The 72,089-nt window shown below is 34.7% G+C and overlaps 1 long non-coding RNA gene and 1 pseudogene across 1 annotated transcript; one reads left to right on the top strand and one right to left on the bottom strand.

The window, feature by feature from the left end:
* Positions 1 to 26,926: 26,926 nt before the first annotated feature.
* Positions 26,927 to 29,032, top strand: LOC116868210. Its single transcript, XR_004382766.1, has 3 exons — positions 26,927 to 26,988; positions 28,545 to 28,608; positions 28,752 to 29,032. It is a non-coding gene; the product is annotated as an uncharacterized LOC116868210 (long non-coding RNA).
* A 16,362-nt stretch (positions 29,033 to 45,394) lies between these two features.
* LOC116868029 lies at positions 45,395 to 60,087 on the bottom strand (annotated as a pseudogene).
* Positions 60,088 to 72,089: the final 12,002 nt, after the last annotated feature.

Here is a 72,089-nt window from a genome sequence, read left to right as displayed (position 1 = left end):
AATAACTAAGATATTGTTGCGAATAACAAAGAAAAAATAGTGAATGCATTAGTGGCCACTAATTGGTGGGAGAGCCAGTTAAAAATATGCAAAAACTTACTCCCAGTGTTATCAAACAAAACTGTTTTAAGCGGAGCACAGCTAAGAGTGAGGAAACTGTCATATTTCCACATGAAGAGCCTGGCATTTTTCAAATAAGAGGCTTTAAATGAATATTTCCTGGATGATTCTTAAAGTAAGAGGTTTAAAACCTTGGAGGATTTTTTGTTGTTTTGTTTTGTTTTGTTTTTAAAAAGAAAGACTGAAGGGAATCATAAATTCTGCTCACTATGAATTCTGTTTCTTCTCCCTTGCAGGCACATGATAGGGTTACACTTCTCTCTGCTCTTGTAGTTAGTGGTTTGCTTTGGCCAGCAAAGTCTAAGTGGAAGTGACACAAGTCACTTCCACGTAACAGCTTTCACAGCCCATGTGCCATTTGCCACATTTTCCTTTTCCTATGGCTTGGTGACAAGCAAAATTTCAGATGATCCCTGCTTCCTCAGCGTGGACTTCCAAACACTTCACTGAGCAGAGAGCCCTGATGCCACATAAGGTCATGCGGGGCAAAGGAGATCCTCATTTAAGTGGATGGGATTTGGTGGTTAATTGTTACTGCACCATATCCCGGGCTAGCCTGTTTGACAACTTTTGGTTTTTCTAACATCTTTGCACGGGATCCTGAATGCAAACGTTTTCCACCATTAATATAGATTGTTAAAACAAAAACTTCTTTCCTTAAACCTTGATGATTTTACATTTTCAAAACTAGAAAGGAAAAGTTAAAATTTCTGTTATCACCCCATCTCTTCGCCAGCAGACATCACAGAGAATCTCCTTTTGGAGGAGAAAATTTTGTTTCTTCCTCTAGATTATAAAAGTTGGGGTGGGGGAACTTGTCTTTCCTTTGGAGACTCAGACATGGTTGAATAAAAACATTCAGGCAAAACTATGACAAGTATTTGTAAGGAACGATCTTAAACAAAAACATGGAAGTGGGAAAAACAAAAAGTTCTCAGTGCTTTGGAAAATTACCCCCAGAAATGCTTTATGAGGAATCTTAATATACATTAATGAAGAATCCATGTGAGAAATTTCTTAATACAATAATATTTTTTACATAAGTGGGTATTTTAGAATTTTGAAATTGAATTTTGGAAAATTATGTTGAATTTAAAATTTAGGTATTAAATTCCTTCCTATATTTAAGATATTGATATTTAAATTTAAAACTGAGAAATATCAATTTCAAAATGAAAATAAGTTTATAAGGCAAATAGTCATCAACTATTTACTTTTCATAAATTGATTTCAAATGTGGATTTCTTTTTTAAATACAACATTTAATTGTTAGTACATTTATTACAAAGGTATCGACCAACATTAGACATAAAACCCTGAGCTAAGTGTAACGATGTATATAAAAGTATGTAACATTAGTTACGACTTCAGTGTATTTTTATATAGGAAAAACATAAAATTTCAGGGAAATATAGATATTGATATAAATAAAGAAGAATGTTACAAGACTTTGGAGAAAAAGGAAAAAAAACATGATTAATACATATTGTCTTTTCTCAAAGTGGTAGATACCTGGACATGCTTGGGAAAACTACAGATTGTCTCAGAGCCCTAAATGTAAGCTTCAGTGGGTCTTTTCAAAATTAAGGAATAAAATATTAATGAAAACCTTCGAAGTCAGTAAACAACCAACATATTAAAAACACTGAGTAATTGATTTATATTTTTAACATAATTTCCAAAAGCATAGTGTTTTCCTTTTCTAAACGGGATTGTTTTTAAACTGACCCTCCCTAGCAAATATCATAACAACTGTTTCTCTTTTTCTAGATTCCCTAGGCCACTCAGAATAAATTCTGTGTGGTTAGTGGGCAGATAATGTGCATTTATAACTGTCTTAATTTTTTCTAGCTCTAGTTAATTTGCAGGATTAAAGCAATTCATTCCACAATATACAAACCAAATAATCCATATAATTTGGAAGAAAGCAAATGTTGGGATCACTGTCGAATACGCATTTACATAGATTAAAAATAGCAATAACAGAGTTTCTAAACTTGGTTAAAAACTTGAAATGCACAGTTATTTTTGCTTTCTAAAGAACCATCCACACTGCTTAAAAATGAACATTTAAATCAAAGAAGTGAAAACCAAAAGAATAATTTTATAAGAAATATACATTAAATCCCAAGCTATTGTATATGTTTTCATTTTCTTTCTTTTTGTTCTAATGGTGATTTTTGGATAACAACTTTTTAAAGCTGTTCATAATTATTAAAATTTAAGATTCTTCTAATTTCTGTGTCAGTCCTTTCCAAAATATATTAAAAAGACTGGTTATAGGCAGAATATAGTTTAAGATTAAAAAACATTTGACTACTAAAGAAACATCTTTCATCTCATAAAGCAAAAATAAAAGCCGATTTCTTGGATTTTCTCATATGTCTGTATATCTGAAGGACTCAAACATAACCTGATGCTGTAGGAAAATGTCCTCTGGCCACACAGCCACGCTGAAGCTAGCTTTTTGCTCTGGAGGCAAAAGCATGTTGATAAAAGTTTGAAATATATCTTCCAGACATCCTGGAAAACTGCTACATTTTCTGAAGACAAGGTGGAAGAAAACCTGCTTCTCAACCCAAGCTTTCATTTGCCAGAGTTTGGATAGTATCCTAGCAAACAAGAAATCACTTTCTATCTGCAGGAACATTGCTGTGAAGAACTTTATTCAGCTTTATTTCAATAGTTTTTTCTTCCTAATATGAAGGATGCATTAAATTGATCACAAAAGACTTTCACTATCTGAATTACCTGTTTCACCTTGGAAAGCCACACAAAATGAACCTCTTAAGCCTTTCTAAAATGACCTTTTTTTTTTTTTTCCCTCAGCAATGATTTATCTTTCCCCTCAAAAATCCGTTTTACAAAAGGGAGTATGATTAAAGGAAACCAACCAGCACAAACACTTGCTGAAGATCCTGCTTATCTGGAACTCACTTGACAATGTATGTTTTTGGGGTTGGGAATGCTGCAGGTTCAAGGGATAATTCTGCCTTTCAGGCACTTCAATTTATTTCATGCCTGAGCACTGTCATTGTACGCAGACAAGATGAAACGCATCGTTGTGTAAAGAAATTGAAATGGAATCCTACTTGACCCAGCAGGATGGGGCATTATGTTTGACTCAGTAGTGATTCCTGGGATAATATCTAATTCCAGGAGGAAAATTTCTTGATATGGCCACCTGCTGTGAACGGCTTTGTCCAGGGATCACAAGTTGTTCTGGGTGACTAGGCTCAGGACATGCCTAGAAGAATGCAGCTCGTCTCCTGCTGGCATTTAGATCTCTTCATTTTCTCGATGCTTTCTATTCAACAGGAACAACTGAATGGAACAGGGGGGCTGGGAGAATATGAAGCAGTGCACACTCGAGCAGCAACGAGAGTCAAGGCCCGCTTGACCTGAGATTCCTATTTATTTAATTTTTTTTTTAGAGAACCATCATTATTTCTTCACAGGGCACTTTTAATTTTTACACTTCTCGGGCCAGCCCCCTTGCATGTCTTTCTCTGTTCAGTGTGTGTGAAGTATTTACTTTGAAAAGGCTGCACACCAATAGATTAAATAAAATAGGAACACTCCATGTCTCACAAGAGGGAAGCGTGCAGACAGCTTTATTACTTCTATCAGAGAACAAAGATTTTTCCCAGCATGCAGAGGATTATTAGGCCAGAAGCAAATCAACGGAATGTGTGATGTCAAAGCTTCCAATGCGATCAAGAAAAATTGTCTAATTGATTTTGCTGCAATTATGGCTTTTGGAATACAGTTCCTCATGTGTTGCTTCCGAATTTCTCTTTTAGAATTTTAGAAGACTTATTTGGTTACAAATATAGGGAGTAATCCATTATCCCAAAATTCTCTTTCCCCAAAGTCTAGAGAATAGTTTTAAACTATACATACTCACAATGAAACATTCATAGATTAACATGGTAATTATCAACAATTGACAATACATTTTCTCCCGGCCCCCTCCTTTTCTTCTTTTTTAAGAATGTTTCTGCCATAATATACTCATTATTTAAACTTCAACATTCCTTGCCTTGATCAGTTAAAAGTAAATTCAGTGAATAATGGGAAATGTGCTAATGGGTTTTCATTTTTCCTCTTTTTTTTAAAATTTCTCTCTGGACATCAGCTTGAAGTTAGAAGGATTTATCACATTGTGAAAACTCATTTTTTCTCTTCTATTTTATTTTTGCAAGACAGCTCTGAGAATAAAAGTAAACAATGACTGTTTGTTCTCCCAAGTAAAGGAAACAAACTTCCCAGCCTCAATTCTTAATCTAATAAAAATGAGTACATCTGAAAAATACACACATGACATATACATTAACTGTATATATATGTATCTATATATGTATATGTATATATATTTCACAAATCATGCAGATACTTAAAACAAATTAACATATGACTGATTATATATGATCAATACACACACACTATATGATACAACACACTTATTTATGTATATTATAATTTCTTCTTTTATAATACATACTTATTTATGTATATTATAATTATGTATATTATAATCTTTTTTAAAAAGATTTTATTTATTAGAGAGATAGAGAGAGAGTGAGGAGGTAGCAAGGGAGAGGGAGAGGATCTCAATCAGATTCCCCACTGAACACAGAGCCCAATACAGAATTCATCCTAGGATCCTGAGGTCATGACCTGAGCTGATATCAAGAGTCTGATGCTTAACCAACTTAGCCACCTAAGCACCCTTGTATATTGTAATTTCTGTGTAAAATGCATTTATGTACTATTACAAATGATAGTATTTTTCCAAGTTTTATTTAATTGTGAATAATTTTAAGGACTGTAAAATCTATTTAGAAATTACTCATATTTATATTTTAAACCAGTAAAAGTCTAAAGGTATTTGGGTAGTATATGGGAGCAGTTTTTGTACTCTCTTACTGTATATCTCTCAATTTAAGTCATGTTTATACAAGAATATATTTCTATAATTCAATGAGAAAATCTGAAGTTACTGACCTTGTTAGTCTTCATTCTTTAATAACTGTTTTAAGCTAAGAAATGTATGCTACAAACAAAATATAGCTGTTGGTCAAATATTTTAGAATTTAAAAAAGAGACAGAGTACCAAAAGTGTAAATGTATTCCTTATACTAGAAAAATTACATATCTGTAGCTTTGGAATATAAGGTATATCTCATTAAAATAGGATAGGAAATTTCCAAATGCTTTCTTCCTTTTCCCTTCTCCTTGCTTTTACTTTCTGATCAATTCCTTTTGACAGCCATTATACAGGGTTGGGCGGGGTAGCACTCAGTACAGGAAATGCTTAATCTCTGTGGCTGCAGGGAAGGGATTCACCCAAGCAAACAAGCCACAAACAAAACAGGGTGGCCTGGCTCAGGGTACTGGGCTTGAGAGGACTAAGCAGCACATTCTTACTGAAGGCAGCCAGGTATGCTGTGTCAGAGCCCAGGTAGGGTGAAGAAGTCTTCTGTGTGGTTGGTGGCCAACTCTGGAGTGCCAGTGCCTAAATGGGATTAAAAAAAGGCACCTTTAGAGAGGGGAGATGCAATGCAGTGTAGGGTATCAGAAATCAAGGGGAGTGAGGAAGACTACTGAGTAAGCCAGAAGTCAGCTGTGGAGTTTCAGTGTCTGTGCACCTGAGAAGGATGTTTGTAGGGGCAATGGCTTGGATCAGGATGCTGGAGACTTAAGTGGAAAGAACACCCTTGTGGTGAGGGTGGGCATGTGATTTGGCAGAAGTATATGAGCCAAAGCTAAACAAAGGGGATGTTGACAAGAAAAGGACATTGGCATGGAGGCAATGGCAATGGAAGGTTAGCTATATAAAAGAATATTCATTTAAATAAGTAAATGTATTGATGATAAGGGTAGTTACAGGAGATGGAGGGTAATATATATGAGGAGGAAAATTAGAATAAAGCTTTTTTATGCTTATGGAATTAGAATTATTGGGGTAAAGTCAAAATTTTCAATAAATATAGCTGTTTCTAGAAATGAATATAAGAAAACATGAGATACATATATGTATGTACATATATTTGCTTTTATGTGTACAGTGCATATACAAGCCACTCACACACATATTCCCTCACTCTGTCAGCTGCAACAGCTTAGGAATTATGACACTCCTATAAAAATAGGCACAACCAATGTTCAGGTCTTGGTTTTTATATCTCATTATCTCCTGAAAAGAATCAGAACACCCTAGAAAAATAGTTCATTTCAGGGCTAAGCAAGGAAAATTAGAGATTATCTGGAATATCTATTGTATAGAAATGAAAAAGTGCTCAGAAAATGATGAGAACATGCCAAAAGGCAAAAGTCTGCTTAAAATCTTTAAAGTCTGCAGACTTTAAAAAAAGTCTGCCTCATTCTGGCAAGTGTGGGATAATTCAATTATTGAAATAGATAATGACAACAAAAAATTATAATTTACTGAACAAAATAGAAATCCATGAATTCATGGATAAATAAAAATTTCAGTTAGAAACAGGATAACTTCATAGACCCAAAGTACCTCTCCATAAAATTATTACTAATTACAAAAAATAATCTTGAAGTATAGAAGCCTAACACATACCATATCATCCAAGTGATCAAAATTAATATTCCCAAAGATAAGCACTTCCAGAAGGATGGAGTAAGGACTGCTGAAAATCTGCCTCTACATAAAAATAATGAGGGCACAGGAAGAATTATAAAAATTAACTTTTTCAGAACTCTAGAAATTAACTGAAGGCCTTTAAGCCATTTAAGGGACATTTATTTAAGAAAAATGGCTGAATCTCTGTAAGAATAGTAAGCTCTCTTTCCATCCTTTCATCACAGATTACCAGTAGTTTAGAGAATGAGCAACCTCATAACCATGGTCATAGTGAAAACTAGGAGCCTAGCAGGCGTGGAGAGGAAAGAATGGGTTTGGAGATCCCCCAAAAATTTCATCCCTAGAGTACCATCATTCTGTCATTATTTGATCTGTCTGGTCATTTGCTGGAAAAGCCTCATGCATAAGATTTTCTTTATTTGACTTGATTCAGAGCTCATGTGAAAGGCGGGGGGAAGCTCTATCCTCTTATGTTTATCAAAAAAATAAGTGGGAATTATTTAACACACAGTTACCCAAGGTGATGATATCATTTGGAGTCAACAAGAGTTAGTCAACAAATTTAAAAGGAAAAATCTGGGAAAAAGGAAGCCCATGAAGAGTTTTGGAAAGATCTGAAAAATTCTTGGGGCTCTTGGATGGCTCAGTGGGTTAAGTCTTTGCCTTTGGCTCAGGTCATGATCTCAGGGTCCTGAGATCGAGCCCTGCATTGGGCTCTCTGCTCAGTGGGAAGCCTGCTTCCTCCTCCTGCCCCCACCTGCTGCTCTGCCTACTTGTGATCTCTCTCTCCATCAAATAAATAAAATCTTTTAAAAAAATCTGAAAAATTCTTAGAAATCTAGAAGAACATGCATATGTGCAGGACTGTGATGATGACCAGGAAAAACCTGAGGATGTCTAGTCTCTCATATCTAGTTGATCTTGAAGCTCTGAATAGGTAGGAAGTGGAGGCTAAAGTAAAGTTCGTAAAGCTCTAGAATGAAAACTTACCCCAACAGAGAGAAAGAGCTCCTTAGTCAAGAATGGAAGAGCTAATGTGCTAGACATTTAAATAAACCTGTTAAATCATTCTCTGGTCAGAGAATGATTTAAGTGACTACACAAGACAAAAATATAGACTACAGAATTAGTGGAGGAAAATCACTAAAAAATCAGCAATAGCAGTAATAATACACCCTGGGGAGGGAGAGGAATCTGGCTTCTAGAATTTTTACATTACGTAATTTAAAAAGTCCAATTTTCTTTTTTTTAATTTTATTTTATTTATTTATTTGAAAGACAAAGGTCACAAGTAGGCAGAGAGGCAGGCAGAGAGAGAGAAAAGGAAGCAGGCTCCCCGCTGAGCAGAGAGCCCAATGCGGGGCTCCATCCCAGGATCCTGGGATCATGACCTGAGCCGAAGGCAGAGCCTTTAACTCACTGAGCCACCCAGGCGCCCCTAAAAAGTCCAATTTTCAAAATACAAATACAAGAAAATATGGCCCATACACAGGAAACAACAACAACAACAACAAACAGGATATGTTCTATAGGTGTCTAGATGATGGATTTATTAGAGGTTTTGAATTAGCTATTACATACATATGTCCAAAAAATAAAAGAAAAAAGATCTTAAAAAAAAGAAATATGTAGTTGAAAGTTATAATAACAGAAATGAAACTTTTACTATAAGAATTCAATGGCAGATTTGTGGTGGCAGAAAAAAGAATAAGTAAACCTGAAAGTATGTAAAATTAGATGATCTGATCTTTTTTTAGACGACCTAATTTTAAGACCAAAGAGAAAATGAATGAAGTAAATCAGAGAGACTCAGAGATCTGTGGGATACTAAAAAGCACACTAACATATGCATAATGCAAATCCAGAAGTAGAGGAGAAAGTAAAAGTGTCAGAAAGAACATATGAAGATGTAAGGGCTCAAAACCCCCAGAATTAATTTAAAGAATTATTCTACACATCTGAGAAGTAAAATGAACTCAAAGTAGGCTATTCTCAAAGAGATCCACATCTAGGTACAGCATAATTAAATTTTTTTTTAAACAAAAAACAAAGAAAGAATCTTGACAGCAGAAAAAGAAAAATAGCTTATCACATACAGAGTCTGTAAAAAGATTAATAGCTAAATTAAATAACCCAGGAGGCAATAGGGTGACATATCCAAATTGTTGAATTCAAAAAGAAACTTTTTGCAAGAATTCCATATCCATCAAAAGTGAACAATTTTTTTTTTAAAGATTCCATTTATTTATTTGACAGACAGAGATCACAAGTAGGCAGAGAGGCAGGCAGAGAGAGAGAGAGGAGGAAGCAGGCTTCCCGCTAAGCAGAGAGCCCCATGTGGGGCTCGATCCCAGGACCTTGGGATCATGACCTGAGCCGAAGGCAGAGGCTTCAACCCACTGAGCCACCCAGGTGCCCCAAAAGTGAACAAATATTAAGATATTTTCATATTTTTTTAAATGAGAGAATTTGTTGCTAACTAGCACCTGCTCTGTAAGAAATACTAAAGGAAATCCTCAGGCTGAAATGAAGGAACACTACATTAAAACTTGAATCCACACAAAGAAATAAAGGGCACCAGTAAAATTAACTACACAAGTAGATATAATAGACAGTATTAAAATATTTTTTGTTTGTAAATCTTTTCTTCTTCTATTAGAATTAAAGTACGTGTGCATAAAGCAATAATTATAATGGTGTGTTGATCGGTTTATAAATAATGAAGACATAGTTTGGATAATAGTAATAGCAAAAGAGGGAGGAGGAAATGAACCTCTATTAGAGCAGACTTTTTATATAGTATTAAAGTTAAGTTAGTATTAATATGAACTAGATTACTGAAATTATATTTCAGTGTTAATTATATTTACTAGGACAGCCACTAATAAAAATACTCAAAAATAGCATAAGGAATAAGACGTAAAAGCATGAAAAAAATATACCAAGCAAATATTAATTAAAGAGTGGAGTGGCTAAGATAATATCAGACAAAATAGACATTGACAGAAATTGTTACTGGGAACAAGAAGTACTTTTTGTAATGATAAATGTGTCAGTCCATCCAGAAATTATAATGATTATAAACACATATATCCCTAGCAACTGAGCCCCAAAATACAAGAAGCAAAACTGACAGAATTGAAGGGAGAAAGTGACAACTCAAAATAATTGTTTGAGTATACATCAATAAAAAAATAAATAAGAAAAATAAGAGAGAACTCAATATCTTACTTTCAATAATGTATAGGTCACCTAGGCAGAAGGTCATCAAGGAAATAGAGAACACGTATAAAACTATAAATAAACTAAAACTACCAGGCATTTATAGAACATTACATCCAGGGTAAACACAATACATATTCTTCCCAAATGCACCTGGAACTTTCCCCAGAGTAGACCCTTATGGTAGGCCATCCAAAAAGTTTAAAACACTTAGGACTGAAATCATGCAAATTATGTTCTTCAATAAAAATGGAAGCAAGTTATATGTAATAATAGAAGGAAATATGAGGAATTTGCAAATATATGGAAATTGAACAACACACTCCTAAATAACCAATGGTTAGAAGAAAAAGTAATTAATAAAAATAGCAAATGCTTTAAGATGAATGAAATTGAAAAAACACCCCACCAAAATTTATGGGTCCGAGCTAAAGCAGTGTTTACAGAGAAATGTATGATCCTAAAGGCCTTTATTAAAAAAACGAAGATCTGAAATCAATAACCTAACCTAAAGCCTTGATAAACTAGAAAAAGAAGCCCAAAGACTACATAAGGAAGGAAATAATAAATATTAAAGAGGAAATAAATGACACAGACAATAGTAAACAACATAGAAAATTAATAAAACAAAATATTGCTTCTTCAGAAAAATCAATAAAATTAAGAAAACTTAAGCTATTCTGATCAAGAGAAAAGGAGAGAAGACTCAAATTACTAAGTAGGAAATGACTTGTGTGTATCACTATGAAACCTACAGAAATAAATAAGATTATAGGAGGATATTATTAACAACCAAACCAACACATTAGATAACCCAGGTAAAATGGACAAATTACCAAAAAGCCACAAACTATGAAACTCATTCAAGAAGAAGTAGAAAATCTGAATAGACCTATACAACATAAAGTGGTTGAATTAGTTTTAAAAAACAGCTTTCTGTAATGAAAAGTATAGGCCTAGATGGATTCACTAGTGAAAGCTCTCAAACATTTAAAGAAAAATTAACACCATTTCTTCACAAACACTTTTACAAAATAGAAGGAGAGGAAATACTTTTTCAACTCATTCTATGAGGCCAGTGTTATTCTGATATTAAAACCATACAAAGAGACGATAAGAAAAAAATAAATAGGAAAGAAGGAAGGGAGAGAGAAAGGGAGGAAGGAAAAAACACCAGTATCCTTTACACACTGCAGTAAGAAATCTGGAAAAGAGACTAAACTGTAAAATAAGATCAAAGTAATATTAAGTAATTTCACCTCACAGAGGATTTAAAAATCACATTAAATAATTTTGTGCCTAGATTCTAGGTGAAAATCACCTAGACAGTGATCAAGTTGAGCAGGAATCATCTTGAAAATTCCATCAATGAGTGATGGGCACATGCACCAACATAAATGCATAAAAACTCTTTATATATGAAACAGGCTGTATTTACAACTTCTAATTGAAGGCAAATAAATAACAACAATAAAAGAAAAATACTTACATAAAGCCAATTCAAAAAGAGTTCTACTAATTTTCCTTTTGCATCCACAATTAAGTGCAGGTGCAATCATTTCATGCATAATTAACTCACATAGTTATTGTTGTTTTTTGATTAGGGAGAAAAAGGGCTCCTTGCTTTGTTGCTTAAAGACTCAAGTGCCAATTGTAGCCCTGTTTGTTGGTCTTTCATTACTGCTGTGTATAAAATCTGCACCTGCCAAATTCTGAACTTCATTTAATGTAATAATACAAATTCTATGATGTATCAGATAAGATGACATGTGGTATTTGAATATCTAATCATTAAATATAAAGCCAATTTGTGTGTATCTCTCTCTTTCTCTCTCTCTCTCTCTCTATATATATATATATGAAATGCCTAAATTATCAGATATTTAAAGGAGAGTGATGATGGCAAAGAAGAAAGATTTAAGATCAATAATCCAAATTTCTACCTTAGGAAATTAGACAAAAAAAAAAGCAAAGTAAATCCAAAGTAAACAAAAGAAAAAAATAAGAATTAGAGTAAAAATCAATGAAATTGAAAGGAAGAAATCAATAGAAAAAATCAACAAAACCAAACACTGGTTCTTTGAAAGAGAAAACCAATAATCCTCTAGCCAGACTACCTAAGAGAAAAAGAGAGAGAGAGGACACAAATTACTAATATCAGAAGTGAAAGAGGGGACATCATTGCAATTCCATGGAAATTAAAAGAATAATAAAAGAATATGATGAACAACTCTATGCCCACAAATTTAATAACTTGGATGATGGGACTAATTTCTTGGAAAACACATCAGCCAATATTCACACAGGAAGAAATAGACTACCTGAATGGGCCTATATGTATTAAAGAATAGAATCACTAATTTTAAATTTTCCTAAATAGAAAGCACCAGACCCAGATTGGTTCACTGGAGAATTCTATCAAACATTTAAGGAAGAAATGATACCAATAGTCTACAGTCTCTTTCAGAGGATGGAAGCAGAGGGAATGCATTCTAACTCATTCTATGAGGCTATAGTTACCCTAATACTAAAACTAGACATAGACATTACCCTGAAAAAAAAAATAAAGACCAATATATTTCATGAACATACGTGAAAATCCTCAATAAAATATTAGCAAATTGATTGCAAAAAGGCATTAAAAATTATACACCACAACCTAGTGAGATTTATCCCAGGTACACAAGGCTGGTTCAACATTCAAAAAACTAATTAATGTAATCCATCACATCAGCAAACTAAAAAGGAAAACCACATAATCATACCAATAGATACAGAAACATCATTTGACAAAATTCAACACTCATTCATGATGAAAACTCTCAGTAAACTAGGAATATAGAGGAATTTTCTCCACTGATGAAGAGGTGATAGTAGAAATCAGGGTACATTCCAGAAAAACTAGTGATAATTGGGGAAAATGGACATTAATTTATAAACTATAGACTTCGTATGTGCTAAAGGATAAAGTAATCTTTATTCCTTGTTAAGAAAAGAATTCATTCTTAGACAATTTCTTGGACAAAACTAACTGAAGGAAATATATCATGTAAATAAATATCCTATGCCTGGTATCAGAGTGCCTGCACTTTTCCTATTGTTTTTTTCACTAAGTTCTTAAGGAGGACACTTTATAGGGCAAGCCCTGAAATTAGCAAATTATCAGATTCTCTTTCTTAAATAGGCTTTAGGAGAAGAGAATTGAAAGTTGCTATGTAGCTAACTAAGTCTTGACTAGTCATTAACCAATCATCTACCAGTAAGCATTTTTTTCTTCCTCTCAGAAAATGGTCTGGAAGTCATTCCAGCAGTGATAGTTAAGGATGCAACAATCTTAATACTCCCCTGTGAAATTATTAATAATTATTTTAGTTTATTACTGGCTATTTATCATTCAAAATTATTGTTTTGGTTTTGTGTCCTTTCCAAACTGAAGAAAATCTTGTACATAGTCTCATAAACTATTAACAACTCATTGACTCACAAATTGGGGTATTAAAACTACCCCAATATATTTGATTTCTAGCTTTTGAGACCTCACCTACCTCATATATTGTATATTTTCCATATTATTTCAAAATTTAAAAAATGTAGCCTATAATCGTATAATTTTACTGAATTATCAACTTGCTTTTACTTTTTTTAAGCCAGCGTTTCCCCCCTCTTCCTCCCCTTATTCAAATAAATAGGCCATTCTCTGCTCATTATTACAAGGGAGGGATCGTCACTATGGAAAGTAGAGGTTAAGGAACCTTCCTGGCTTCAGTTTCTAACGGTGCAAAATATTTACAGCAAAGGTGTCAAATTAGCAGTCTTCTGGCCAAATCTTTCCTGGAGAAAATGTTTTGTTGGTTAATGTAATGTTGGCCCCCACATTGTTTTAAACTAGAAATGGTGGCCAACATTTGAAATTAGAATGTTTAATATTTATGTCTAGCTTTCGGACTTCTCAAGAAGATTCAGATCTTTCAATGGGGGCAAAATTCCCACATGGCACCAGTGGAACAATCTGGTTATCAACTGTCTGCTTTGTCTGGGACACATGCTCTCTCATTGGCCTTAGTCCTTGCCCATGCCTTTGTCTCTCCAGCACTGAAGTACAACATCAATCATCTTTATTATCTTACATCTACTAGATTTTTTACATTAACTGCCTTGAGCCTGAAGCTACCTAAGACAACCTTGCTTTCATGGAAATGCAAAGATTCTGATTACAGGGAGTATTTAGGGTGGAAACAATGTACTATAAAATCAATACATTTAAGGACCCTGCAAAGAGGACAGTAAATGCAGGGGTGGGAGTAAAAGTGCTAAAGAGTGCACAGTTAGTGGGTCAATTGAGAGGGAGACTCCATACCTTGCTTCCCTAGTAGAGAACAGGGAGATAGCAAAAATTTCAATTAAGCATCTGAATCTGAGAGCTGAGGAGATTTATGCCATAGAGAAGAGGCAACACCTGAGAGTGGAAATAATTCTGTGATGTACTTGGGCATATATTGACTTCAGTAGTTTTAGAGAAATTTCTCTGCCCCAACATGACTTGGAAAGGGCAGAATGATTTCTGTGTGCCAATGCATGGCACAGAATTAACTGTGAAGGCTGCTAGTTCTAAAGTTGTGTTGCGAAGAGGAGTGAGAGATATCCCAGCAGACGTCTGCATGAACCAATCATGTGGAAGACCAGATTCTAGTATATAGATATCCACCCCATATTCATGAATACTTTGGTGTTTAATGAATGGATATAGCAAATTGACACATTGAATTTGTATATATTCAATATGTAAATGAAGTTAGGTGTCATGTGCACCTGGATTTGAGGACTGAGATATATACCCTCAAAAGATATCCAGAGTAGTAGGCTTTCCTGGAACAGATGTGGCACCAAGAACCACTAGACCAGAAGAGTCCTCTTAGCCATAGTGTGTTAGGTTGATCATAGTCTCTTAGTCAAGAGAGAGAGATACATATATATTTTGCTTCCCTCACTTATATTATGAAACTTAAGCTATCTATCTGTCATCTATTGGCTGTTAAGTTTTTATTATATATGCATATCTTTTCCTTTAAGCAAAAGTTTTCTTTTTAGAGTGTACACTTAATTTTCTTCAAAAGTAATTTGTTGTCCTAATAAATTCTCTGTGAAGAATTCCCAAAGACTCTATAAAAGGTATCTGAATTTTATACTTTAGGTCTTACCTGACTCTGACATTGATTCTGGAGCCCAATAAGCAGATGCTGCCCTAATGAGGTTTGTTTCTTACGGGGCTTGTTTCTTGGTACACTCACACCTGATACTCCTGGTGTTTTCTTATGAGTAGATCACGTTTCTTCACTTCTACTTTTGAGAATTCACATCAAGTGGATTCACATATCACTAAATAGATATCATCACTGTGCCCTTTACTTTTTCTGACCCTTTCTTCAGTTGTCAAGTGTACTTTTCAAAAATGAAACAGATGATGAAACGGAGGGGACGATGCTCAGAATAAAAGTCCACATAATGAGTGTCTATCAGCACTTTGATCTCACAATTTATAGGTGGACAGGTTGAACAGCAGCCCCAGAAATATCCTAAATGAAAAGTCTCTGAGGCCAACTCATTGTGAATTTTAGAAAATTATATGAATAAGATGAAAAGATTTATATATTCTCTATTGTTTTTTGTCTTTTCTGCTACCATCTCCTTTCCCTATTAATATTTTTCCTATGAAATGTTTTTCTATCCCCTATGGACCAGTTCTTGTGGGGGTTCATGCTCTGCCCCCTACTTCTCATTGTTGTGGTTCCACTGTGTCATTTCTGGTGACTCTGCAGGACTTCAAAGTGGCCCTTACTCCATATCATTTATCAACTTTTCTACCAATTTGCTGTCACTCTGATGTCTCACTGAGTAGTTGGCAACAACACAGCAGGCCTAAAACTAGACACAACTGGCAGGACCCAGGAGTGAATATTTTAACTGGAAAATAGTGTCTAGTGTGAAGAACCCAGAAGCAATCTGATGACAGCACTATGATGTTCGTCCATCTGTGGCTAAGAAAAGCAAATATATAAAATATATATGCATATGTGCACATATTCTACAGTTTTAGTGGAGATTTAGTATTACATCATAGGGCATTTGAACTTTAAAGAAATTCAAAGAGCAACAACCCAATATGAAGAAATTGAATGACCAAGAGGGAAATAGCATTACTCATCAGTATAAGGTTGAGATGGACCTCGTCCTGTTTTCCTCAGTCTCGGGCAAGTTCCCATTCCACCTTTCAGGATATTGCCAAGACAAATGTGTGATTTTCAGCATTGTCATGAGGGTTTAAGTATCAACTTTGGGTAGCCAGAGTAGTAGGGTTTCCTAGAACAGATGTGGCACCAAGAACCACTAGACTAGTACAGCCTCCTTAGCCATAGTGGCTAAGGTGGATCATAATCAACAATGTTTCAACAGAATGACAATTATCATTTTTCGTTTTAATTAAAATAGTCCTAATGTTTGATATAAAAAAACTTTTTTCTTTTTGAAATTTAGATGTCTAAGTTTTCACTGATATAGTTCCAAAGAATTTCTAACTTGGCAAAACCTGGGTTGAAATTCGGTGTCCAAATAATCTTGAAAAGAATTGTTCATCCTTTTACATTTTTATTCTCTTTTTAGGAACATAACAGGTTTATCTTCCAATCTTTCTATTGTTTTAAATTTTTTTGTTATTATGCTTTATATTTCTAAGAGCTAAGTTTTGATCTCACAAAATTTCTTTTATAGCAGCTGCCCCTATTTTATTTTAAGGGTGATATTTTCATTCATCTCTCTGAGAATAAGAACAATTTTCATTTTTACTCTTTTTTTTCAAGTTCTCTCCCTCCTACAAAATGGATTTTTCCTCTTAGTTTTGTGAATGTTTGTTTGCATCCTCCTTCCTTCCTTCCTTCCTTCCTTCTTCCCTTCCTCCCTCTCTTCCATCCTTCTTTCCATCTTTCCTTCTTGTATTTATCTTTGAAGTCATTTCTTAGATAAATCCTTGACTGTTTGCTCAGAGTTAAGAATGAGGGACTAAAAAGCTATTTGGAAACTATGAGCTCAGTTTCAACACACCAAATGTGAACTTCATTTTTGGCTAATCTGACTGGACCATTTCACTGGGGACTGATAATGTAAATATCTTTTTTTTCACAGTGACTAGATTTTGAGAAGGAAATTTCTAATCCCATATCTTGAATAATAAACCAATCTGCTAACATTCTAGACATGACTGAGAAAGGAGTGCTGGGAATCTCAGAATTCATCATGTAAATATTCACTTTTATCATCCTTTTATGAATATGATATGCCATGCTACAATGGGTCTAGTGTCATTCAATACATATATTCTGTCAAACTTTCCAACAGTCTGCCATGACTGTGGAGGATATCTGGAGGTCTAAAGACTTCTTATATGGACTCCTCTCCTGTTTCAGCCCCACATTCAGTCTCTGATCTTCCATGATACCTTTTGCCACTGATACATACCCCTTTGAGTGACTTTGACTAACTTAGTGCTTTCTGAGGTTCCTGAGTGGTTTGATCAGTTGTGTCCAACTCTTGATTTCAGCTCAGGTTATGATCTCAAGGTTGTGAGATTGAGCCCTGTGTTAGACTCCACACTGAGCATGGAACCTGCTTAAGATTTTCTTTCTCCCTCTCCCTCTGTCCCTCTCCACTTCCATTGGCACACTCCCTCTGAAACAAACAAACAAATAAATAAAACAAAACATGGTGCTTTCCCTGTTGACAGATTTCTTCCTTCTCATAAGTCAGTTATTCTTTGCACATCTGCCTTCAGTTACCAAAGTTATGTATTAATTTTCTCCATTCTTCATTCTTTGTAGATTTGTCTTGATTTATTTCCCATTCATTGGGTTCTCTGTGTATTTCATGTATTTAACCTTTCATCTTTAAATTAATGTCTAATCTCTTTTTTAGGTGCTTACATTGTTATTAGTGCTTGAGAAATCAAAAGGGAAGAATTTCACTTTGGCCTTTTCTGTCACTTAAAGGAAGTGCCTGGTAGAACAAATATATGAAATCAATCCAACCCTGACAAAACAGGCCAAACAATTCTCAAGATTTAATATTCTTCTCTAGATGGTTAGACAGGAGACTTATCACTTCTTTATCATGTTCACTTATCCCTCATTCAAGAAAAATAGAATGGTTTTCCCAGTAGTAGGACCCAGCTTTATTTAGTTAAGGGTAAGTTGGCAAATACCCTTCTCTATTAGAAGACATTAGTTAGACATACACATATTTAAAATCAATTACCCTTTTCACTGTCATGAATTAGCAGCATTTCAAAGCCACCAAATCAGAAGTAGAAGAGGAAATATATATTATGTTATATATCAAGAGTGGACCTTTCTGAACAAGGCTTGTTAAGAGTAACACAGTGAAGCAATCTCATGAAGCTGAAGGAATCCAATGTAAATATGAGGGTAAGGATTTGAGGTGAGTATTGCCTAGGGAAAAGGCAAAGAATATTCTAATCAGAACCATCTGCCACGTAAGATGAATAATTTTCAGAAGCAGGTCTATTTGCCTGTGGATTTACGTGGTCAGTTTATTCATAAGTGGAAGAATACTTTTCACAACTGAAAGAGCACACATCCTAGTAGGGAATAGTTGGAGACAGTACTGTATTAGTGTTCCCTCCAAAATTTGTATCCTTCCCAGAACCTCAGAATGTGACCTCACTTGGAAACAGGGTCTTTGAAGTTAAGATGATGTCATACTGGAGCAGGATAGGGCTTTAACCCAATGTGACTTTTCTGCTGTAACAAAAGAAGAATGGAGACAGAGACACAAGGGGAGAATGCCATGTGATAACAGAGGCAGAAATTGGAGTGATGCATCTATAAACCAAGGAAAGGCAAGGATTGCCAGTAATACCAGAAGTTAAGAGAAAGGCATGGAACAGATTCTTTCCAATAGCCATGATTTGAACTTCTAGCCTCTAGCAAATACATTTTGGTTATTTTTAAGCCACTCAGTTTGTTGTAATTTTTTTTTTCAAATTCTCTCCCTCCTACAAAATTGCTTTCTACTCTGTTTTGAACATCTAAATATGTCTAATGTGAGGTTATTGAGCAACTGATTTCAATTAACCAAAAAATTATTTAAGAACTTGTGGCTAATAGCTACTGTATTGGAAAACCAACTCTATACTTACACCTTTTATGGACATGTTGGATGAAGGAACTCACAATTTTGCAGACAAGGTTTATGAAATTTAACCAATATTCAGATGTATCCTAAAATGTTGAATCTCAAGATTGAGGATAGAGTCTCCACAGATAGTTTCCCTACCATTTTCTTCATACATAAATAAATTAATGTGTTTAGCTGAAATCATAATATTAAATGTTTCAATGTTAAATGTCAGACAAAATGGCTTAATAACTAAAGTTATCAATTATAAAATATGTACATAAACTCAAAAGGATGTAATATATATTTATATACTTCATTTAAAAATGTATTCATTAAAATAATCCCATATATTATAGCAAGCAAAAATAATAAATACTAAGCAATGAAATGAATAAGAAAAGGAATGAAATGAGTGAGAAAAAAATTGAACATCTTCAAAGGGTCATAAATATATTAGAGTATGAATCATATCACCTTCATGATGTAGTCACTCAGTTACATTGTGTCAGTTCTCCCTAAATTTATCTGTGAATCAAATTCAATACCGATAAAACTACATTGTTCTAAACTATATAAACCAAGCTAAATAAAAAAGGGAAATCCCCAAAATTATTAAACAACATATAACAAAAGAAAGGGTATATTTTTTTAAATCTATAAAGATGTCTTAAACTTACAACGGAAAGAACATGTCAATAGAAGTGGGCTAAGAACACAAAAATGAAATTAACAAAATGTTTAGAAATAACTGAACAAGAGAAGATGAACTTTTCATTTTGAAAGACCTCTTAAAGGTTTAAAGGGTTGAGATTATTATGTTTCCAAAGTTTGAAGGACTGTATTAATAATTAGTAACTTAGGGGTTCCTGCGTGGCTCAGTTCATTAAACATCTGCTTTCCACTTAGGTCATAATCCTGGGGTCCTGGGATAGATTCCTGCATTGAGCTCCCTGCTCAGCGGAGAGAGCCTGTTTCTCCCTCTCCCTTTGCCCCTCCCCCCAACTCATGCTCTCTCTCTCTCAAGTAAATAAATAAAATCTAAAAAAAAAAAAAAAAAAAAGCAATACTAACTGACAATTAACATGTGCCAGATTAGTTCTGGAATCAATAATGTCTCTTTGTACTTCTTGGTTTTCTATGTGAACAAGTTATTTGCAAAAGAATTTTAATATCTCTTGCAAGGGAAAAGAAGATTAATCTATATAATTGTGTGGTACTTGGAGAGTTTGGCCAAATGATTCCACTTCAAATTCTTTCAAGGACAGTTTAGAGAAAGCGGGTATAACTTTAAGGAGATAAATGATCAAAAGCCATGGCTCTCATATACTTACAGAAGGCTAAGTTGTAAAAAACAACAACCACCACCACCACCGAAAAAAATACCCCCCCAAAAAAAAACCAAAAAGGAGTTAACTCTTTTCATAAGCATCAAAGGGAGAAATGAAGCTATAGCAAGACAATTATTGTCTGGCACTCTGGAAGGGGACTCACTTCCTATTTTTGATTAGCCTTGGGGAGATTATATACACGGTCACATAGATTTTTTTAAATTAATTAATTAATTAATTTATTTTTTAATTGATTTTATTTTTTTTTAAACATATATTTTTATCCCCAGGGGTACAGGTCTGTGAATCGCCAGGTTTACACATTTCACAGCACTCACCATAGCACATACCCTGCGCAATGTCCATAACCCCACCCCCCCTCCCAACCCCCCTCCCCCCATCAACCCTCACTTTGTTTTGTGAGATTAAGAGTCACTTATGGTTTGTCTCCCTCCCAATCCCATCTTGTTTCATTTACTCTTCTCCTACCCCCTTAAGCCCCCATGTTGCATCTCATAGATTTTAAGAACAACACAGTGATTTAGATAAAAAGTATTATGATCCGAAGTCAGGGGAGGTATCTGGACAGCATTTTTAATATTTTAAAGTTCTATTTAAGTTCTATGAGGACTAATTTTGGTCAATGTTGTTTCTTCAACCCTATTTTCTGATATACATTTGATGCTCAAAAAATATTTGTTGGGGCATCTGGCTGGCTCAGTCAGTAGAGTGTGTGATTTTTGATCTTGGGGCTTTGAGTTCAAGCCCCATGTTGGGTGTATAGATTACTTAAAATATTTTTAAAAATTTTGTTAAGTGGATGAATTAGTTGATGTTCAATTAAATCTTTTCTCATTCAACATTTTGATATGCAAAATGTTCTTCCCCTATAGTCTCCATTTGAATTGGTGACAAATATTATACAATTTAAACAGTACCATTATAGTTTATTCCTTGTAACTAAAATCACTGAGGAACCTGTATTTGGGTTTTAATTTTGCAAAATGAAGTCAGGGTGGGTTATAAAAGAAGGGGGAGACAAAGTGTAGAGAGGAAATTAAGAATAATATGAGAAAAGCAGATGAAACTTACGAGGTGAACTTTATCACTTGTTCCAAAATGAGCATAATTTCAACATAAATTACATTAAAGTAAGACAAAAACATATCCTGAATTCCTGTTTTCATTGACATCTCTAAATATTTAAATTTCATGTATATTTTACTCAGTTGTCTACTCATTCTTTGTTTCATTTGAATGAAAATATAGTGGAAGTGTCATTTGTCAAACCTATTACAGGATATTTAGCTAAATGACTTATAAAGCAAATACATAAGGCCATTCTTTTTTTTTTTTTTTTGTAATTTTATTTTTTTCAGTATTCCAAGATTCATTGTTTATGTACCACACCTAGTGCTCTATGCAACACCTGCCCTCCTTAATACCCACTACCAGGCTCACCCGACCCCCCACCCTCCCTTCCCTCTAAAGCCCTCAGTTTGTTTCTTAGAGCCCACAGTCTCTCATGGTTCATCTCCCTCTCCAATTTTCCCCAACTAATTTCTTCTCTCCAACTCCCAATGTCCTCCATTTTATTCCTTATGCTCTATAAGTAAGTGCAACCATATGGTAATGACTCTCTCTGCTTGACTTATTTCATTCAACATAATCTCCTCCAGTCCCATCCACATTGATACAAAAGTTGGATATTCATCCTTTCTGATGGAGGTATAATATTCTATTGTATATATGGACCATATCTTCTTTATCCATTCATCTGTTGAAGGGCATCTTTGCTCTTTCCACAGTTTGGCAACTGTGGCTATTGCTGCTATGAACATTGGGGTACAGATGGCCCTTCCTTTCACTACAATCATCAGAAACTATTATCAACAGTTATATGCCAATAAGTTAAGCAACCTAGATGAAATGGATGCATTCCTAGAAACCTATAAATTTCCAAAACTCAAGAAGAAATTGACAACCTGAATAGACCAATATCTAGTAACGATATTGAGGCAGTGATCAAAAACCTCCCAAAAAAGCAAGAGCCCAAGACCTGACAGATTCCCTGGAGAATTCTACCAAACATTCAAAGAAGAAATAATACCTATTTGCCTGAAGCTGTTTCAAAAGATAGAAACAGAAGGAAAACTTCCAAACTCTATGAAGCCAGCATTACCCTGATCCTTAAACCAGGCAAAGACCCCAATAAAAAGGAGAATTCAGACCAATACCCCTGATGATTATGGATGCCAAGGTTTTCAACAAGATACTAGCTAATAGGATCCAACAGTACATTAATAAGATTATCCACCACAACAAGGTGGGATTTATCCCTGGGATGCAAAGGTGGTTCAACATTCACAAATCAATCAGTGTGATAGAACAAATCAGTAAGAGAAATGAGAAGAATCACATGGTCCTCTCAATTGATGCAGAAAAAGCATTTGACAAGATACAGCATCCGTTCCTCATTAAAATGATTCACAGTATAGGGATAGAAGGAACATTCCTCAACTTCATAAAATCTATTTATGAAAAACCTACAGCAAATATCATCCTCAATGAGGGAAAGCTGACAGCCTTCCCTTTGAGATCAGGAACACAACAAGTTTGTCCACTCTCGCCACTGTTGTTCAACATAGTACTAAAAGTCCTAGCAACAGCAATCAGACGACAGAAGGAAAAGATATTCAAATTGGCAAAGAAGAAGTCAAACTTTCTCTCTTCACAGATGACATGATATTTTATATGGAAAACCCAAAAGACTCCACCCCCAAACTACTAGAACTCATACAGCAATTCAGTAATGTGGCAGGATACAAAATCAATGTAAAGAAATCAGTTGCTTTCTTATACACTAAGAATGAGAATATAGAAAGGGAAATGAAAGAATCAATTCCATTTACTATAGCACCAAGAACCATAAGATACCTGGGAATAAACCTAACCAAAGAGGTAAAGGATCTGTAGTTAAGGAAATACAGAACACTCATGAAAGAAATTGAAGACACACAAAAAGATGGAAGACCATTCCATGCTCATGGACAGGAAGAATGAACACTGTTAAAATGTCTAAACTTCCTAGAGCCATCTATACTTTCAATGCCATCCTGATCAAAATTCCACTAGTATTTTTCAAAGAGCTGGAAGAAACAATCCTGAAATTTGTATTTAACCATAAGAAACCCTGAATTGCTAAGGAAATGTTGAAAAAGAAAAACAAAACTGGGGACATCACGTTGCCTGATTTCAAGCTTTACTACAAAGCTATGATCACCAAGACAGTATAGTACTGGCACAAAAACAGACACATAGACCAGTGGAACAGAGTAGAGAGCCCAGATACATAAGGCAATTCTTGCCTCCTTTTCTGCTATTTGAAATATTGTTTTAAAGTCTTTTCCAGTTTTGATATAAGAGGCATTTGAGGTGTTTTGAAAATGTGTTTTCGGATTTGGAAAAAAATATGTTTTTCTTTGTGGTTTATGATGCTTAATTTATATCCAGTTGCTATGAAAGCTGTGTACATGTGTGTGTCTATACACACACCCATGTGTACTCTTTATTATTCATTCTCTTGTTCTCAGAGCTGACATTCCTAAAAACTGATAATGGTTTTGGGTGATGGACACATTGTAAAGATTTTTTTTAAAATTATTTCTCATTTTTTGGTCATTTTTTATAAGAAAAAAATGATTGGTTGAGAGATGACCTCTATTTTAAGGGCAAACCATTGGGCGCCTGGGTGACTCAGTCATTAAGTGGCTGCCTTTGGCTCAGGTCATGAACCCAGGAACCTGGGGTCAAGGCCCACTTCGGGCTCCCTGCACAGTGGGAAGCCTGCTTCTCCTCTCCCACTCCTCCTGCTTATTTTCCCTCTCTCTGTGTGTCTCTCTCTGTCAAATAAATAAAATCTTAAAAAAAAAAAATTAAGAGCAAACCATAAACATTACAGAGATCTTATTACTAAGCACATATTAAAATCATTTTGTTTTGCTCATGTTTGAATACAAGAGCAGCCATCAGAGTTGAAAAGGTAAATGTATGGAGCATTTAAACTATTTCTTGTATTTCTCCAGGAAGGTATGTGTAGATAAATTTAGAGACAGTCTATAAGGGGTTATGATATTTTGTGAAGTCTCCTGGGATGCATTATCTCTTAATGACAACTATAGTAGGAAAGAAAAAAGACAAACTTTGAAGATTATGTATTATTAGTTTTCTATTGCTGCTGTAACAAATTAACACAAATTTAGAGGCTTAATCCAACACAAATTTATTATTTTGTAATTCTGGGGTAACAAAATAAGAAATCAGTTTCATTTGGCTAAAACCAAGGTGTTGTCAGGGCTACATTCCTTCTGGAGGCTGGACAGAAGAATTCATTTCCTGGCTTTTTCCAGCATCTAGAATTTGTCCTCCTTCCTTGGCTCCCAGCCCCACATCATTTGTCTTCTGCTTTCATCATCATATTTGCCTCCTTTTTATAAAACTCTTGTGGTTATAACAGGCCAATCTAGATATTCAAGGTGATATTACCATCTCAATATCCTTAACTTACTACATCTGCAAAGTCCCTTTGGCCATATGAGGCAATGTATTCACAGATTCTGTGATTTTGGCATGTGTATCATTTAGAGCCATTATTTTACCAAACACAATAGTTTATACATGACAGTTTAACTTGATTGTGTGAATCACTGAAGACAACATAAAGTTTGAAAACATAAAGTTTATATCGTATTAGAATATACTAGTAGTATATTGTAGAAGTAATAAATGTTTCTTTTTTTTATGGCTTTTGCCTAAATCTTTTCCAAGTTGGGATTCAAGATTAAGTAGGAAGCAAAATATTTGTGGCACACAGTAGGTGCTCAGTTTTAAAAATCATCTAATAGGGCATGGCATCTTTCACTCATAGAAAACATCAAAATATGTTTGAGAAATATGTTCTTGAAAGCAAAGGTTGAGGTAGCAGGTGGCTATCAAGGATCTATGGATCCTAGAGGAGACGGTGAGGACATTGCCTTATTTCACTTCCCTACCCATTATCCATTAAATCAGCAGCATGTCTAGTAGGGGGAAGACAAATTTTCTCAATTGTAAAGAATATTTTGTTGCTATGGCACCTGAGGTTACTGAGGATGAGACATCAAACTAACCCCAGAGATCTAAGTCTTGAAGAAAGTTGTTTTTTTTCCTACCTTATTTCCTTTTGCTTTAATATGAGATTACATAAACTTAGATTCACTTCAGAGTCTCAAACACAGTGAAAGCTGTCAGAGACTCCCATTAAAGAACCACAATTTACATTTCAAAATAAAAGGGTTTAAAAGTACAATCTGGGCATGTGCATTTGTGCATGGATATAGCTTCAGTATTAATATTTGCCATGAACAATTCTTTCTGACTCCACAAAGAACACTATGATATCCCTCTGATCCATCTAATGAGACAAAATGTACAGTTTAAAAGATAAAGAACCAAAAATGAGCATTAGCTACAAATCTTAGAGAGTTAGAAACAGAATATTCTACCTAGGATGAACAGTGGTTTATCAGTCAGAATATTTTGTAGATAACCTTTTACAGAAATGTTAATTTGGAGCTTAAAGTGATTTACCAAAGACAGAAAAAAGAAAGAAATTTGTTAAGTAAGATAGTATGAAAGGAAATATAACTTAATGATTGGTTTAATAGCTTAGAATATGTATAATTACATAAGTTTTTTAAAATAGAAATTACATTTTTTCAACCTGGTTTAGATATGGAACCAGCCTTAGATAACTAGTTGAAATGCTGTGGTACCAATAATAAGAAAACAAGTCTACAGATATTAATTGATCTTCTATAATATATGTATGAATGTATAAAGAACTAGAGAATATTTCTATAATGTTTAAGGTAATTTAAAATCTAATTTTTGCCCACCTGGGTGGCTCAGTAAGTTAAGCTTCTACCTTCAGCTCAGATCATGATCCCAGGATCCTGAGATTGAACCCTGAGTGGATTCCTGCTCAGTGCAGAGCCTGCTTCTCCCTCTGCCTCCCCTCCCACCCCTGCTCATTCTCTCTCCCTCTCTAATAAATAAATATAAACTTTAAAAAAATCTAATTTGATGATATTATTTTAAATAGGCTTAAATTTAAGGCAAAAAATATGTGTGAATTTGGAAAGATAAGAGTTGGTAAGGAAATTCAGAAGACAACACACTTCTGGTTGTGTACTGAAATGGAATCAATGATAAATTTTAAACTTTAAATAGTTTCTGATGGACAGAAATTTGTTTTTCATTATATACTAAAATGTGTGAATAAGTTATTTAGATCTAGCTGAATTTATGATCATATTCCATTACTTCTTTTTCTTGCAAGATGTTCAAAATATCTTTTAAGATGTTTAAGTACTATAATCAGTAAATGTTTTTAAATTGGACCCATTTTTTTAGATCAACTTATTTAGCTACTTTTGAACTTTATGGGCATCCCAGAGGAGAGGAAAAGCAGAGGTGAGTTGGTTTACTATTGTGGGAAATAAACTATAAAATATTAGTAATTTATAAAAATCAGCATCTGCTTAGTACCCTCACATGTCAGTTGGTTGCATATAAAGCCTAGGTCATTTAATCTAGGCAGGGCTTGGCTAGGGTGGCACTACTTCATACTTCTCTCTTCCTTCTGGGACCCTGAACTAGGCTGGGTACATTGCATATTTATTATAGAGGCAGAAGTAAGCAATCCCAACTAACAACTACATTTTAGGCTTCTGTTTGCATCTTTTAAAATACTATCTACCAAAGCAAGTCAATTGCCAGATTTTATGATAATTCATACCATTTTGAAGAATTGTCAATATGTTTTCCAAAGCAGTTGTGACTATTTATAGTCCCACCCATATACGAGGGCTCCAATATTTACAACTCCTTCTCAACACTATTATCTGTCTTTTTTATTATAGCCATTCTGGGAATTCACCAGCCAAACCATTTGCTCTTGGTATTTCCTTTGTAGAAGGTTATTTTATTACTAATTCAAACTTTTAAGTTGTTACATATCTATTCAGATGTTCTACTTCTTCTTGAGTCAGTTTCAGTACTTTGTGTTTCTCTGTCCATTTCATCTAGGTTATTTAACATATTTGCATACATTTGTTAGTGTAGTCCATTAAAATCCATACATTTCTTATTAATCTCTGCTTTTAGTAACTTAAGTCTGGTCTCTTTTTTTTCCTGATGACTCTAGCTAAAGGTTTAGTCATTTAAAATAAAAAATCTTTTCAGAGAGCTAACAACTGGTTTTGTTGATTTTTCTCTACTGGCTTTCTGTTTTCCATGTCATTTATTTCCAATCAAATCTTTACTATATCCTTTCTTTTGCTTACCTTGATTTAGCTTCCTCTTTCTTTAGTGTCGAAAAGTGGTAGTTTAGGTTATTGATTCAAGATTTTCTCTTAGTTTACAATATAACATTATATTAACTCAAGTATTGGAAGATATATTTGTGGTGTTCTTGAAGTGGGAGTGTTCACCTACTCAGTGTTTGCCAGTATGTTGACCACACAACACATTTGGAAAATATCAGGGCACTTAAAAAGATGACAGGAATCACAATGCATCCAATAAATATGCCTGGTTTGGCTTAAATGATGAATCAAAATTAAAGAATTCTAGATATCAAGAATGGAAGAAAAGCTATGTGGAAAATCAGGCTTGATTTATTAGTGTTTGCTTTAATGAGCTAAAATTCTTTTAGTTATGATGAGTGTATTTCAGTTGTATGGATGTGAAGGTAAATACTTTGAATCAAGTGATTTGACAGAAAAACATCTCTGCCTATCAAAACACTATTTCACCGTGTTTTCTCAAAATTGGCCTGTTTTTTATTTTATTTTTTGCTATTTCTGTATTTAATTCATAGACTTCACAATAAACATTTCCAGAACAAATATAATTTCACCCATTTCTACAAACACTATAAAGAGCATAGATATCTGAATAAATAAAGTCAATTTAGTGTTCCTAAGGACTGAGAATTCAACCACCAAGTCAACGTATTTTTGTTGCAGGCAAATGGTAGAATATGAAAACGTTTCTTCCTTCATCAAAACAATATAGGTTCTTTCCCAAATGGTAAGTCTCAAATGTTAACATTTTTCAGTGCGAGGGTTTCCAAATTGAAAGGGAGGGATTAAGGTTAAATAGAATTGGGTCTCCTTCCAATCCAGATTGTATATTGCTCCTATAAGTGGTTTAAATTTGATGTCCCTTTTCAGGCAAATATGAAATTGCAAAGACCTTATGAAACTGTTGTCATCTCTCTCATGGGAAGTCAGCAGCAGGCACTACTAGAGCAATAGGGAAACAAACTTTTACTTCCCTACTTGATGCATCTCCTTCAATCAAGTCTATCCCAGGAGAAGAAGGAACAAGGTTGTTGTCAAGCCAAACAGCAGGCTGAGAGAAACATCACTTTTAACTTAGTGATAGAGAAGGAGAAAAAAATAGGCCCAGAAAAAATAAGTTTACTGTATATTCAGAATCAAACTGTGTAAGTCACATCTTACCATATTCCCATGTGTTGAAATGGCCTGTTATTTCTGGACTATGGAAAGTAATTGGATTACTGTAGCATAGTATTGTACATATCCACTCTCATGTTTTCTCTTCTCTCATTGATAATTCAACTCCATTTTAAGAAATACACTATCATGGAAATTAAAAAAAATAATTCCTCAATTATTGCACTGTTATAGTTGATTTTGAATTTTATCATGAATGCAGAGAAATTAAAAGTTATTTTTTAATGGGTAAGCTAAATATTATTTTGATAGCTATATTCTTTTTTATGTTTACAGTTTACTAATTGCTTTCATTTGAAATCTGCAATAATACCACATACTTCATTACATAGACTATCTTTTAGTACAATCATTTATTCTCATGCTTGGAAATATATACACAATGAGAGTAAAATCATTAGAGGCAACTGAATGAGTATACGAGATCTTTCAAGTTGCCTAATAACATCTGTTGTAAAAGTATAAACGTTTTGAAAATAATCAGAAACCTTTTTTTTTTGTTCAACCTAGTGGAATGCTCCTTTTCTGTTTATATTAAAATGAACTGTGGCATATTGTTCAAATTTAAAATAGATTAGATCTATTTTTGAACAATTCTACTGATTATAATGAGGTGCTATTTTTTCAAGGATTTCTGAACTTCTGGCTTCAAGAGTTCCATTTTACTCTTTTTTTTTCATTCCCGGGGTACTTGATTGTTTTCGCTCACTTCAATTTTGAAACAAAGAGTTGCTAGATACTGGGAAATACTCCTTTTATACAAAGAGCCTATTTAATCACTTGGAAGAAATAATATCTGTACACAAAGAACTCTAGATAACAGTGAAATCTTATAGAGAAAAGCTAGTTCACAGTTATAATCAGAAAAATGACCATGTTGCAAAAGACAAGCCAGGCTACTTGTAATCAGTGTAGCTTTACTTTTTTATTTAGCTAAAAAGAACATTGAAGTAGCATTGTTTACACCTGATACAGTTTGCATTAATATCACCCACATTAATCAAATAGGCTACCAGAAAAAATAATTAAATGACAAGTTTGAATACAGTTTGCTCATTACGTATACCTAGTGTCAGTTTTTTGGTAATCTATCAGCAAAGTTGTAATTTATGCATTTATCCTGTCATTTTGAAAACTTTTGTCTTAATGTAATTGTTTTGCCTTGTTACTGAGCATTATTCTAGAAAAAAAAAATTAAACAAAAATTGCACAAACAAACCTGAAAGCATGACATTGTTGAACACATTAGTTCATTAGCTGAACATTGTTCTGCATATTAGTAACAAAGTATGACAATGTTTTTTATCTATTTGACCCATATAATTTATGTCTGTAGAATAATAAAAGTACCCAATGGCTATGTTCAGAAACTTAAAATGCACTTTTCTTGAAACTTGCTTTTATCTTTCAGTACAAGAACAACATCTCAGTGGTCTTAAGAATTTGCACTTGAGGAAGAATATAAAGACTTTTTAAAGGTAGTAGTAAATAACATTTATTGATAGCTTACCATATGCCAGCAGCATTATTACTGCTTTCTGCTGATGAATCTCTTTTTTATATTTGATGCAACACTCTTACAGAGCCATTATTATCCCATTATTCAGAGGAAACTGGGACACAAAATGTGGAAATAATTTTTCCAAGATCACATAGCTTATAACTGGAATTTCTGGAATTCCACACAAGATAGTCTGATTTTAGTGGATTTACCCAGTACACTGTAGTCTTTCTTTTCAATAGAATGAAACTTGATATTGACTGAAAGAAATATTTAGGTTAGTATAGTAAGTATCTATGAAGAATATTAAAATGTGTATAAATATAATTTGTGAAATCTGATCACTAGAATTCAGAAAGCATTTTTGAGGACAACTGGGTCAGATAACTATTTTTAACTGTATACAGGTAGCTCACACTGGTTACATTTTGGGGGAAGAAGTTTAGGGCATCCTTCTTGCTTGAAACAGAAGTTGAAGTGAAAATCAAATGATGTTAGGTTATATTTAAGAGTAATCCAAGTCAGTATTTCTGAATTTTCTTTCCTTAATTTTTACTTTATTTCCAAATTTTTACTTGGTTTTAGATTGCAATATGAATACAAAATAATAACTTGCAACCATATTAATTGGCTTAATTAACAGAAAAATAAAAATTAAAACACTTAGCAGTGACATTTTGTTTAATTTCATGTATATCTCCCTGTGGCATTGCTAACCTGAAGTCCAGAACCTGATTCACCCCTGCATGTTTGGTCATGATTGCAGGGAGACCATCTGAGGGGAAAATAGTTTCTAAGAAAGTCCCATTGCAAGTTCTGTCTTTATCAGTGATACCAAACATTCTTTCTAAATTGGGTTAAACCACACATTAAAATTACTGAGGTATCCTGAGCACTGTGAAGCCAAACAGAACATAATTTCTTCAATTTTGTTCCCCTTGAGTTTTTTTTTCCCCCTTGAGTTTTTAACAGGTATGCTGTCACTTGAAAGGAGCATATCCTTTTTAAAAATACAGCAACTTGAAATGATGTGCTATTCAGCTCTAGAATGGAAACCTACTGCTGCTGACTTAGCAGTTAAAACATCTTTACACCAAGAAATTATTTATGAATTTGAATTGTTCTCCTATAGGAAAACTAAATCACCATTCCATGTAAAAACACTATATTAATAGTTCATGGGGGAAATATACATCATTTCTTATTTTAACGGTGACTTTTAGATGGGCTCAGAGATACTGACACCTTTATATTTTTAGTTTTATCTTGATATATTTTTTCTTCCTTAAATTTTATTGGAGTTAAGTTTTCTAAGTGGGTCTAATGAAGAAGTAAAGTAGGTATGCATGACTTCCTTGCTACTTAACTACAGTTAATCTGAATCAAGGAAGACTGGGAATGATCCATATATGGGCTCTATCAGATTTAAGATCTTTGAGTTAGGTTCCCAAGCACAAAAACTATAGCTGTGATTCAAGCAAAACTTTTAAGATACAAAGCTAGAAAACAGGGCCCTAATTGCTTTAACTTCAAAATAAAATTTCTAAAATTTACCACAACTAAAATTTTTGGTACACTAAAAATATGCATTTTACATATGTGATTGCCATCTGCTAAATCTGAATTTTTGCTACCTAATAGCTATGTCTAGACTTGAAGTTCATTTGGCTGGCTTCCATAAAACCAAACATAAGGCAAAGAGTGCTTATTTTATTTATTTGCCCTATTAATTAATTAATTTGTCTATTAATTAGTTAAGAGATAATTTTCAGATATTTATCAGAAACTTATATTACCATAAAATATGTATTTTGCAGACTTTACTCTCATAAATAAATGAAGTATTTTCAGACTGTTTCAGTAACATAATAGTAAACAAAAATCAATGCAAAATGTTAAGGGCCAAGCAAATTAAAGTACCATGTACTTACTATAATATTTGTTAAAGCACAACAAACAGCATTCTCCGTTATTTTTATAATGAGGATTTTTCCCATAATATTTTACTTATGAATTATTATTATGGCCATATTGAGTCTCTGTCTGCAATTATGCAACCATAATTATCAAACCTGGTAATGCAAACTTCATATTGTTGCTTTATTAATGTGCTTCAATCCTGAATGTAAAGGTCTACATTATAGATCTTTGTATTCTGCTGAGATTTTCAGCAAATACTGTGGTTGCCAATGGGATCGTCTCATGAAATAAAAATACTTTAAATTATAATCATCTCCATCTTTCCATTGCCTAAAAGGTATTACTTAAATGGTGAACATTCTGTTCACACCTACAGGATCATATAATTTTGTTCACACCTATGGGTATAACTCTGATTTGTAAGATTTAAGGTCCTGTATCTCATTACTAATTTATTCTCAATCTTCAACAAAAGTATTTTTTTTTTGTATCTGCACATAATCTACCTTCCTCACCCCCACATTTTCCTTGTCTGGTTTTAAGCTCCATAGTATAATATGTTTGAACTTTGGATCTTTGATATAGTCAACTTCCTCTTGTTTTAATATCTAAAGCTGTGGCTGGATGCATTATTGATAAGTTCACTGGGAACTTCTGCTGAAGCTTGTGAAATAGTTATTTGGTGTCTGAGTCATGAAAAAAAGATTCTTATGGAAACTTCATTATGCTTTTTCTTACACATGGCATGTGTTTGATTACTTCTGCCACCTTCTTAATGTTGATTGTCACTTTATTTTCTTTCTCCTTGAAATTGCTAGGTATCATTTAATGCAGAGAATATACCCATCTGTAGTGTAAATTATGCATGTTTTTATTTTAGCTCACTTGCTCTCAAATCCAAATTCTTTTTTCTGAACAGCAAAAAGTTAATTTTACATTTATGCATCTTTCCATGTGCTTTGTGCTTAGTTAGATAAAGTTTGAAAAGCAGTATTCACTTTTTTACTTCTCTTTTTTAATTAAAAAAAATAAAAGCTGAAACATTTTCTACATTTTTTTTTTCCTCAAAGGAAATCTAAGTTGCTACATCCTGACCTTGGGCCAAATGTACAATTGTCTTGCTTAAAAGAGCTGATATGAATTTATCCCATATCCAAAATGAAACAATACTTCAACAAATGCAGCTTTTATCAAATTTCATTTGCTTTGATTAGAATGATACACTTTAAAGTCACAAAGTTTTTTCTGTCCAATTCTGTGGACTTTGGCACCGAAGTGTATATCTCATTGCCCTGCTTAACAGAGAGGGACTTTCAGTGGTAAGCTGGTGGTTTTTTGAAAGGTTGTTTTTTGTTATTTGCGCTAGAAAAAAATTATAATCTTTGAACAACAGAAGTTAAGAGACAATTCAGCTAAATGAGTTTATAGAACATCTGATATCTAAGCCAATACTGACTTTCCATGATAGTATAAGACCCTCTTAAAGAAGTTGGAACCCCACCCACTTTCTATACTTTTTACACCATTGAATATACCATGTTCCTATAATCATTACGATAAGTAAACAACCTTAAGAGATAACATATTTTTCAGATACCCTGGGTTCAGATTATTTTGTTGTCAAATATATGCTGTGTTTATATTTATTTAAAATATACTGGTATAATATTACACTAAATTTAACATTTAAGAAAACAGTGGGGTGGTTTTCCCTCTAAGTAATTCTCTGATTATGGTCAACCAAGAATTCTATGTACACAATGAATGCTCTACAGCATTCATTATAATCTGCTTAGAAATGGAACAGACACTTAAATCATATAAAGGAAGGCAGACATTTAATAAGTACCTATCTTGTTTTTCAGTGGCAGTTTAATTATTTATGCTCACTGACTAATTGGTATTCTAAGCTTTATAGTTAGACTAATTATTTTTCTAGAAATAGTAAGAGATGATTGTTTTCCCCCCAACTCTTTAATTGCAGTAGAGTCTTCATTCATTTAACAAATATTTGTTGAGAACCTCCTATATCCTACTTTTCTAAGTCTTGGGATTTATCAGTGATCCAAGCAGGAAAAAATTCCAATAGGGAAGCAGACAATGAACATAATAAGCAAGTAAATTATGTGTAAGTTAGAAGGCAATAAATGCCATAAAGTAAAGTAAAGCAGGGTTAGGAAGGCCATGAATATTCTGTGGGAATGTTATTTTAAATATGATGGTCTAGATAGCCTTGATGAGATGGTGATTTGAAGGACATAGGGAGTTAGACATATGGATATATGGGGAAACAAAATTCAAGCAGACAGAATAGTTAGTGTGGAAAACAATAATGTGGAAGCATGTCAAGGATGATGGTGGAAAGCAAGACTAGTACTGTTGGAATGGTATAAGAAGAGAATAGCAAAAGATAAGGTTAGAAAGATGACTTGGGGGGCAGGGCACATAATGTAGGGATTTTGACCATTGTGAGAAATTTTGCTTTTACTCCAGGTTTTAAAAATAAATGTGGTTTGATTTCTAGGATCATTCTGTATATTGTGTTAAGAATATCTTTTAGGGATAAAGGGTAGAGGTGGGGAGACCCATTCGAGATCATTACAATAATTCTGGCCAAAGATATTAATGGATTTGGAGCAGAGTGGTAAGTTTCTCAGGTTGTTAATATATACTTGGCATCACTGAAAAGTAAAAAAACAAACAAACAAACAAACAAAGTAAAACAGCCTTCAAGACATAGTTAATGAGTCAGTTGTTGATTATTCTAATAATTATATTTTTGCTCTATCATTAATTTTCCTTGATGCATCAACATAGTTTATTAATCACCATGACAAAATAAAATTCTAAGAGGAATTTGGAACCAACTATAATTTTTTTAATTTATTCTTTTTTAAAGATTTTATTTATTTATTTGACAGAGAGAAAGAGATCACAAGTAGGCAGAGAGCTAGGCAGAGAAAGAGAGGGGAAGCAGGCTCCCAGCTGAGCAGAGAGCCTGATGCGGGGCTCGATCCCCGGACTCTGGGATCATGACCTGAGATGAAGGCTTACCCCACTGAGCCACCCAGGTGCCCCGCAACTATCATTTTTAAATGCACATAACTACCCTCCTATGTACAATGGGCATAATATTCTCCATTCATAAACTGCATCATCAGTGCCTCTGCCCAGCTACCTAAAGGTATTTGTTTCTGATGGGAAAACTAGATTTTATTAACCTCTAATTGTTTCTTCAATAAAGTTCATGTTCTGTCCGTCAGCTCATAACTAAAGAAGGCAATTATTCACATAGGATAAGGAAGTGAATTATCAATGTTACCAACTCAGAATCTTTGTTAACTTCATTGAAAAGAAGTAACATTATTCTTGAAGAAAAGATTAAGTAAAATGTGACTTGCATATTCATCTTTGAGTAGAATCTAAAAAATTACAGGGTTATTAATCAGTCAAAAATAAATATTCAGTGAGATAAACACATGCCCTACTCACTTCTACACAACTATTTTTAAGTCCTAAACTGATCTTATATAATATATTATGCATTTAAAAAAATCTTAGAGTGCTTTTCTATGTGCTATTCCAAGTTTCGTTATTTGTACATTATTAAATGCACATGACAGGACAGAAGCAGTTGAAATATTTTCCAATTTACTATTTTCATTATGTTTCAACCATAGTCCAATATTATTTTGTGTGTTCCTCCCCCTTTTTTAAAAAATATTTTACTTATTTATTTGACAGAGAGAGCCCACAAGGAGGCAGAGCGGCAGGCAGAGGGGAAAGGAGAAACAAGCTCCTTGCTGAGCAGAAGGCACGATGTGGGGCTTGATCTCAGGATCCTGGGATCATGACCTGAGTCGAAGGCAAACATTTAAGCAACTGAGCTACCCAGGAACCCCTTGCATGTCCCCTTAATAGTCTATTTTTTTCCTTGTTCATGTTTGTTGCTGTCAGAAGATTCTTTAATTGGGGTTCATATTTCTTTGCATTTATATATATTTTAACAAAAAACATACCTAGCAACAATGAACACATATACATACTCTCACATACTTTAGTTGGACTTTCCTGAAATTAATATTTTAAGAATTCAAAATAGATGAGAAACTCTGATGAAATTTTGGTATGTTGCCCCCCCTTTTTTTAATCCATGAGAGGCCCAAGAATAGTTAATCTGCATCTTTATTAACATATCTAGGGCCCCAACAAATTGGTGGAAATTAAAGTAAATCTCACATCATACTACTTACCAGTTTTAGTCCTGTAACTCTGAGGTCTTTGCTAGTATTTCCTGCACAAAAAATTGTTTTCATTTTATTGTTTTCATATATTCATCATCATAATTATACATTGGAAGTATTGAACAGAAATTTCTCCTCTTAACAACTCAAAGTTTTTAAAACTAATTCTTCCTCAAACATGTTCTTCTGAGGGGCACCTGGATGGTTCAGTTTATAAAGCAGCCAACTCTTGATTTCAGCTCAGGTCATAATCTCTCAGTGGTGAGATCAAGCCCTGCTTCAGGCTCGGTGCTCAGCAGGGAGTCTGCCTGGGATTCTCTCCCTTTCCCTCTGCCCCTCCCCCTCCTTGTGTGCTCTCTCTCTCTCTAAAATGAATAAGTCTTTAAAAAGAATGTTCTTCTGAGATAAACTCAAATATTATTCTGTGTCATATACCTAATGGGAAAAGTGAATTCATAGATGGTTTTTCAGACATGGTAATAGGGCTTATTTTATTTTATTTTATTTTATTTTAAAGACTTTTTTTTTTTAATTGACAGAGAGAGACAGAGAGTACAAGCAAGGGGAGCAGCAGACAGAGGGAGAAGCAGGCTCCCCACCAAGCAGGGAGACTAACATGGGGCTGGATTCTAGGACTCCAGGATCATGATCTGAGCTGCAGGCAGAGTCTTAATGGCCTGAGTCACCCAGGTGCCCCTATATTAGGCCTTATTTTAGCAAAGAACATGAAAATAGCTCACTTTTAGTAAGTAGCTAGTGGCAATAAAGGGTAACTTACAGAAAGGGTCAATATAACCATTTACAGTAAAGTTAAGCAAGTGAATTAGTTGTAAATAAAACTTGACTTTGTGTTCCATTGTCATTTAAATAAGAACCATCAATCTCATTCAATATGAACTTACAACATAAGATGCACTCTAGGTCATGCATCTAGAGTCAAACCGATGTACTATATACACTTATATAATGAGGTAAATCAATTATACTTCAATAAAACTGGGGAAAAACTAAAGTCATTATGCTATATGTGAAACATAAGTTCAATGGAACTTTTGGGAATAGATCAATTGTGTTATGCTCTTTTGGCAAATAGCATATAAATTTGATTAGGCATGTCATCTTCTTTCTCAGATTAATGAGTAACAACTACTAAACAACCCCAAAGTAGACTTAGAAAAATTTACCAGTATTTTATGAGCTAATGGAATATAGGCAATTTATTTCAACTTTACTGGTTTGGCTGAACATAGAAATTTTGGTAATTTTTTTTTTCAAGTAGGCTTGGGTGAACATAGAAATTTTGATTAAGGACAAAGATAAATTAGGTACTATATTTGGTATATAGTATATATTTTCAGTGATAATTCAATATGTTATAAATAAGACTTTAAGTATGTTATACTATTCCACAAATAAACATATATGCTGAATAATTTATTTTTCTTAATGAATATCACACATATTTATAAACCATCTAACAGTCTAACTCAATATGTACAAAAATCTCACACTCTTGAATATATAAACAGACACACAAAAATAAAAGAATTTTTGAAACTCCTTGGTTTTCCAATAGATTCATGTTTCTAGTCACTTTGGCTCAGAACTTTTAATGTATCTTTTTCATCTAACTCATCTGTTTTCTACGAAATAAGACAACACATTCTCATTTTATCTACCTCAAAGTCCACTGTATTCTATCATTTCATTCCTTTTGGCCCCTCAGTAGTTCAGTCTGTTTTGATTTGTGACCTATGTTATTTCATTATTTTCTAAATGTCCACTATTGCTTCTCTACATGGTAATCCACATTCAAACTCAGCTGCCAGATTATCCTTCTAGAGCATGCTTTGATGATTCTTTCCTCCTAAATACTTTTTAAATGCCCACTAAAAATAAAGGTCAGTTCCTGTCTATGTAACAAATTCATGATCTGATTTCACCTCATTTTCTTATTTATCTGTCTTAATGCACTTTACTTCCCATAATCTTTCATTCAACCAAATTACATTGCTCACCATTTCCTAAACACAGCTTGCATTTTCCTTTTATTTCTCCCATCTGAATTCAGTCCAGAGGCATTTGTTGAGGATTTGCACTGTGACAGTTTCTGTGCCAGCAGACAAAACAGTCAGTATTCATCTTCTGCTTTATGAGGAGTTCTCAAAACATAATGGGAAAAAAGACACATAAACATTATTACAATAAAATATGAGGAAATAACAGAAATAAGTTCAAAATAGTAAAGAAGTTATTTACCCACACTGACTTTAATCTATGAATTTCTTCTCCAAATGTCTAGATTCAAAACAAATGGTGCCACTTTGGTGAAGCATCGTAAGGGTTACCAGATCACTCACAAGTGCACTCTCCTGCTCAGAATTACATTACCCATTGACTTTTCCTTTCCTCAGTCCCTATCACAAACTACCTTGCACTACAGTGGTGTGTAAGAAGATGGAATAACTCCTGCTATATTGTAAACACCTTGAGTTGAAGACCTTGCCCACTAGAATGTAAACTCTAAAGAGCACCAAGGCATGTCTCCTTGTAGTGGACATTTTAAAAATTTTCATGAATGAATGAAAAGAACATGCAGAATATTTTTGTAATAGTCATAGAAACTAACATGTACATGACAGAGAATTAGGCTAAATCAATATTTGTTGAAGAAATAAGAGTGGTGTCTTAGGTTTAAATCCTTTTAGTGGTATGCATGTGGTACTTTGGCTCAGAACTTTTAATGTGTCTTTTTCATCTAAATCATCTGTTTTCTACAAAATATGATCTTTCATATTTCCAACACACACACACACACACACACACACACACACACACACGATTGATTTGCAGCATTAGCCAGTTTCTTCAGTGTAAGCATTCCTAGTATGGCAGATTTCAAGCTCAAAATGTGATCGCCACTGAGGCAAGAATTGAGAAGGGATGAGAACAGGCTTTCAAAAGCTGGTGTAAACAAATTCTAGCTAAGGTGATGTCTATTACATACAATAAACTCTCAATGATTATTTATTGTTAATTAGTTAATAAAAGTTTTAAATGTATAGCTGAGCTTGAAGGAAAACTATTTATTGCAAAAATAGAAAGGTGAAATGTTATTTTTCCAAAACTGACTTCAGAATTCAGAAGGTCTCATATCACAGATAAAGTTAATGCAACTACAGACTAAAATTATTTTGGATATATATATCTGTCTTGTTATTTGCTTTTAGAATTAATTTTATTTTATTTTTCCTTGGTGAATTATCTGATAATTTATTTTTTCAAATCTTGAAATAGGTCATTTTTCCAAATACCAAACAAATAATGTTTTATTATTTCAATATTTCATGATTCCAGAGAAAATTTCCCTTCTGATTTCAGATTTGGAAGATCTTGGTAATCACAGATTATCGAAAACTTACTGGAGTATAATATTGGCTTTGAGCTTGACCTTGGAGTTTGGTGCTCTCCAGCATTCAACAGCTGTAGGGGACTTTATCATATAAGTTACGATCACTAGTACCCCAAAAATCAAGTCCTCACTGTACCTTGCTTTTCTTACTATATAGTAGATTCAATTTGAAAAGAGTATAGTAATTGGGATTATGTTTGGCTGCAGATGAAAGAACTCAATTAACCAGCTTCAATAATTTGTTTTTTTCATATAACACAGAAGTCTGGAAGAAAGCCATTTAGGATTGGTCCATGTTGCAAATGGGAATTAACCAAGCTCCTTCTTTCTCCCACTCACAAGCTGCTGCCTCACATCAGAGTCAAAACTACAGAAAGAAATGGTGGAGGTCATTAGGCTCATGCCAGCTGAGTTTGTCCCTTTATTTCAAAAAAGAAAAAAAAAAGGAAAAACAAAAAGCTTTCATGACTTCCTCAACCGCAATTCAATTTCTGACTACATTTCATTGGCTAGAACTTTGTTACATGGCTACCCTTAGAGGCAAAGTAGGGAGGAAAACATCTTTTTCTTTTTTACCCCTATCTAAATTAAGATCATATTAGTAAGCTTGGAGACAAAAAGAATATTGGTCAAGAAATTGTAGTGACATAAGTCATACTTACATCATTGCTGCAGTATGAATAAGAAATTGTTATTTCATTGTACTAAATATATCAATGAGAAAGTAACATCATTGAATTCTATAACTTGCTGTGTCATTTACTGAGCAGAGCTATCTCTGACATGTGGGTCATACAATATTTCATCAACTGTCAGTAATTCAGCTCCTACTCTATTCATGACCCTAGGATAGTTGATACTGAGAATGCTGGGAATTAAAATACCAGACCTTGCACTGGGCAGGCACTAACAAACATGACAACTATCACACATTTTCTAGGGTACACAGATACAGATCATTATCCTTAAACTCTGATGCCCATGTTCACAAAACACTAACTGCTATGCATCTTTATGTTACAAACTAATACGATTTTTAATTGGTAAGATAGAACTATAAGAGTTAAAATAATAAATTTTTTATGATAAACATTTGAGATCTCCATTTGGTAGACAAAAACTTCTTTGGACTTGAAAAAGCTAGAATAATGTATTGAGTTGACTTTCTGACGTAGGATTGAGAACAAATAGGTTGGAAACAAATTTGTTCATCTTGTGTCATATCAGACTATATGAAAGTCTAATGGCATAGGCATTTGATTTACATTAATACAACTTACTATCCCAGTTTATTATTTGAGAAAGGCAGCTACAGATGCAAGAGCAACAGAAATCATTACAGAAAAAGAAGAGGAAAAGAGTGAAAAAGTGAAAGAGTGAGAGCAAGAACACGTGAGAGAGGGCAGGAGAGAGAGAGAGAGAGAGAGAAAAATGAGAAAGACTGTGTGGCTTTGGAAAGTTTCCTAACATCCGGTCTTCAAAAGTTACCCCAAATTTGAAGGACTAAAAGACAAAACAGAATGCTATATAAGAAAAATCTTCAAACTCATGAGTGAGGGTAACTTGTGGATCACTCTTAATCTTGGCTGCCTACCATTTTCGTGATCTTATGCAGGTCACTCAAATTTTCAGAGTCTAAAAACCTTTGTTAATGTATTACAGGCAAACACCATAATAACAAAATTCCATACTTTCCAAACACCACATAATTCCACAAAAGTTGTCCCTCGGAAAGATATGGCAAATTACTGGATGAAAGAAAGCTTTTCAAATGTGTTACTAAGGAAGATTCAGTGTACACTATGAGCTGGCATGGTTAAAGAAAGCTAAAGTGAAAATTAAAATCTGCAGGTAATTTAGAGAGAGAGATAAGATCAAAGATGAGACTTCAGGTGGTGGAAATGGCAAAGGTAGAGGTAGAGAGGAAGGAATAAACATACTGTGTAATATTGTGAGGATAACTCAGTTTTAAACACAAGGTTTTATTGTATATTTATCCTATATATTAGAGATCAGTTTGGAAAAATTGCAAGTCTTGAAAATCGCATTAAAAGAGGACTTTATTTGTGGGTAATGAGAAAACCATATATATTCTAGAGAGAACTATTGATGAGATTATTGTAGTCTGTTTTCCTCTAGTTCAAAGGTGCTTTATTTCCTCCAGTTATTTTCTTCCAAACTGGTTACTATATCGGAGTTAATCGTGGCATTTAGAGAAGTTATTTTAGGAGAAAAGAATCGAGACAAACATATAAAAACCATGCAGTTCTGGACTTTTAAGCACACGTGGCTTATTTTAGGTATTAGAACAAAAAAATTTCACAGAATATAAGAGATTATTAAGCAGAATCAAATTTTCCTACCTCTCAGACCGGTGCAGATGGAAATAGGAGATCTGGAAGGAAACAAGAATGTTAGCTCCTGCACCCCAGCTTTGTGCCCTCCCTTCCTCTTAAGTTGAAGGGAAGTTAGAGGAAGGAATGCATTCTTTTCATTGAGCAGTGAGATTTGTCTTTGCTTTCTGGTCGGACCCAGAAAGGTCTGTAGAAGGACAGTGGAAGTGGTTTCACAGACAACCTTATTTTTCATGACCATTTTAAGGAGTGGTCAGCTATTTTGAAGCATATCACATCATTTGTGTGTTTCTAATATTTTCTCATGATTAGGCAGGGGTTATTTTTATTATTTTTTTTAAGGAGGAAAATTACAGAAGTAAATGCCATTCTTACCACTTGATATTAATATGTATTATAGGATCATAAATTATTGGATTAACAGCTCATCTTTTTTTGAATTTTTATATAGTATTTTTTAAAATTGTGATAAACTATTCATGAAATAAAACCCACTATTTTAGCCATCTTTAAGTGTACCATCTAGTGGAATTAAGCACATTCACATTGTTGTGCAACCATTAGCACGATCCATCTGCAGAACTTTTCTTAATTGTAACTCTTTACTCATTAAATACTAACTCTCCATTCCTCTTTCCTTCCGGCCCTAGCAACTCCCATTCTACTTTATTTCTCTATGAATTTCTCTATGAATAGGTATCTCAGTACTTCATCTTAACATAGCCATCAGTTTCTCCTTTCATATGCTAACTCCCCACCCACTTAATGAACCTTTTTTTTTTTTTGCCTAGTCCACAACCCCCATTCACTGTTTTTTAACCTCCAGCTTCATTGAGGTATAATTGATAAATAAATTGTAAGGCTTTTAATTGTACATAGTGATAATTTGATACGGGTATACATTGGGAAAGAATTTCTCTCATCTAGTTAATTAAGACATATAAACACATCTATCACCTCACATATTTATCTCTTTTTGAGTGTGTAAGAACACTTATGTTCTACTCTCTCAGCAAATCTCCATTATGCAACACTATATTATCAACTATAGTTACCATGCTATGCATTAGATCCTCCGACCTTATTCATCTTACAGCTAAAAGTTTATACCCTTTTATTAACTGCTCCCTGTCTTCCCAACTCTCTATTCCCTGGCATCATTTTTCTACACTCTGTTTCCATGATTTTAGCTTTTTATTTAGATTCCACATGTAAATACACCACACAGTATTTGCCTTTCTCTGTCTGGCTTATTTCACTAAACATAATGCCCCCAGGTTCTGTGCATGGTGTCACAATGACAAGACTTCCTTCTTTCTTGTAGCTGAGTAATATTCCATTTTATACACCACAACTTCTTTATTCATTTATATATTCATTGATGGACAATTAGGTTGTTTCCATATGTTGCTATTGTGACTAATGCTGCAATGAACATGGGAGTGCAGGTATTTCTTTGATATCCTCATTAACTGTGCTTTACATTTAATTCTCTTTCTGCTGGGTAAATTACTGAATTCAGCTATTCAGTTACTGGTTACTTTTGCATACGAACTGACAGAAAACAATAATATTGAAATTAAAAATTCTACAATAAGCCTCATGGGAACAGTACAAATTTCATTTAATTCTGACTACTCTTTTTCTTCTATTACTACAAAATTCAGGCAAAAAAGTAACTCCCTCAAAAAAGGTATTTCCTCTCACTGATGACTGTCTTAAAACTACATGTGTTCTGAAAATTAAATTAGGCAGTTTATTAGCAATTAATATTTATTGACTTCACTGCCAGCTTAGTTTCTTTCTCCTTTAAATCCCCTCCCTTTTTTTAAAGATTTTTTAATGTATTCATTTGAGAGAGAGAGAGAACATGGGAGAACACAAGCTGGGAAGAGGGTCAGAAGGAGAGGGAGGTGGAGACTCCTTGCCAAGCAGGGAGTCCAACAATGTGGGGCTTGATCCCAGAAACCTGGGATCATGACCTAAGCCAAAAGCAGCTGCTTAACTGACTGAGCCACCCAGGTGCCTTCTCTTTTAAATCTTGACTGTCTTATGTTCACAGGAAACAAAGGACTGAAAAATGTTTATGTACAATAACCTTAGTTCCCTTCCCTTTTTTTTTCTTCACTAAGATTTTGCTTAGCCTTTAGACAAGTTTCTCCTTTTTATATGACCCAATTTTATTTCTTGAGATTTTAAGGCATACCTGACCTATAATAAATAGACTTTGAGTTTTACGAAACAAAGTAAATAATTAATAGCTCAACTATTTTCATTAAATTAGGATCAAATTGAATTTTTATAATCTACTATTATTCTATATTATGGTTTTTAAATAATTGTGGCATACATACAATGACTGAGCACTTGTTATATGTTATGCTAGTTTTATAACATTATTCAATATAAAAATACAATATATTTGAACATAATTTTGAACTTTTAAATATGAATAATTAAACTATGGAAAATACACATAAAAGTGGTCTCCTATCACTTTAAAATATAAAGTTAAAACATCACAAATAATGACCTAAAATCTACAGATCAGAAAATGAAGATATTTTCATGTTAGTATATTCATGTAGTCAATGAATTTTGTCCCTTTTTAAAAATTTATTCTTATTTTTGTATTTTGGGGAGGAGGAGAAAATCATCTTTATTTTTAAAAATATTTTATTTATTTATTTGACAGACAGAGAGAGAGAGAGATCACAAGTAGGCAGAGAGGCAGGCAGAGAGAGAGGGGGAAGCAGGCTCCCCACTGAGCAGAGAGCCCGATGTGGGGCTTAATCCCAGGATCCTGAGATCATGACACGAGCCGAAGGCAGAGGTTTAACCCACTGAGCCACCCAGGTGCCCCCAAATTATCTTTATTTACTTATTTTAACAAATACACCAAAGAATCATGCAATCCTTCCAACATTGGATGCAATCTTGGGCCACAGATCTGCACACTTCTTTGTAATTGGTTCTGCAATAGCAGGACCTTTCATTTTACCTTTATTGTTTACCATGACCCCCATGTTATCTTCAAAATAAACACACTATCTTTCTACAGTATTCTTTCATTGTGGAATTACCACTGCTGGATGTGCCTTCTTTCTGGGCTCTGGTTTGCGTTTCTTCACTGTGGCCTCACCATGGCACCCACACCAGCACTAGTAAGTCTGCTCAGTCATCCCTTGATCCCCTTCACCAGGATAATAAACAGATTTTTGGCTCCTGTGTTGTCCTGTGTTGTCAACATAGTTGATCACAGGTCCTACTGGCAGACCCAGGGAAATCCAGTATTTTGCTCAGATATCTTGAACATAGGAAAGGGATAGAAAAAATAAGCTGTACTTTTTAAATAAATGCATTAATCATTGAAGTAAAATTGAAGACCACATCTTTGTAGTAACTATTTTTGTCTTTTTATATCTGCCATAAAATCTGAAGAAATGCATGTTATTTATTTTATAACTTAGAGCAAATACATATGATTTTTTTGCAGGTATTTGAAACTTTTAGGTAAAAAATGTTACAAACTGCTATTTATCCATCAATATCATGACTTCTTTAATATTAAGATTAATCATGAGACCAGAGGAACTTAAAATGGAAAGGATCTCAGAAATTCTTTTTTAAGTTATTTTCCTATATTGATAAGCATACTATTTAATCCCATCCACTATTTCAACCACCACTCCCCTTTCCTCTTGTCATCACCACATATGGCAGATTTAGAAAAAAAAAAAAAAATGGAAGTTACAAAGGGTAAATTGTTTTCTTTAAAAACTAAGAGACATGTATGGCAGATTCCACTAAACATGCATCCTAAGGCACATGGACATACACACAGAATACCAACCACACACAGAGACAAATGTGTTAAAAAGATAATTAGTGAAATTGGGAGAGCAAATCCTTATAAGGAGCTAAAAGGAAAAAAAGCCAGTCTGAATTGTAACTAGAAGGTTACAAAGAATTTGCAAATAAGCTATCTTTGGAGAATTAAACAGGAAGATCATGGCATAATCAACCTGGACAGGGATAGACAATCTATCTTAGAAAGACAAAGATTCTCTCAGAAGAGAAAGCCTTGAATGAATCGTGATTGCATGAATTCACACGTCCAACAAAATATCAATATCAATCAGAAGGAACGTAGGTTAAGCATGAAAAATAAAATAAGCAGAGTTCAATGTCAAATATAATCACTATCCATCCAAGGACAGCCCAAGGAAGTGGGTGACATAGGCCAAAGGCTTTTCCTGTCCAGTTGTAACAGTACAGCTTCATCTAATCCTATCAACTATTTAAATCTTGTAACTAATTCTGTTTTTGTGATTTCGTATTCACCAAGCAATCTTCTAATTGAGCTGTGTTTTCCCACTGAAGCATCTGAGAAAGAGAATGACTGCTCAGCCTGGGGACTGAAATACTGTATATACTAACCTGACCTGTTGTATTTCTGATTGTGAATGAACAGCCCCCTGGCTGGAATTTGACAATGCATGTAAATTTCCCAAAGGGAAGATATGTTGGCCATAGGACTCAAAAGTCTAAGACTTCAACAATTAAAGTTTATGCCACAAAATAGCATAGATTTGATTAATATGAGTTGTCACTAGATCCTGACCAATCAGGTTTTGGATCCTGCAAAAAATAAGCCCGATTCTGAATCACCTCATAAATTCATGATCCAAGGAATCTGAAGTGAAACTGAGCTTGCTACAGTTTCCCCAGTATTACCACATTAATCATAGGGATTGTCTGTACTCTGAAATATCTAGAACTCACTTTAACAGGAATGATTCTATAAAGCTGGTATTGTGATTCACATTTAATACATGAGAGACCTGAGGTATAGTGGTTATATCAGGTTTTCAAGCTGACACAGTTAATAAATGGACTTAGAATTGAAACTGTGTCCTTGTAGTCAGGGCAAACTCAAGTGATTACAAAGGTAGTAAGTGGATAAAGAAGGTATAATGAGGGGGTTCTTATAAGGCTTAGTCTTTAATTGTCTGCCTTTGGCTCAGGTCATGTTCCCAGAGTCCTGGGATCCAGTGAGTGGGCTCCCTGCTCAGCGGGAGGCCTGTTTCTCACTCTCTTGCTTCTTCTGCTTGAGTTTCCTCTCTCACTGTCTTTCTCTCTGTCAAATAAATAAATAAATAAATAAATAAATAAAATCCTAGGGGGAAAAAAAAGGTATAATGAGGACTGCTTAAACCCGCGTAAGTTGTAAACTTATAACAATGTAGGTCCCAAAAATGTCAAATATTCTGATTTTATATGAAACTCTTGATTTTGAAATATTGTTATCTAATTTAAAAATAAGTTTTGGACACAATGAGATGAATAAAACAGTTATGTAGAAGCTCATTTGGGCTATGGGACACTAATCTGTGGCCTGTGAACCCAAGTAAATACTTCTGTTATTTAGAGTCAGAAGGTTTTTCTAAATTCTGGAAAAAATAATTACTAGCCGGAAATTAAATTCTCTGATGAGGACTTGGAGTGCTAATAGTCTATGCTACTCAGTGCTGATCTTATGCGTATGATTTAGAAGCAAAAACAAGTGTGATATGCTTTTTTGTAAAAAATTGTGAGACCATATCCTACCTCTTCTAAACAAGGGGTTTCGGATGTATCATAAAGCAACTAGAATTTTCCTAAAGAAGTAGTTACCTGATATTTCACCACAAGAACAAGTAACTGAAAATATTATTTGAAATTATAAAAACAAATAAACCAACACTGTGATGATTTGGAACTAACTTTTAGCACAGTAATTACCTATAAGACACAATCCGACATTAGAACATGGATAATTTGTGGTGTAGATAATTATATACGAGTAGACTGCTTTAAAAACTGTAAATCATTTTCCTTTTAGTGTGGGCTTAATGCTCTCAATATGTCCTTGGTGTGTCTTTCATAATTCCAAAGTTAAAGAGCTTCTGAACTTGGAAAAACCAACTGAAAACTAATTATATGGGATAAACAGCACTCAATGGACAATGACATCTTAGCCAAGACATGGTTCTGTCTAGGTGAAATACATTTTATGTGTGCATATTATTCTTGTTCTCTCTGAAGCTTGCAAGAAGGAAAGTTATTTGTTTCCACTCATAAGGATGCATTAATTCTCCACAATATATACTTAAAGGGATCTCTTTATACTAAAGAGAGAGAGAGAGAGAGAGAAAGGTCTAAGACCATTATATCATAGCTTCTGTAGAAAGTATTATTTTATATTATATGCCATCAACATAAGTTAAAAATTTGAAACGGTTTAAAATAATTGTTTTATTTAAAAGGAGAACAATTTGAAATAAAATGCTAATGTCAAAGGAGAATATATCAGTCAAAATGGTATAGAAATGCCAAAAATCTATTATAGAAGTAAAAACTGCAAGTTATGTTTTCATAGTATCAAAGGTTAGACAACCTAACCGTGAATCTGATTCTCCTACTTCAAATGCAGATTTGTTCTCATGATGTGAAAAGAATAGTTTAATTTCAGTAGAAAACAGCCAGACCACCACGTTCTGCAGCAGTTTTCCCTGTTGCATTTAGAGCTGCAGAGTGATGAGGAAACCCATAAGGTGGGTCAAAGCAAGTGAATAATTCTCAGTTGAGAAAACAATTGCCTTTTGACTGTAGACTGGGCAATTTTTCTTCAGATCTCCTACTTCTTAAGGGACCCCACCTAAGAGACAGTGTGAGCCCTATTGTGAACAAATGAGATAGCCATCTCTGGATCAACTCCATAGAGACTTCAAGCAATATTAGAAACTGACCCAATGATGCCCTAGATATTGCACTTCTAAAAACAGGTCTTGAGATGCAGTGCCTTTTCTTTGATTGTTTAAAAACAGGGACTTTTTTTGTGTTCAAACACAGGAACTAAAATCACAGAAGCACGTTACTACAAAAATGTGTAAAATAGATCTCATAAATACAAATTAAGCAAATCTTGTGGCTAAGATGCTTTCTATTAATAATTTTCCTAATTAGAATCCCAGTGGTGCGAGTATTTTCTGGTCCAAAGATAATAATTAATTAAACTACTGATATATCTTTCTTCTTAAAATGTAGAGGATGTTATGTCATTAAGTTAATAGCTATTTATTAACTACTTACTGTGTACCATTTACCTACAACCGAGCTAAGAACTGCCACTTCCAAAATAAGTTTTATCTGATATAGTCTACTAATGGGATGAATAGTGCTGGGAGGTATCAACAGGGGCCTCATCACCAGCCTTCACCTAAATCATTCCTGATTGATGGCTATCTCTGCTGTCCTTAAAGATCTCCTAGAGAAGTGCTCCCAATTCATTAACAAATTCTATAAGGGGGAAGTTCTCCCTAATAACCAGTGTCTTAGCAGAGCCAAAATCTGTTTCATCTAATTTTGCTGCCATTAAAATTGTAAATAGCTGCACTATTAACATGTCATAATTTAAAACACCTAAGCTTAACTATGTTTCCTGTTTCTTTCTTTTTCTTTTTGTTTAAAAGAAAGATGTATCTCTTTTTATATCTACCACTAACCTATCACGCTTTCAGCATTGCTCTCACCTTATGTCTTGCTCCATTATTTATTTCTCTTTCTCCTATATGAGCTGGTCCTTCCTCCTAAGCATGTAAAGATGTTCACGTTTCTCTCATATTCTCTCATATTAAAAAAAAAAGCCCAATTTATTCTTACCTCATCCCTTCTGTTTGTTAATTTCACTTCTTTCCATCCTTAGCCTGGTTATTTTGCTTTTCCTTCCATTCTCTCCTTAACTCGTTGTGAGCCGACTTTTCTTACCAGTGTACAGAAATTGTTCTTATAAAGATCACTACTAATAGCTTAACTGCAAAATCTAATTTCCACTTCTCATTCTCATATGAGAAGTAAGTACATTCAAGTAAGAGATACATAACACGATTGACCACTGCTAGCACTATTAAAATGCCTGCAGTTTAAAGCAATTTAATATATTCTCTTTTACATTTTAGTCTTTCTTAGGTTTTGTGACTACGGTCTCTCCTGGTTTAACTTTTCCCACTCACTCATTATACGATCATTTGTGGTTTCTCTTCTACCCACTCCTTAGATAGTGGTGTAACCCAGAGTCCTCAGCTTCTATCTCTTTGTTTCATGTGTATTCTTTGTGGATGATCACATGCACAACAGCAGAGTCCCCTGCTACTTAGTTATAGAAAACACCAAATCCATAACCCAACCCAGACCTTTTTTTTATTGCTCAAGCTCCATATGCCTCCTGGTATCCTTAGCCAGCTGAATATGTGAACTTCATCCCTAGTTATAATTGCAAGGATCACCATCTCACGTGTTCATCTGCAAAGATATGAGTCACTATTCTTTTCTCTCTTTCCCTTTACTTTCCGTATCTAATTAAATACAAGTTTCTGGTCCATGACTTATACTTCTCCATTAAACAGTCCCTAATCTCCAGTATCAACATTACTACTTCATCCCCCAAAGGAGCCACTTCTTTTCATCTTCTGCTAGTTTCGTCTTCCCATCTTGCTCCTTTTCAAGTCATTAACTAACTTGTTTTCAGAGGAATGCTTCTCAAACACAAAAACCACCATGTTACTTCTACTCACAAATTTTCATCTGTTCGCCAGTGCTTATACCAGGGAGAGTTCAAATTTCATATTTTGGCCCCTTCAGTCACTAATCATCTTATTCCCACCTGCTTTTTCAGTCCTCTGCCCTGCCACTCACATCCTGCAGTCCTCTACACCCAGCTATACATACACATACAGGCACACATCCCATGCTTATCTGTATGAAGTAACTTTCAAGTCCCCAGTTAAAACATACCTCTGGGCTTCTGCTGCCTGTGTCACAGCTCTGTCTGCCACTGAATTCAGACCTGCCGTGCTGGACAGTTCTCCACAAGCTCTGTCTTCTTGAACTACCCTTGGGGGGAATCCTCAACCAGTAGTGGGCAGAAGTGTTGGATAAATAGTCTATTATCCTGACTTTTAGGGGAACAACATGCACGCCTTCCCTTTATTTTCAGGGGCACTGACAGACTGAGACTTTGTTGCTTGGGGCAAAACTCAGAATGAAAGCTTGTATTGTTTTTAATTCTTTTCCTTTCTTACTGTGCTCTTCCCCTCAGTCCTATTTACTAGGTTCACTCCCCCAAATAAATTCTGTGTATTCAAGACAGTATCTAAGGTTTTACTTCTGAGGAACCCAAACTAAGCCTCTGCCATGCATGAGCTTTTGGACATGTCATTACACTTTTCTAAAATCCCCAGTCTACACATGATTAACATGAAAAATTTCCGTATTCTCCTACATTATGGTTTATGAACATTTGCTTGGTAAATGTTATCAAACTTTTAAAACAATCACCGTTTTTAAAAACATTACTATCTTTTTTCTTGTCATCAATAGGAACTATTAGTTTATCATCATCTCTCCTGTAATAGACCATGAATGGCTTGGGAGTTCAGACCAGGCTTAATTACCTATATATTCCAATGCCTAGCATAGTGACTTAATACATAATGATATTGAATTGTTTGTATTGAGCAAATAACATTTGGATTTTAATAATGATGACATGGACATCTGTATTTTAATAATGATGACATTTGATTGAAAGAGATGAGGCATTCTTCGGATATATTTCAGTGATATAATCAAGAATTCCTTGAATTTTAAGAAACAATAATAATAAAACACAGCTAAAATGATCCTTAAATAATATCTATGATATGAAAAGAGCAATATTATAAAGACCCCAAGAACTTAGAGGTTGGTGGTGGTAGTACGAGCTGGAGTTAGAGGGAGTGGTCAAATTGAAAGTCCTAGAGACTAAAGTTCCAGGTGGATCTAACTGCCCTTTAAGTAGTATGTTCAGAAGCCATGAATCCAGAGTTGTCAGTGAGTGTTTGCACATGAAATGAGAAGCTGTAAACATAAGAGGAATTAAACATAGGCAAAGCACAGAATCAATTATGTACCCATAGGAATGAAGAAAAAGTTTGCTGGGATCATTGAACCTGAGAAGACAGCCAGATGATGAAAAATCAAAGCACACTGGAAGGAGAACAAAATTAAGAAAAGGCAAATTCTTTTTTTTTTTTTTTAAGATTTTATTTATTTATTTAACAGAGAGAGATCACAAGTAGACAGAGAGGCAGGCAGAGAGAGAGGGAAGCAAACTCCCTGATGAGCAGAGAGCCCGATGCGGGACTAGATCCCAGGACCCTGAGATCATGACCTGAGCTGGAGGCAGCGGCTTAACCCACTGAGCCACCCAGGTGCCCAAGAAAAGGCAAATTCTGAGTAAAATAGTCTTAGAGCCACTTGGAAAAAGAAATAGAGTTTGAGTTATCTTCATTTTCTTGGAGACTCCAGCTACTTTGGAGAAGTAGCCCAGTTTGACCAGTGATATCCTTTCTTATTTTTCAAAGAGCTATTCCTAATGGGACTGTGAAGAATGTATAAAATCATATTTCTGTAAATTAGTGATAAAATAATGAACATTTAAATATATTTGATATTTAACACAATTGAATTAATATAATTCATCTTATAGGTTATGATACTTCAAGGATATACTCAGTTCCAAATGAATAACATAGATGGTTAAAAATGGAAGTAAAATTTTTCAAAAGTACCTAACTTAGATAAAAATATGAATGTATTTAAGATTAAAGTAGAACTAAAAAAAAATAATTTAACTATAGAAATATATTGCATATTATTCACACAATGAAGGTTAATATTGTAATATTATATTTAATAACTTACCCTGAAACAAGTTGTAGTGTGAGAGTTCCAATTGTCTAGAAAAGGCACACAAAAGGTAAATTTTAACATATACAAAAATAAAGTACCACTGTGTTTAAAAATTAATTGTAAATCCTTATCAAAATATTAGTAAAACAAATCAGGCTATATATATATATATATATATATTTAAAAGCATTAAACTTCATGACCAAATAAGAATTATCTAATTAAGGGGTGGAAAGGTAATTCAACATCCAAATATATGTTAACATAATATATCATGTCTTGATTTTCTATTGCTATGTAAGGTAACATTTTCACAGGGCCTGGGGATGATAACTTTGAGGGTTATTAATCAGCCTACCATGGTGCTCCTTCTGGTCCCAAAGGGAGCCATTCCACAAAAAATATATTCACCATATCCTAAGGTCTTCAATATAATATTAATTCAAGTCTCAAATCTCACCTAGACTTATCTGCTCACAAGTACCAAATTTTATCATCTAAATTATTGAAATTAGTAAAGCTCTAGGGGTAATCCATCCCGAGGCAAAATTCCTCTCCATCTGTGCAGCTGTAAAACTAGAACATAAGTTAACTACTCCCCAAACACGGTGCTGGAACAGGTATAAGAAACAATTATAGATATTCCCATTCAAAAATGAAGAAAATGAAAGGACAAAAGGAATCACCTGCCCAATAAAATTAAAATCCAATCATGCAAGCTTTAGTTTCAGGGGCTAGAAACAATCATCTGTGGCTTATTATAAACAGCAAGGAGAAAACAGTCCACACCTTCAACACTCTGCTTGAAAATCTCAGCTAAATATTGAAGTTCATTGTTTACAAATTCTAGGTTTCGTATAGCTTGTAAAGCATAATTCAGCTAAGCTTCTTGACATTATATAACAAGGATTCCTTGTCTCCAGTTTCCAAAAGCATGTTCTTGATTTCCTGTTGAGCCCTCATCTGAAGCTCCTTTAATACTTATATTTCTGCCAATAATCTATTCTCTAAGAAAACGGATTTTATTCTACGATGTTCCTCCCTTCCTTCTGAGTTCTCACTGATGGCACCTTTAACACCCAGCTTATTCAAGGCAATCTAGAATTTTTCTAATGTATTCTTCATAATTCTTTCAGGCTTTGCCTACTGTCCAGTTCCAAAAGCTACTACCACATTTTTAGGTATTTGCTAAAGCAGTACATCATTTCCAAGTACCAAGATCAGCATTAGTTTTCTATTGCTACTTAAGATAACATATATTCACAGGTTCTAGGAATAAGGTGTGGGCATCTGGACATATTTTGGGGGCCATTATTCAGTCTATCACATCACATTAATAGAATAAAGACCAGAGCGCCTGGGTAGCTCAGTCGTTAAATAGATGCCTTCTGCTCAGGTCATGATCCCAAGGTCCCCGGATCAAGCCCTGCATGGGGCTCCCTGCTCAGTGGGGAGCCTGTATCTCCCTTTCCTACTTCTCCTGCCTGTGTTCTCTCTCTCACTGTGTCTCTCTCTCTCTGTCAAATAAATAAATACAAATCTTTAAAAAAAAAAGATGTTTAATAGAATAAAGACCAAAAAATCACATGGCCATCTCAACAAATAAAACAAACAAAAATGACAGAATTCAATATTCATTTATTATAATAACCCTCAAAAAACTAGAACCAGAACTACAAAGGAACTGATAAAACACATTTGTGAAAAACCCACAGCTATCATCATCTTAGTTTTGAAATATTGAATGCTTACTCTTTATGATTAAAAATAAAGCAAGAACGTCTGTTCTCACCACTTCTGTTCAATGATGTTTTGTAAGTTCTAGCCAGTGCAATAAGGCAAAAAATTTTTTCTAACTGAACACCATACAGAAATTAGAAAGGAAAAAGTAAAACTGTAATAACAGATGACATAATCCTATATACAGAAAAACCCAAGGAATATATACATACATGCACACACCATTAGAACTAAAAAATGAGTTTAGTAAGGTTGCAGAATACAAGATCAAAATATATATAGTTGTATTTCAATATACTAAAAATGAACAATCCAAAAGTGAAGTTATAAAAATAATTCTATTCAAAACAGCCTAAGAAATAAAATTTAAGGGAAAAGTTAACAAAAGAAATAAAAGCAGGACAAAGAAAAGTATGAAACATTGCTGAAAGAAATAAAAGGAGATTTAAATAAAGGGAGAGAAATCTACAATGCTATCTTCTGTTTCCTTCAGAGAAACACCCACCCCAGTGTGGACAGCCTCTACTGTCCTCTTGTACATACAGAGATCCAACAACTCACACTGCTCTGCAGTTCTCTTCTGGGTGAAAAAAAAAAAAACTATTTTTTTAAAGATTTTCTTTATTTATGTATTTGAGAGAGAGATAGAGAAAGATCATGAGAGTGGAGAAGGTCAGAGGGAGAAGCAGACTCCCCGGGGAGCTGGGAGCCGGATGCAGAACTTGATCCTGGGACTCCAGGATCACGACCCAAGCCGAAGGCAGTTGCTTAACCACCTGAGCCACCCAGGCGCCTGGGGAAAAAAAAAAAAAACAAACAAAAAAAACCTATCTTGACAGTACAACATAAATTATTGTAGACAGAATTATTCAGGAAGGAAGAGGGAAAATAAAAAGATAGGGGAGAGAAGAAAGGGAAGAAGGGGTTATTCTCTTTTAAAATCAGATTTTTTTTCCCCTTCAAAAGCATCTCTTTATGTCTTCATACACAGTCTATGGGGTATAATAATCCTGTATCCCAGGTGCGTCATAGCAAGCCAGAATGTTGTATTTAATACCAAACACCACTGTTAAAGAGTGTGAAGAAGAGGACAGGTGGATGAAGATGCTGAGATTATTTTGGCCTTGAAATGTGTGTATGAAGACACAGCAGTTTTCAAATATTTGAAAGAATATCATGTGGGAAGGAAGATGGTATAATATTTTGGGGGTTTGGGTTTTTTTTTTTTTTTATGCTGCAGAAGAGAAATTAGTCTCAGTGGAAGGACCTTAAAACTGAAAATTGGGATCAGTAAGATATTTCTTTCTGTAGTCCTCTGTCAGGGGCCAGATGATCATCTTCCGTTCGAATGTGCCGTTTTCAGGTAGCAGGTTGTTTTAAGTCTCCTCTAATAATAATTGTATAGCTCATATGTTAAGAATATACCAACTGAACCATTCTAGAGATAACTTGGAATATTTGAAAATTCTAAAGGAGCAAAACTTCCTTTGTAGGTGTCAGATGTTTATTTTACAAACGTTGTTGGATGCTTCACTGATATCCATGAGTAGCTCCTGAAATAATTTCCTCTAACTGAGCAAAGTCATAGACTTCATGCCACATGATATTACTGTATGTAAATTTGTATGACTTACATGTATGTCCAATTCATGTTAGAATGGATAATGTCCTTTAGTTACTGATTCCATTTCAAATCAGTTTCTTGATAGTGCCAACAGAAAGCAGAGAGATGCCTAACTGTTGCCACAGGTTTTTCTTCTTCTTAAAAAATGAAAACACATCCAGTTAGGAAAAAAACGAACATTATAAAAAGATTTTTACAATGTTGCAGCTTTAAAAACATATTTAAAATATATGAAAATGTCAAGCACCTGCGTTTTCATTCATTAGCTTACAGGATAAATCAATAATGAAGGCAAATAACATGATATAGAATGAATGAAATCAATTTAGTAAGCCAGTCATAACTGGAAAGTCTGCATGTGCCATATTCACTAACATGTCCAGTCTTTATATTAAAAAAAATCTTATTCTTGGAGCTGAGTCTTACTTGTACTTTATAATATAGTTTGGATAAATATAAAATAGCAGCCAAATACACTTATATAAATCAAACAGATCTCATAGGTTTTCACCATATGTACTGAGAAAGAAACAGGTTTACCAATTTCTTCTCAGAAAGGATTAAGACTTGAACTCCTCAAGAGGAAGCAAGCAATATTACAGGCACTGTGTGACAAGGCACACTAATATTTGAATCATTAAATGAGGAATTTTTTTCTTAAAGTTCGTAATTTAAATGAGTCAGCAACCTGATTAGATAGCATTAAAAATTAGCTTTTAGCTGCTAATAAGCTTCCCCTTGGATCTGTAGCCTGTTTTCCTGAGGCAAAGAGAAAAGGGAGCTGCATGAGGCACTGTTTGCAATGTATGAATAAGATGACAAATGGGAAGAGGGTGTGGATGTTGATGAAGAAGGTTTGATTAGCAATTGGCAGCATGAAAACTTCTGAATTATTTTGCAAATTTAAAGAAAGGTTACACATGCAGTTGGTGAACAGAATTATAGACACAAAAATAGAACTATCTGAAGAAGCAGACATTTTGTTTTCATGCATGTGATTTGAGTATTTTTGCATCTCTTTATCTTTAATCAAAACTCAGACTAGGATCTTGATATGAGGCAAGTGGAATTTACTTCTATGTTGCGTGGCCACCAAGCAAATATCACTAGTGTTTCCCCAGGCCACACCAGTCTAGGGTAGCAGTGGAGTAACAGTAAGTAACAGAATGTAAGTGATAAGTGCAAAGCTTCACCAGACTGTGAGAACACATGAGGTCACATTTACATTAATCCCCTAAATCTCTACACTTGGAGCCTCCACCTGTTTGGCTAGCACAGGGAGTTCGGGGCTATTCCAAGTTTGTTCTTCCCCAAATATTTGCAACACCCCAAATATCACATATACTTTGAGATGTCTCAAAAATAAGTAACAGCAAGAACAAAAACAAAAACAACAACCAGAATTGCCTAAAACAGGAAGAAAAAAATATATCATTTAATAACAAGAAGACCAGAAGTAGTGTGGTTTCACCTTGGGCTCACTAGCATCATCAAGGACCCATTTTGTTTTCGCTGCTCACCCTAACATTATGAGGGCTGCCTTGTGCTCTACTTTTCAAGGGCTACTGTAACAATGTACCACAGCCTAGGTGGCTTAAAAATATGGGAGTTTATCCTCTCACTGTTTTGGAGGCTGAAAGTTTGAAATCAAAGTGTCAAAGGGCAATGATCCCTCTAGGGAAGAAACTTTCCCTGCCTCTCCTTACATTTTTGCCAGAGGTCCTTGATGTTCCTTGGTTTGCAACTCCAGTTTCTCCTATATCCATTACATGGTATTGTCCCTGTGTATCTCCTATGTCTGCATTTCCCTCTTCTTATAATGACAGCAATCATTGGATTAGATCCTGCTGTCAACAGATATGACCTCATCTTAACCTGATTATATCTGCAAAGACTTTGTGTTCAAATAAGTTCACATTCACAGGTTCTGGATGGACATGAATTTGCAGGGAGGAAGATATTGTTCAACCCAGTACACCTGGTTTTTCACCAGTTCCCTCATATTTGCAGAATGACTGCTGTTGCAGATGTCACCTTCTCAGCATAACTAGATGTGGAGTCATGAAAGAAGACTATCTCTACTTGTTTTCTCATTTTCAGAATAAAGAAATTTCTGAAATGTCTAGTGGTTCCACCCAGCATATATTCCTTCATGTCTCATTCATAAGAAATGGTTGCCTTTTCTAAACCATTAATTAGCTAGGAGGAAGAACAATTTCCATGGTTAGTACATATTAAGTGTATTTCCATTCCTGGATTATGAAGGGTTTAATCTTCACTAAAGTACATGACTACCCATTTATGAACAGACTTAGTCTTTTTTCCCCAAAAATGGACATCTGTGACAAAGGAAGAGTTGGAAAATGACTTTTTTACAAATATGAGAGACTCAATCTTGTTGATTCTTACCATAAAGAGCAATACTTTTTATGATACTTTCAGATGCATATTTCTACTGTAGATTCTATAATACCAAATCTTTATTAGTCCTAAGAAATTTTCATGACATCTAAAATTCTTATATTGACTATCTCAGTTGCTTCAAAAAGTGAGGCTACCAGAAGGTAGTCCAGAAAACAGCTACTATGGATGCTCCTGTCTCCACCTTTACTATGGTTGAAAAACAAAGAAACAAAATACTACTCGTTTTTGCCTTTATTCTTTAAAGATTTTACAGGATGAGACTGACACGTTCCAATTAATCATTTCCTTAGACCTCAATAGAGTTTTTTACATTCACAGAAAGGATGGTATTATGGGCTAAGTTTTGTACCCCCTTCTCCAAATTCATATATTGAAATCCTAACCTCCAAGACTACAGAATGGGATTGTATTTAAAGATAAAGCCTTTAAAGAGGTAATATGGAGTCATATGGTTGAGTCCTAATCCAATATGACTGGTGTCCTTATAAGAAGAGATGGTGTTAAGAGATTCACATGCACAGAGGAAAGAACATATGAAGATACATGAGAGGTGGCCATCTGCAAGCCAAAAAGAGAAGCCTATGTAGAAACTATACACGTTGACACCCTGATCTTGGACTTTTAGCCTGTAGAACTGTAAGAAAATTAATTTATATTGTTTAAACCACCCAGGCTGTGGTATTTTGTTATGGCAGTCCTAGAAGACTGATACAGATATCTACTTTCAGGAGCCGAGTGGCTGAGGATTCATTCCCTTCATGTGCAGTTAACTGACAACTCATAGAAAAGTCACCTAAATTCTATAGTTTACAGATTTTTGGTGAATTTTATCTTTAACAACTGATACACACACACACACAAACACATAAGACCATTCTTTCAAAAATGAGCCAGAAAGTCTTGCTTTGAATACACCAGAAAAGTATGAGAAAGGCTTGTTCAGAATGAGATCAAAATATCTGTCACATATCACTCACCTGCTGGCAGTCTTGCTTTGAATTTCCTCTCAGTTCTCATCATCAGGATTACCCAAGCCATTTTTCTCATGAATATACTACCAACCAGTGCTCACTGACTGCTGCACTGGTGAGGCATTCCAATGGCAGACGACATAGTTTTTAAGTGTAGACACTCTGGAGTCAGATTTCCTGGGCTTGAATCTCTGTTCTTCTACCACATTGGGTGGGTTACTTAAGACCTTCTTGTCTCTACCACAGCATATATAAAATGAGGAAAATAGAAGAGTCTACCTCATGGGCTTGTTAGGATAAAATGAGGTAATATGTGTAAACACATAGGAAGTGTTTAGTAAACGGAAGCTAGAAATAATAGTATCAAAGCCCTTGCTGAGATAAGGCTGTTCAGCATTGTAGAGGGAAGGTGACAGGTTGAAATGAGACAAAACCTTCTCTGTCCCCTCTGCACATTGATCTTAAGGCAGTGCTGCCCATGCCCTGAGCTTTCATGAATTTTATCTCTCATTATTTTCTTCCATGCAACTATCTCTGTCTCCCCTGCTCCCTCAATCTCTCTCTCTCTCTCTCTCAGATGATATCTATTTCCCTCTAGCTCAAAACCAATTCCTTTATCTAAAAGGTAAAGGAAACAGATTATAAATGCCTACTTAGACTTTCAATTAATTCAACAGAGAGTACTGCATACCCACGATGATCAATGAACAATGTTTTGTGCTGGAATTCCAGTGAGGAGACGACATGTTTCCTGTCATCATGGAGCTTACAATCTAGCAGATGATATGGACAATTATGGTATTTTCAAATGTGATGAGAAATCAAAAAATACAAAGTCCTATGCATATATAGGGTGAAGACTAACCTACTTCCTAACCTGAGAGTTGTCGATTAGCTCAGCCATGACAAGAAAGGAAAGTATTGCAGACAGTGGCAAAGTATGAACAAAGGTCTTGAGAAAATATAGGGGAAGATACATTGGAGGAAATGAAACATGACTGGCATGATTGCAGCATAGACAATGAATGCCAAACGAAATACAATAAAACTGCAGAAGCCAGTAAGTCCTTGATGCAGCAGGACCTTATAGGTCATGTTAAACATTTTCATCTTTATCTAAAGGAAAATTAAGGGTATTGTGTAATAGGGCAACATAATCACATGTGAGTATCTAAAATAGCACCTTGGCTCCAATATAAGTAATGGACGTCAAGATGGGTGGGAGGGAGACAAGTCTCCTTACCAGGAAGGCCAGTTATGAGCCTGTAAGAATGGTTGAAGTGTCAGATGCTTAGGATGGTTGCAAGGGGTTAATGGATGGGTTTGGGATAATCAGTCAATGTACTATGGAGTGACTGAATAACTTGTAGAGTTTTGGCTTGAGCACTGTTTGGATGGTATTGTCATTTATCAGGGAAAACAGGGTAAGCAAAAGAATAGGACAGGATTAAAGATGATTAGTATAGTCCGGCTTATACAGTTATAGATGTGCTTGGCAGCTGGCCAGATGGGACAGTGTAGAAATATATAGGTCTGGAGTTAAGAAGAATGTTTTGAACTAGAAGTCAGACTTTGGGAGTATTTGGCCATGGGAGAGACAGCTACCACATATGAAAATGTAGTCTGTATTCTCAAGTATTTGCTATGAAGATTAAATTAAATCACAAAATGCAATTGGCTTAGTGTTTGATGCGCAGTAAAATACCATTTAATAATGGGTTGTTGTTATTATATTTATATCCACACAAACTTACAAGGTTAGGAATAATATGATTTCCATTCTAAAGATCAGGAAATGGAAGCATGGAGAAGGTAATTTATTTGCAACCATCACACAATTACTAAGATATGGATCTAGAATTTAGTCCTACGTCCATGTCTGTCAAAATCCAGAACCTGTACAGCAAGCCCCCTTCTTTTTTTTTTTTTTTGCTTACAAACAACTAAAATCTATCTATTATCATTAAAATATTTCTTTGAATATAAAATTTTCCTTGAAAAGAGCCAGAGCTTTCAGGTCATTCAAGAAAAAACATACTTTATGATACTGCCATTGGAAAATTATACTAAATAGGTAGAGCGTTAAACAGTTTTCCATTAACCAAGCCCTCAATATGTAAAAATCCATATACTTTTAGCAAAATATGACAACTTTTATTACCTAAAAGTCAGCCAAAGTGTCAAATATTATCAGTTTGAAAAGTATCCTTGAATTACAATGGAGGGATCAGCTCTTGAAACAAAGAGAAATGAGTTACATCTTTGGAATATTCATTTTGAGGTTCATCCAGGGAGCTCCTGGAGGGCTCCTGTGTTTTATGCATTTTCATTCACACTGAGAGGAGCTTAGCCCTGCATTGTCATTTGCAAGGTGCTTGTTTGAGTTATCTAGAGCTGAGTTATGAGAGCAACTCCATCCTTTAAGTGTTATTGCTCTTTCTCTCTGGCTCTTCACTCCTCTTCCCAGACTCTGTGAAGATACTTCAGTGGCTATAATGAAGTGAATCCAAATTACTAGTTTGAGAATAGCAAGAGACCTGACATGCACACAAAATATTCTTTTAACATTTCACTGAACTAATCATCCTAAAGGATTTACTCTGTCTCTCATAAGCTTTTATTCGGCTTTGATTTTTTTTTCTCTTAATGTATCTTGGTAGTTTAGCTCAAGGAAGTTTGTGTTGAAAATGTCCTCCTGTGCCTTTCAGTAAAGTTGTCATGCACAAAATTTTTTTGCTTAATATATTTAGTAAGATGATTTCAGACATAAAAATTACAATAACAAGACTGAGCAGACTAGTCTTATTAGTACCCTACGTTTATATCCACGCACAAAATATTTACAGTGTGCTTGCTATGACTAATTACTGAACTCTGACTAATGTAAAGATAAGGCAGTACGTTTTAATGTACTCTTATGTCGTAAAGAATATCACATTTGTTGACATGAAATTTCCTTAAGATATTAGGTAATAGAAATTTTATCAAAATTTTAGAAAGAGCTTTAAGGATTATAGAAGAGGGACAAACTGAAAAGTGTTAATAAATTATTGGATCAGATTTATATGATTGCTAACATTATCTTTAATAAACCTTTGAGAGACTGGGCATAGTCAACCAAAGAGATCAGCCATTATCTTTATGGTAAAAGCCAGATTGTATGTCAGGATTTAGTTTGTTAAGCAAATGGACTTGCTCAAAATGTAGTCCTGAAAGAATATTCCCATCCAGGTATGGGCATGGCTAGAAAATCATTGGCCTTCCCTAAGAACACTACTTCTATAAAACATACTGCACTAAGCAGTAGGGAATGTGTGTCTTTTTCACACATATTACAAAGACAAAAGCAAGAGAGCAAGCATCTAAACTAAACAAGCTTAATTCCTTCTTTAAAACTGACCATTCATTCCCTGAAGGAGAAGGCAAGAAGATGCAAAGAGGGCCAGTAGAATTACCCTGGTGGTGATCTCTCCACCTGAAAACAGGTAGAAAAGGAAATAAACTTGCCCCTTCACAAGAAGTTCAGGTACAAATTTCAGAGCAAACTGTCACGATCTGTTGTGTGTCTTTTGGTAAACAGACATTAGTCTTTGGTTCAAATGAAGAATTCTGAATGAGACCTAATTCAAGTTGGATTCCTCCTGAAAAAAAAAAAACAAAAAACAAAACAAAACAAAAAAAACGACTCAACTACTAGGAAGCCCTAAAGAGTCGTTGTTAAATTTCACACTCTGATAAGAATCACAAGTTCCTTATTGCTCAACAAGACATTCTTTGTTCGTCAATAGGTGTCCATTTTACCATTTCCAAAAGGATGAGATCTCCCTAGTTGCCTCCAGCTGCCTCTATCCAGATCCTGGGAAATCTTTTCATGAAACAAAAAAATGTCATCCACATTTGCTGCTGAGCACTGACTCTCCATTCTTTTGGCTACAAGTGTTGGATTTTTCTGGGATCTATGAGCAGGAAATAGGTATAGGTCTGCCTATAGGGCTACCTACCAAGCAAAATTGAGATATATGACATACTTTACACAAATTTTAGAAAACAATTGATTAGACATTGATGGCAACATGGCCCATCCTCCGAACATATTCTTCCCAGAATGATTATCATAACAAAAATATTGAATCTCAAATGCCAGAATTAGTAATTGTATTTCTCATTTTTAGAATATTCACAGTGTAGTCACCTGGAAGATTTATATCTTCTAGAAGTGTATTCTAGTCTCACAGTACTCATTTCTTGGTTAAAATAAGAAATCAGTTACAGTGGTAAATGTTTAGTGTATACCCATGTGCAACAGGGATTCAGTTTGAGTATAGTGATTTATCTGGAGTCCTATTCATTATATATCTCAATAGTAATCCCAAATAAATTTTGTCCAAAAAGAAGAAAAACTGTTCACTTCATCTTTTTGATTTGCTGGTATTTAACACAATTCCCAACCAGAAACAGGCAACTAGGGAGATCTCATCCTATTGCAAATTTGGTGTGTGTTTGTGTGTGTGTGTGTGTGTGTGTGTGTGTGTATGTATCTCTGTGTATTTGTATAGGGTTATATGATTTGACACTGTACTTAGTACACAGTAACTCTTAACTGAAAGACATTTTCTTTCTACCTTTCCCTTTTCTTTGTGTATAAAGCCTTCTGCCTCCCCAATCCCTATTCCCCCAACACGTATCTCACTAAAAATGAAAATTGTGAGGATTCTTATCTAAAAATTTAGCTGAGCCCTAACAAGTGGCTATTTACACTTTCACTAGGAAGTTATGTAGATAAGGGGCAACAAATAGGAGATACATGATGTAAAAATGCACATGATTAACTTCAGTTTGCTCTAAATTTTCAGTAATGTCAATACCACTCAGTGGCTTGGTGTTGTGTTATTGAGAAAGGAAAACAAAGGATCGGACCATGAGAAGAGAATCAACCATGCTCTAATATCACCAACATTCTCCACTGGAAGCCCTGAAAATATGGCACAATCGCATCAAGATGAGATTGGAAATCTTCAGTCTTTCATGAATGTGAGTAGACACTAACAGTGGTAAGCAAAAACCAGTGTAAGACTACTCCCCTTCCTCATGGAAACTAGAGAAAAATCACACTTTAAAGAACGCACTTAGTTACACAGGTATTATTATGACACAAATGTATAAGGTACATGACATATTCATCCAACAATAGCTATGTACAGCACACAGTTCTAGGGGTTTGGGAGAGTTTCGTTAATGAAACAGACAGAAATCTAGCAATACAAAGATAAAGAAACAAAGGAAGTGCGATCTCTGTTTGAAACAGAAACAGAACCATGTCCTCAAAAGTCAACAGCTTGGTTCCTTAGAAGTGAAACAAGGGATCTCAAAAAGAGTGAAGACATTATTACTTTCACAGAAGGGCCTTCTCTGGGAAACTTGAACTAGGAGAATCCTGTTCTCGTGGAGGGTGTAACTATAAATCCCTGTTTGCGTCCATAGCCCTGACTTTCCCCTGTTTTCCCATGTTGGCATCTCCTGCACACTTCTGCTCTTAGAAGAGCATTGGCTTCAATGGGAAATGATACAGTCAGTTGAAATTCAACCTTATAACTGTGATGAAGCTAAAAAGTGCCTCATTGTTGTGGGCAACCTTTGGGGTCCATGCCTGCAGATGTGGCCAGTGCTTCAGACAAAGATGGAACTTTCTTTGGCCCCAGAAACAGCTTGGCTTTCTGGGACAGATGGAGTCTGCTTCTCCTTCACGTCCTTCTGTCAGAAGTCCAAGACTGATTCCTGGGTTTGCCCTCATGGAGCAAAAGAGTTGTCTTGCCCTGGCTACATTTGAGCCTTACTAGGAATAAATCCAGGTTTAGAATACTACTAGACAGCAGTATTTTCTAGGTGACTAGAAAGAGTTTATCTCAAATATAGATTTGCTTCTGACAGGCTCTGGAAAACCAGAATGTTGACATTTGAGAACAATAGGGTCAGCATTAAGAAGGGAACAGCAGGGTTATTTATTTTTTTTTACTTATTTGCTTTTTCATGCAATAAATATTTATTTATTAAATATTGCTACACAGTGGTCTATGCTGGTCTTCAAATATAACAGTCAGCACAAAAGATTTTTGATCTTACCATGATCCGGATACATCACTGGGAAATTAAAGTAATTTATTGGAGGGAAGAGTAGAGAAGTGCAATTCTAGGAATTATGTACTTTGGGAGTTGGAACAGGAAGTTCTGGTCTAATGACTTTTAAGTTTAGGCTCTACAAACTCTATACATATAGCTAGAGAGGGGTTATACAATTTCTATATATGCACAGAGAAACAGACTAAGAAAAGAAAGTTTGATAGAAACTACACAAGTGTTTCTAGTGAAACTACAAAAAAAATAGAGATATTTTACTATCATCTTGGTTGAGTACTGGGGTCTTGAAGATTCAAAATGATAAAGGATGGGGTCACCAAACTGGAACTCCTATTTTTTATTATGTAAATACTACTTCAATTTTTCCATTGATGAAACAGAATGAACCTTCCCGTTAGAGAGCATTTTATTAGCAAATGCTTTGAATGTGCACTTGGTGAATGGTTGTTACATGCAGACAATAAACAAAACCTGGCATTCACAGAAGCATGTGGCATTCTGAAAACTCTTTTCTTAGCTTATCTTCCTAATAGTGTCCATTATCTACAGCAGGTTTGACTTCACAGTCATCAGCATATTCACTTTACAGCCCCCTTTGTAAACACACAAACTCCAGTCTGCAAACTTTCAACCCACATTTTTATTTGTGCATCAAACACATCGAAGAACAAAAGATCTGTGGGAAAATTATGCACCACCACATAACTCCTTTTGTCAGAGCACAGAGCCTGAAGAAGTCTCCTAAGAGTCTTTTATCCAAAGCTTTGCTCCTACAATGAATTATACCTCCCACTTCCTCTTCATCTTTTATTGTCACCTACTTTGCGGTCCATCTCCTTATTTGTTCTTCTCTAAATTCTGACATAAGGGAAAAGGCAAAAAGAAACCTATTAGAAGGTGTAGAAAGACTATCCTGGGCCAATATAAGTAATTATTAATAGAGGAAATAATGAAAAATATTACACTATTACTGATTTGCATAGTTAATATGTCAACATGAATAAATCGTCTGAAATGTAGTCAACCTGTCCATACGTGAGGTGAGGACCAAATTTGACTAGAAAACAAATATAAAAAGCACAAGCTTAAAGCAATCAGAACTGATGGAAAGGGCTAATGAGAAAATTGATCTGTTTGCATGGTAAGGAAAGTGGAAATAATTTCTTGCACATTACGCAAATCAAGCCTTCATAATTAGATTTGACACAAATACAGGTATAACATCATTGCATGGGACATTAGGTTGTACTACAAAGTAATTTAAGTTGGAAATGTAAGTTCTATTAAGAAATAAGTTCACCAACCTAATAAGACCAGAAACATTTTCATGATAAAAAAGAAAAAAATCAATAGTGCTTTTTCTGATTGAAACATTCAGATTAGCCTGGGAGAACAAAATGGAAAAAAAATACTAAAATCTAATTGAGTAAAATTCAATTGAGTAAAATGTGAATAGTAAACAAGCAGAATACAGATTAAAAATTAAGTAGCACTTTTTTTTTTTACCTCAAATTAGTCGTGTTATTGTACATTCACTGAGTACTGACTTGCTATAGACGTGAAACAAGGAGACACTAGTGACTTCCAGACAATATTAAATTTAAATTACTTGTATATTTATTATCCTGCAGTTTTATTTACCATTTAAAAAATACATGAACAAGTGAAAGGCATACTGTGTTTAGGAAAATAATGAGGATTTCAAAAAGAGTATGTACTGAGATATTAAACCTGGGGGCAAAGGGAAAATATAAATTTATTTTGTATTTATTTGCAAGGAATAGAAATAATGTGATTTTGTCTAATTTACATGAATTGGCAATTTAGAATACTTAAAAGAGAAGTTTGTTTAGTGGCTTCTTAGATGTTTTCATTGTCTGTGTCAGCCAGTTATCATTATGTTGCCTCTCAGATGCAAATTCGTTTTTCGGTGTCTGATTTGAGATGATGAACTGGACTCTTTCAGCCCATCACCTTTACAGTGATCATGTTGAACTTTGTCAGTAGAGGGAGCTGGAGGGGCATTGCAGAAAGAAGGGGAGACAGAAGTGGTGGTGATCTTCCTGGTTCCAAAGTGCTACTTCTGCTTTTCCTTGCTCCTACTATATAGAGTGTCGGTCATGCATTGTGGTGGGGGGAGAAGGGACATTCTCTCCAACTGGAAGCCTAGAGCCGGCAGTCCCTCAATTAGCTTGCAGCCATGGTCCCCTGATTGCAGGCACTGTACGATCCAGAGCTCAAGCCTGCATGACCTAGACTCCATCTGCATTCCTACCCACTATTTTTTCCTTGATGGAACCTCAGAGCTTGAGTCTTGCAGAATGCAGTCTTGCAAAAACTCCAAGCCTTTAATAGGACCCACTGACTCCCTCTGTGCATCCTCCCACCAACCTTATCTTGCCTGAGCTCTGTGATACCATTTCTTGCTCGTCCAGTGACTGGACTAAATCTAATTCTGGCAACCCAGCAAAATATTCTGCTCCCATTGGGCGGCAACTATATCTTCTTCAAAGAGTTCTCAGACTCCAGCCTTGGGGGCAGGGCCACCCTTCCAAATTTGTCTTCTCTGAGATGCTTTCTCTGTCCCAGGGTATCTTAAAGAAATCTCTTTATATTTTTATAGTAACCTAGTGTATCAGGGTTCCCAAGACCATCCTCAGTTTCCATGATTCACTAGAAGGATTCACAGGAATTAGCTTATAGCTGTATTCACGGTTATTATTTATTATAGTAAAAAATGCACAGGAAAAACTAGCCAAGAGAAAAGCTGCTTGGAACCACGCATAAGGGTACAAGAGCCTTTACCAAGTTGAATCACACTGATTACTTAATTCCTTCAACATCAACATCAAATAATGATAACACATATGAAGTATTTTATACCAGGGTACTCATTAGAAACTCAGTGGCCAGGGATTTCACTGGAGACCTGTCACATAGTCACTGTCTGCCTAGAATGTGCCAAAATTCCAGATTCCCAGAAGAAAAGCAGGTGTTCAACATAAAACATAGTGTTTGCATGAACAGTTTAGGCAAAGTGAGCCATTGTGATCAGGGAATGGTGAAACCTTTCTAAAATACAAGGTCCCAGATGCCAAAAGCCAATCTTACAAGCAGGCCTTCCTAAGGAATAGTCTCAGGCCTTTTATGTTAACTATTTTTTCTACATACCTAGCATAGTTTCATATTCTTTATATGAAACTTACTTTGTTGAAATTACTGTGTGATTTCTGTCTTTCGATTGGACTTGGACTGATGTATAAGTTACTTCTTGGGGCATAGTAGACTTTTTCAAAGTGACCCTAATTTTTAATTTCTTTAGAAAATATTTTGAAAATTATTGCTGCAGAATATTCAATTATCAGAAGTTAGCCTCATGACATCAAACAACAATTCAAATTAGACAATTTAGGGAAAGAAATCTGGACAGCTGGTAGTTAGGTTTCTGTCTGTACCCAAAAGTCATTTTAGACTAGAGCAAGTAAAAAAAGGAACAAGTGTGAAATCTGTAAAACATGTTCTTGTTTTTATGTGAAAAACTTTTCTTTCAACTATTTTTCCCTATTTTGAATATTCAAATTATTTAAAAATATTCATTAAGGAAAAGGATTGGCTACTTTAAAATTCTATGAGCTTAAGAATGGGAAATGGGAAAATGCTAAAACTAGAGATAGCAGACGCAAAATATATTTTACACATGTCCTAAGAAGCAGGTGGAGAATTGAAAACGCAAAGCGATCATGCAGGAAACTCATTCAGGGTGCTTTCTGATAAGGCAAAACTGCCATCAAACCGGGGCAGGACCCAGACTGCTGCGTTAGCCTTTGAGTTTTACTTATTTGGTTCCGGCAAAAGCTAAAAATCAAAACTGAGTTGAAAGGGCCATTTTTGTCTGTGGATTTCAGATGCCTTGAATTCTTGGAAAGCAAAACAGAAGAATCCCTGACTAGAGGCTTTCTGGTAAGTACCTATGAAAAGCTATGATTCCTATACATAACAGGATGAAGAGAGACGAGTATAAGCCTCTCTGGTGTTGCAGAGTAGATAAAAGGTAGAGGCCATCTGTCATCAAAATTCCCCTGAGAAAGTAAGTTCTGTTTAGATTGTGCTGGCAGAGAATCAAATAATTTCAGAGGATAAATATACTATACTTAAAAGCCAGCCAAACTAACCCTATAATTTTACAGATAGGAAACTGAACACAGGAGAGTAAGTTATATGTCAAAGAAACACAGCTAAGTTAAGGGCACTTGCTAGTTAGTTACGAGCTGGTAGGATCAGAGTTGGTAGCTATAATACACATAAATTTAATGCTCTTTTCATAGACCACTTGATCCCATCAGAGAAAACAGATGATTTAGAGATGTGTTAGTCCTAGCACAGGGGAGCCGAATAAGATGGCAATGTGGTAGGCTTCGAAAGAATTTACGTAAAAATCATGCGATGCTTAAAGCCTCAGGGTAGGGAATTGTTTTGGACTTAGAATTTATAATCTTTCTTTACCTGTTATATATTCCATAAAAGTTTTTAGAGATTATTTTGATTGTTAATATTCCTGATGGTTTACAGAGCATATCTTCTTTAGGTAAAAAGTACAAAAGCACAATGGGTTTGAGAGGTTTTTTCCCTCGACTATTTAAATTTGTCACAGGAGGGGCACCTGGCTGGCTCAGTCAGTAGAACATGGGACTCTTGATCTCACGATCGTGAGTTCAACACCACGTTGGACATAGAGACTCCTTAAATAGGCAGATGAAAAAAGAGTCGTGTGAATTCTAGTGTATAAATTAAATGCTTAGTACCAGTACTCTGCATTAACATTCAGTAAGCAATAGTACTCAGATGTTAACCCACAATATTTTATACTATCTGATAGTTGATATCATAGCTGTCCTTGTTATTTTATCTAGTAATTTAATAATGGTTTAAAAGTTTAGCTCAGCTGTTAAATTATTAGACATGGCATACATGATCTTGAGGTATTATCATTTTCCCTTCTGGTTTGTCTATACCCTCATTTAGCATTTAGTGACACATTTCTTCCAATAAAGATTTTTTTTTTCCAACATCCCTGCTTTCCTTTGACATCTTCATGAATAAGGAATTGAGATACTATTCACATTGTTGACCAGTGCTGAGTATAAGGAAGCATATCCTTATAATTAGGCACATATATTTCCTTATAACTTTGTTGCATTTTATCTAACTTTTGCCCATAGGATATGGGAGAAACAAACAAACAGAACCAAGGCAGTCATTCAGGTGAATATGACCTGGCAGGGTTTCTCTTCTCTGTACTCAACTTTCTTATTGAATAAAGCCTTCTTTCAGTGGTAGTGTTTGCATGAACTACTCCTTCTGGACTTTGCCCTTAGAGTATACTCACATATTTTTAATGCTTCCTCCAAAATAAGAACTCAGCAACTGGATCCGGTACATTTTGTCAATTCAGAATACAATAGCATATTTCTTGTTTTCACTAGTGTAGTACCACTAATGAGTTAAATTCCTTTAATGTTTTCAACAGTGTTTTTATAGTAACTAAAACTCCCAATATATATTTTTACACCAAAAGCTACAGAACAACGGGTGTTTTTTTGTTTTTTTTTTTTTACTGTACTTATGCAGTTAATTTTATGAACATGAATGCATGTCCTAACTTTTATTTCTGTAGATAGTACTTAGATTTTAAGGCTTTAAACTACAATTTCATCGTGCACTAGCTTTTATCCATTTTTTTGCACTTGTAAATTTAATAAGAAAGCTATTGATGTGTTCACTCAAAAACACTCAATTCAGGTTAAAGACCCATGACGTCAGGTATCAGAATATAGCTTGCCCCTTACTGATATCAAATCCGTTTATGTGATGTATACTCCTGGAAGTCTGGGGAAAACCTTGTAAGTACCGTCTCTTATTACACTAAAAACTTAC

The sequence above is a fragment of the Lontra canadensis genome, unplaced genomic scaffold (assembly GCF_010015895.1).
Source record: "Lontra canadensis isolate GAN:19392208 unplaced genomic scaffold, GSC_riverotter_1.0 scaffold14, whole genome shotgun sequence".
In the NCBI taxonomy this organism is placed as follows: domain Eukaryota; kingdom Metazoa; phylum Chordata; class Mammalia; order Carnivora; family Mustelidae; genus Lontra; species Lontra canadensis.
This window is presented reverse-complemented; position numbering and strand designations above follow the sequence as displayed.